This window comes from Vicugna pacos, chromosome 3 (assembly GCF_048564905.1).
Source record: "Vicugna pacos chromosome 3, VicPac4, whole genome shotgun sequence".
Classification (NCBI taxonomy): domain Eukaryota; kingdom Metazoa; phylum Chordata; class Mammalia; order Artiodactyla; family Camelidae; genus Vicugna; species Vicugna pacos.
In genome coordinates, this window is record NC_132989.1 from 92,006,945 (window position 1) to 92,079,033 (window position 72,089).

Here is a 72,089-nt window from a genome sequence, read left to right on the forward strand (position 1 = left end):
ATTTTTCCACATTTTCTAAATCTTTCTCAATAAATATTATATAATCAGAAAAATTAATACCTATACATATTTTAATTAAATGGGCAAAGTCCTAAAGAGAAAGGCAATTTTAAGCAATTTATTCTAAAAGTTTTTAAAAATGGAATCAGACTTCTTTTCTCGGCAGTAGCAGTATCTATTACAATATTCCTTGAATGGGAAAATCATTGAAAACTCAGGTTCTGTGGATTAGCTCACTCTTAGAGTTGCAGGGTTACTGCTGATGGAAGCAATCATTTGCAAAGTCCAGAGTTTCCATGGAATGTTTATTTTGACAACACTCTAAGTGATGTTAGCTAGATCTCTAGGATATAACCTTGTTTTAGCTAGCACAGGGGAAAAACAGACTTGTTTGGATTATCATATAAACCCTTTTCATTATGAATACCTAATGTATCCTTAGCCATTTGCAAATTAGTTCCCTGGGTACCACAAACTCTTTTTAAAGGTGAGTGATATCATAATTTCATTTGTAATCTTAACATTTCAAAATCATGGATCATGTTTCCAGCAAACTTACCCTTTCTTGCATAAAAACACATAACTCAGATTACAGTCATTTGTCTTTCTTTTAAAATAAGATATAACTATTTTGCTTAAACCTCAAAAGAACAGAAAGATTCCTATTTCTTAGAGAACTGTCCTTCCAGAGAGATTCCTTGGTGATATCAAGTTTTTCTGTAAGCTTAATTACAGTTAAAAGTAAAGCAAACATAACCTTTAACCAAAGACTAGTCATGTGCCTGGTCTTCCCAGCCTGCCCTACCAGCGGTAAACATACTTTCTTGAGCTTCTGGGGCATGCACAGAAGGGAAAAAAAGAAATAAGAGATTCAAGACATTTACAAGAAGATGGACAAGAAGAACCTGCAGTCGGGGGCAAACTAGAGCATCCTCTGAACCTGTCGGGTAAGAAGCACTGAACTGTTTTAGGGACAAATCATTCAGGTAACAGGTCAGAATAAAATGGATTTCGCTCTATGCTAGAATTCTCCAAATGCTCACAAAGCTATTTTCAATGGTTCAATGAGATCACTAATTTTCAGAGTTCAAGAGGGGATGGCAATTACGAGAAAATTGTGGAATTGCTGCTCTTCTACTGTGTTACTGCAGTGGAAGATTTTTCATAACTATCTTTCTCTATTCACAGAACGTTCTTTTTGTTCCAAGTTTATATGAAAATTGTATGGTAATGTGTAAAATGCCCATGTGATTTTAGATATCTCACAAATGCCTAGAGCTGTTGAAAATTAGTGAGGAACCATTTGATATTATATGCTGGGCTATGATAATAAAAAACTTGGGAAATAATTATCTTTATTTGAATGAAAATTATCCTTTTAACATACAACGATTTTTCCTTATAACAATTAAATATTATAAAAGGAGACACTGCCAATTAGCTCTTTTATTAGCATTTCCTCAAATAAGAAGTTTGGTATTACCATCTTAATTTATAGCATTTTCCAAATTGTCTCAGAAGAGCATAGCCAAAGAAAAGATCAGAATATTTTACAAGGGTTCTGTTCTTGCAGTTTTTTGATGATAATTGGAATAAAATACACTTATATTTTTCAAGCTTTTGGAAGTTAAAACAGAGAGTGTCTGCTGAAACTTGAGAACTGATCATGTCTTGTAATATAACTTCTCCCAATCATTTACATGCTGATTCCACAAAATACTTCAAGGTTTTCTCAGAACAATTGAATTATTCTGAAAGATATCTAGCTCTTCAAAATTTAATAAGAAAAACAAATAAACAGCAACAAACCCCCTCTGTTTAGTTTTCCTTGCTGAAGTAGCTCTTGTTTGAGAAGATCCCAGTTTGGGGGTGAGGGGTCGGAGGGGTGGTCTGTCTAGTGATTAAGTCGGAAACTTCACAGTGTTTAGGAGCCTCAGCTCCCAGTGGCGCTGAAGCCAGTGAAAGAACCCATCTGGGCTTGGGTCTGATGCTCAGGACTCACACTATGTATTTGATCGGATCACTCTTGTCCCAATGTCCATGGTTCTGTGCTGCTGAAGAAAACCAGGAAAGGTGAGTTACATACAGTGAACTAAAACAATAGGCAAGTGATGTGGATTTTTTATGGAGCCTCTCTTTTTCATGATTGAAATAGCCTAGGGCTGTAGTAGCTTTTCTACGAGTTGGATTACAAAAAGCTTGAATAAAATTGTGAGAAGCATCTTTAGTTTCTGTCTACCTTCCCCAGACAGTAATAATGGATTCTATTTCTTTTTCTCTCACCCAGTACTATGCAGCACACAATGGATACTCAAATCCGTGTCGATTCCATTTTAAATTGAAGGACATATTCAGCCACATGTCAATAGATTTGGTTGCTTTTATTCTAAATTTTTTCTCTAAGCTTGTAGAAGAGTTTAAAAATGCTTATTTATTATGAAGAAATCCTCTAATTTCTGAACATACTGGAGAAACAATTCTTGTATCTGATCTCATACTCTTGGCTTGAATGAAGTTTTATAAATCGATTAACCTCTTTTTTTTTAATTAAAGTACCCTTTCATCCAAATAAAATACATGAAGTAACCACATTAAAATATAACTTAAAAACTCACGCTCTGAGACATTTGAGGGAGCCATATTTCAGTAGGGCAATTTGGCAAATTCTATCAATATTTTAAAATTCATATCACTTGAGCCAGTCTACTGTTAGGAATATATTTGCTGGTCCCATGGATATACTACAAAATTATGCTAGGATATTATTATATCTTTTTATTATATATTACTATTATTGTATCTTATGGTACCCAAAGATGTTTATTGCAGTGTGTGTACACTGAATGTCTACAATTAGAATAATGGTGAAATTCAGTGTAATACATTCATATGGTATAAAACTATGCAGTCATTAAAAAGAGTGAAGTAGATATATATCTAGTAATATGGAAATATTTTTAAAGTATACTATGAAGTGGAAAAAAGCAAAGTACAAAGTAGTATACATCACATATCCTCTTTTTTTCATATATATTTAAAGAACATTTATACATGTGTATATGTAAGGTGATGTATGGAAGAATTTTTCCTCCATTTGCTACCTACAAAAAGAGAAAATTGATTATGTGCAGGGAAATTTCCGGCTACAGGTAGAAGAGAACTTGGACCTTATATTTTTCTTTCTGTTCTGTTTAAATTTTTCAAATATAGATGTGTATTATTTGTATTTTCTGAGCATCAGCAGAAATTTTCCAGTTGATCATATAATAAACTATCTTAATGTTCTCCTTCATACACTGTTATATATTTTAGAACACAATGTTATCAAATAAATAAGAAGCAGACTAACTAAATATATTACAAGTGTTCTAAAAACAAATCTGAATCTTAAGAGAGCTAGTTTTTCATCTCAATCAACTATTACAACAAAGTAGAAATAAGCCAGTTATGCTATAAACTATCACTCTTGCTAAAACAATGAATGACAACTGAACAGACAAGTTCGTTTCTAGTCTATGAAATATCCTTAATCTGACAAATTTTTTAAGAATAATGTTACGGAAGTGGCTGTAATTACGGACATAAATTGCATTATTCTTATTTCATCAAAACTCATTTCTAAACTGTTTCCTGGACTCAATTCTATAACATTTGTTCATTATATACTATGCTTGCTCTTATTCTTTATATGCTGAAATGAACAAAACAGACAAAAAAGATCAGCTGTGGCAGTGTTTACATTCTAGTGAAGAAGGAGAAAGGGAAGAGGAGGTACATTTATTTAAATTATATAATAATGTATATATTAGGAAGGTATTCATAACAGGGAAAATAAAGCAGTGAGGGGGGATAGGAAACACTGATGGGAAATTGAAATTTCAAAAAACATGGTCAGGGATCTGATTTTATTTGTAAGATAAAAGGTAACTAAAGCCATGTTTCTAAATAATTTTGAACATAAATAGCCTTATTTAACGTCAAAAAATATTTTCAATTTTATCATGATTCTTGCTATAATTTGAGGAATCCCTAATTTTGAAAAATTCATGACCAACAGCTACAATCAAATTTGTAACACTCAAGTGTTATTACTATTTTAAAAAGCTAGTATTTGTTGAGTGATGATTCTATGCCAAAGATTGTTCTAAGTACTTTAAATGAATCTTCTTCTGACTGAATCCTAACAAAAATTTATGAAGAGGGTAAAAGTATTATTCCTATTTTATGGATAAGAAAACAGACACAGAAAAAGTAGGTGAATGGCTTTCTATTTCTTTGAATGGAAGTTACTATAGTAATTACAGCAGCATTTTCTGTGTATATTTAATCAGGTTGCATGTTTTGTTAGAGATACAAAAATCAAAATGGCAATATGGTTTGGGGACATATTCCATTCAGTAACTCAGATTCTCAAATTTCCACAGGCCGTGGGGAATCACCAGCCAAAATTTTCTCCAGCATTCAGCCACATCTGCATGAACCCTCTTGCGGTCTAGGAGGTTACTAGAAATTCAGTGAAGGATGCGCCTCATCCAGGGATGAGGAGGCCTGGGCTATCACTTGTCATGTAGCCTCAACATCACTGCACCTGCTTAAGCCTCAATCTCATCATTCATAAAGTGAGAAAACTTAACCTGGAGGTTTCAAAGATCCAGTCCAGCTCTAACTTCCACGACTTTAAAAGTAAAGATAGTGGGATAATGAACTCTCTCTTTAGCAAATTTCCAAGATGCCAGAAAACTAAAAAGAATTTCAGAAAGAAAGATTCCAAACTCTTTCCCCAGTTGCAGAAAACTACGAAAAAACTGAAAGTCATACTAGGTAATACTTGAGGGTACTTCTCACACAAAATAAGCAGTTGTTTTAAAAAGTATAAGATTGTATAAAAATTTCCATTGTGGAAAATAATGAGATATTACATACGTTGTCCTGTAGCCTATCACTAACGGTTCAGAAAAACTTACTAGTACTGGGGATTCTAACTATGGGAATGTCTAACCTAAAAATCTTTAGAAATCAAATTTGTATTAATAGGCATGTGAATTTATATGTGTTACCTTGCCTTAAGGAAGGCAGGGAGATGCAGATGTTTTCTAAGACCATATTTGTGTCTGTAACTGAGAATGACTTGATAGGTTTTACCCCACAAATGTTTGATATGTAGTATATCATTTCTTTTCAGGGTCTGGAGGTTCTCAAGGAATGGCCAGACACTCCATATTATATTTTATCCTGCTGAGTGCTCTGATTGACAAGAGCCAAGCCTGTTTCTGTGATCATTACCCATGGACTCAATGGTCCAGCTGCTCAAAAACCTGCAATTCTGGAACCCAAACCAGACAGAGGTGGGTGTGGACTATGTAGCTTTTCTTTGCACCCTGGGAAACCTCAAGGACAGTTAACAAAATTAAAAGTGTCACATAAAGCAATGGGAAAAAATATATATCGAAGTATAATTTTTGCAGAATATAATCTGCAAAACTACTGAATCACTGTGCTCTACGCTTGAAATTAATAAAATGTCAATCAACTATACTTTAATTTTTAAAAATCTTTAAAAAAGAAACTCATGAATTTGGATGGAATTTGAGGTCTTTTCCACATAAGTTTGAAATGAAATCTACTTTTGTTCTTTCCAAAAAGTTGAGGAGTTTCAAAGTAATTTAAATAAGAATCCGTGTAATATTGTCAGCTGACTATTTAACTTAGAAATACTACTCAGGCTTTTTTTCAATCAGCACATAACTCTGCTTGCCTACAGTTAGTGAGTTAATTATAGAGAATTTTCCACTCATTGAATCGAGTCTAACAGGACCTCAATTGAGCAGCACTGCTAGCTATTAGCGTGATTGTTTGGCATGGACAAGAAGGCAAGAAAACTGTGTTTACTTGGTAACATTTAATAATTCGGTCTTTTCGTCAATTCAGACTATTCATCCCCCACAGTTTCTTTAAATCTGTTAAATGTTTTTGTTCCATGAAGAGGTTCACATGACTTGGAGGAGAAAGGCATATATTTTAATGTGTTTTAACTGTGATGGCACTTTTTAGAGATCTATTTTAGAAAGCTATTTTTACATATATAGTGTGAGTCTCATTAAAATTCCAAATGACCACCCCAATAAACCATCCACTAAGTATGTAAAAACAGATTTGTGGATAACACTCATAGCTCTCTACTGCCTACCAAATAAAGTACAACAATATATCCCATCCTTCTCAACCAGGCACTTCTCAGGTCCATCCCACAACCTCCTCCGTAGACATGTCATACTCCTCCACCTCTGATCTTTGCACATGCTGTTCCTTCTGAATGCCCTTTCCTCTGTTGCCCAGAAAACTCACATGAGGTTTTCAAAATGTATCTTTCATGTTACTTTCTCTTCTAATCTATGGCCCTATAGCACTCGGCTCTAGCTCAGCCATCATACTTACCACACAGTGTTGTCATCTTTTAAGCAATTTACAGAAACTTTTTTTCTTTTCTTTCCCTTCCAGTCCCTTCCAGGAATTCCACCAGGGCCGGCTTCATGGATGTGTGACCCGTGCCATCACACGGGTCCCTGCCCTGAGAAGGGCTCTGTGCTTGGCTTAATGCTCTTCCATCCCTTTCTCGAAATTCTTGACAATTTTGGACCATGAGGGCCTCTGTTTTCATTTTGCACTGGGCCCCACCAATTGTGGACTCAGTCCTGAGGTCCTAAGTGGACTATGTGTTCCTAAGAACTGCACATATGCCAACCTATCAGATTTTCCATGAAACCTTTCCTTTCTTTCACTGTAGTTGATGTTCAATGATATCTTTCTTATGGGGCTGGAGCCACAGTGAATACACTCATTCTAAGCAGGTTTTCCTCACTATTGCAGGCAGATAGTTATAAATCAGTACTATCTGAAAAACTTTTGTGATCAGCTTTGCACGAAGCAGGAGACCAGAGAATGTAACTGGCAGACTTGTCCTATCAACTGCCTCCTGGGAGATTATGGACCATGGTCAGACTGTGACCCTTGTGTTGAAAAACAGGTAGGTGACACATGCGTATATTCAGGAAATCGGAATCACGATAAAATTCTGGAATTCCCAGACAGACTCAACAATCACAGAAATGCTGAATTTCTTCAATTTCGTAAAATAAACAGTCCCAGCTTCCACTGAGGGAAAAATTCCATTTAGCAATATTGGGGGGGAGGGAGGGTTCATTTTGCATGTTTTATTGTCATGTGAACACCAAAAAGAAGCTCTGCCCCCCAGTATTGATACTGCAGTCGCCCAGCTCTGAATTCCATGGCCTGTGTCCTCTGAGAGCTCAGAAAGCAAAAACATGCTAAAAGATGGGGATTTCAGTCCAAGGTTTAAAATCAGAAGGAAATGAAGGGAAATAATTAAAATGACTCCTTGCCCTTCTCTAATTTCCCTCTCCCTATGGGAAAGTCCTTCAATTTGTTTGTTGCTTCTGGCTGCAGTATTGACCCACCTCAAGCTCATGCCTGTAAGGACACTGACTGGCCCGTGTGAACCCCAGTCAGGGCAGCCGCTAAGCATTCACACATTAGGGAAGCAAAGGAACTCATTGCTAAAGCAGCCACTCTCTGAGAGAAACTGCTCTAGGTTCCTTCCATACATCGCCTTATTTAAACTTTTTCTACCCATTTTACTGATGAGAAAGTTATAGGTCATTAAGTAATTAAGTAATTTGCCCAAGAATATACCATTAATGAATAGGAAACTACATTTTGGACTTGGATTTTTCTGACTTTAAAGTTGTCCTTTAATCCTATCATATTTCTATCCTTCTCTGACTCTTTTTTTTTCAATTGAAGTTGTATCAATGTTGTATCAATTTCTGGTGTACAGCATAATAATTCATTCATACATATATATACATATGTTCGTTTTCATATTCTTTTTCATTACTGGTTACTACAAGATATTGAATACAGAAGAAACTTGTTGTTTATCTATTTTATATATAGTAGTTATTATCTGCAAATCTTGAACTCCCAATTTATCCCTTCCCATCCCCTTTGCCCCCTGTATCCCTCCCTGACTCTTTGTTTTACTACTGCCCATTTAAAATCTTTTAAAGTGCAGAGTGTATTAGCCTTGGGCTCCATGGTGACTTTCACATACAAAAGAGCCCCTAATCTTTTTATTTTTATTACTTCACACTATCTTTGAGAAATGAAAGGGCTATTGTTATTACCTGGAAGATTTATTGCACTCAGGACACTCTCAGTAAATATTTGCTCATTTGATTCCGATTTAATTTAGAATCATATGATTTCAGAATTAGAAGTCTTAGAAATCTTTTGTCCCACTTCCTCATTTTACTGGTTGGAAAAGTGAGGCCCAAAAAGTATTGACTTCCTTAGGAACACACGATAATGGAACTGGAAAAATCACTAGATAATTTAGAAACACCACTATCGGAAAAATCACTACTGTGATTGAGAAGCCCAGTTTTCTTATCTATTTTTTGGCTTTGACCCAGCCTCAGAGTTACTCACCTTTCTCTCCTTTTCTTTCAGTTTAAAGTTAGATCCATCTTGCACCCCAGTCAGTTTGGAGGACAACCGTGTACTGAGCCCCTCATGACCTTTCAACCATGCATTCCATCTAAGCTCTGCAAAATTGAAGAAGTCGACTGCGAGGATAAATTCCGCTGTGACAGTGGTAATGTACTTTTGGAAAATGTTCAGTTTCCACTAAAAAATGACTAAATAAAGTTATTCCAATTGACTCCCAGTGAAAGCCATGATCGAGAAGTCCCACCACATTTTCAGCATGGGGAGACAGGGGTGTTATGGTACCAATTACACGTTATTCATGTGTGAAATTACAGCTTTCAAGCTATAATCATCTTGGCCACTTGCCTGATTCATTTGCTTATCAAGTACTGGTGCCCAGGTTCCTCCTCGGTCATCAAACAGTAGGAGGAGGAGGGAGAGGAGGAGGAGGGAGAGGAGCAGGAGGCAAATACTTTTAACAATCGGCTATTAATAAGCACAAGTCTAGAATCAGAATGAGCAGTTGAAAAGGAGTGACAGATTTATAAGATTTTAATATCATTTATTAAGATAAGAATATTCATATAAAGATACTATGTCAAGGGGATGACTAGAGATGATGTGACAAATTTTCTGGCATGGTCCATTGAATGACTCCAAGATAATTCCAAAAGAGAAGACTGAAAATGATTCAGATGATGGCATCAATCCCTTCGAGTCCAATTCTAATTCAGGTTTGTAAATTCTGATATTTAAATATCACTGAATTATAAGCACATCTTGAATATACTACTTAATCTATGTATTCTCTTGCTTATTGATAGCCCTCCAAGGCTCAGCACTTTGAGCAGTCTAGATCAGATGTCTGCCAACTTTTTCAGTAAAGGTCCAGACGGTAAATATTTCAGGCTTTGCAGGCCATACCGTCTACGTTGCAACCACTCAAGTCTGGCGTCATAGCATCCAAGCTGCCATGGACAGTATATAAACAGATGAGCACGGCTGTGTTCCAATAGAATTTTATTTACAAAATCATTTAGTCCATGGGCCAGAGTTCATTGATTTCTTAAATAAATAGTCAGTTTAAAGTTAAAGTGAAATAGAGTTCAGATGAATAAAATCCACTTCATTTCTGTGTACTCTGGAATACACTGAAAAGTAAAGCATTTAAAACTTGACAGCAGATTTCAAATTCCTATAGAGAATTGATCCCAGACTTGGATCTGTTTTTCTCCTCTTACTCCTGCCTTTGGTTTTGCCAGTCTTTTTCTGAATGTCAGACAGGAATGCTGGTGTCAGGGTTTTCCTAATGTGCCCCACCCCCTAAATATGAGTTGAGAGATATCATTTATGCCTACATGAATAAGGTCATGTCACATATTGACAAAAGAGGGAATATGAGAAAAATCTAATGGCAATGGCTGAGGAGAATACAGACTTAAGCATTATATCCAGAATATTAAGATAAAGATCTAGAACCGAAGCACAACAATTTGAACCTTGAAGGGTAGTTTTTAGAACAGATTACCAGGAAGAATTCTTTTATTCAAAAGATAAATCTATGAAACATATTACAAAAAGAGTCTTATTTAGGCCAGAAATATCCACAAGTTTGAGAAGGGTTTAGATACATCCATGGGCTGCCAATTTGTAACAATGAGCAATTTCACAAACATGAGTGGTGTAGGCACAGCTGATCTCTAGTTCATCAGCAATACGTGCTTAGCTACTGATAGAAACTGAACTATTGAAATGCATCTGTAAAGGCCAGTAAGCAGCTGCTACCCTGAGCTCTCTTAGTGACTTCTGCCCTGCTGTCCAGATCCCTTCATCAGGAATTCCTAGGTCTTCCTAGGATCCAGCCACTAACTTGCTAATCCCTGGCACAAAGGTGGTTGGCATCCATTCTGATTTGTTGGTGCCACAGCCTATTGGTTGTTAAATATTCCACTGAAGATGATACACTGCTGTGCCCTCCTAAAAACATCCACTGATGCTACTCTCAGAGGGAATACAAGGTTGGATGGACCATTATCTGTCTGATTCAGGATGATGTTTGGCTCCGTGAATGAAAAACTGTCCTTCCTTTTCTCTCTCATGATTGTTGTTCAGACTCCCAAGACTAAATATATTACTTTAATGTATACAATGTACATGGATCTCAGAATTATCCATGAGACTAAGCCCCATGCACCATGCCAACTCCTCTCTTAAAGTCCTAATGTAGACATAAGCATAAAGACAAGAATTTGCAACTGTTTATAAAAATAATATACCATGGTAGTGACACAAATCAGTTCAAGTAAATAGGAAAAGCATGTATAATTTCTAAATGATTACATAGTTCCAGGTGTAAGTGGAAAATCTTACACCTTAGCTATATGCATGTGCTGGGTAAAGCATGCTGACCTCTACACTCTTGTACCTTCCAAACTTCCTTTCACCTTTCCTATTCCTTCTTTGGTATAGGATCTATTTATGGCTTACAATATCTCTCCCCTTGTGCTTCCTAGTCCATTGCATTTCAATGGCCTGCAACCATTCTCAACTGTGTCCCATCAGACCTGTATCACTGCTGCCACCCATTCCTAAACGTCACTCAAGAGATAGCCTCTTGCTTTCATCCCTACCCTTGCTAATAGATCCTCTCTAATATGCCTAGAAGTACAAAATAAATAGAATTTCTAACATATCTGGTACCCTGCTCAAAAAGCTAAGTTACTGAGAGCTAGGTGTATCCCTACCTCTGCCTGATAAAACAGGATTTTTTTTAGTGTAACCACACCAAAAATTAATTTTTGCTTAAATTTGTGAATGCCAGGTTCAAAACTTTATAAATATATAATATTTGTTCTTTTTTTTCTTTAGGAAAAGTAGCTCTATTTCAAACTAAATTAACCATTCTGCTCTGCCCTAAGAAAAGCAAACAGAAAAACTAGATATGTGCTGTTTTATAAGCAGAGCATCTTTCAAACCATAACCTGGAATTGACAGAAATTCAATTTCTTCTATATTTTCAGTCTTGTATGATTATGATGTTCATTACTATAATTCTTTATAATAATAATCTCAATACAATGCAGAATTTTGAATAATCAAAGAGGACTTAATTACTTTCATTACATTCTACCTTCTTACTGAAGGTTATTAACTAAAAGAGTTGAAACTAAGTGCTTTCTGGGTAACTCTCTATTAGTAAAAAAAAAAAAAAACAGAACGTCCAATTTCCTAAGTATTTCAGTTAGTCAAAATAGTCATGTATAGCTATAGTGAGATGTTGATCACAATTTGAAACAGTTAACCTGATAATCCTGAGTCAAACATTTAACCATTGTCAGTGAGACCTGTACATAACGGTACAGACGCCAGCATCCCTGATTACAGCCAAGAGGCTGATGGGAGGAGAGAAGCTGTCTGTCATTGTACATAAAGCATTTCAATGTCTGTAATATATAGGCACACACTGATTTCTAGGATCTTTATGCAATTCAACAAGTTTAAAAAGGAAGGGAATTATCTGAGTACATGGAGTTGGTACTATTACCTAAATTCATTCACTTAAACTGCTACCTAATAACTACAGTACCTCGGTATTTAACTTGTCCAAAACATAATTAGATATAGTGAATTATATGTAGTGAAACAATTATTGAAAGTAATATGTGGTGAATATCTACAATAAAATATGTAGTCATTAGTATAGTAAAATAATTTCGTATAGTAAAATACACAGATAAGAAATGTGCAATTTGATTTTGACAAATGTGTACACCATGTAAACAACCCCCAATCAAGGTACCAAAAAATCTCCATAAACCTCAAAAGTTCTTTCTTTCCTCATTCCAGTTAATCCCTCTCTTTGTTCTTGAACGTCAAATAAAAGAATCACATGGCATGACTCTTCTGTGCCAGACTTCTTTCATGCAACATAAAATTTTGGATTCATTCACATTGTTATGTGCACCAGTAAACATGTGTGTGAAATTATAGTTTTTTGAACAAAAGCAGTGACCTTGAGTCTGTTATTCTGAATAAAAACAAAATTCTGAACCTATTGTTAGTTTTCTCCTACAGAATATTTTTATGTATATTTTTATTCAAGTATAGTCAGTGCACGCTGTTGTGTCAATTTCTGGTGTATAGCACAATACTTCAGTCATATAGGAACTTACATATATTTGTTTTCATATTATTTTTCACCATAAGTTACAAGATATCGAACATAGTTCCCTACACTATACAGCATGAACTTGTTGTTTACCTATTCTCTCTCTCTCTCTCTCTCTCTCTCTCTATATATATATATATATATATCACTTAGTATCTGCAAATCTCTAACTCCTACAGAATATGATTTCTGCAGGAAATTCACTCTAATGGGAATGGGATTCCAGAAACTACTCTTCTTTGAGACAATCAGCCCCAAAAGTGACTAAATAATTTTATCGTGACTCTTGTCATCCTAAAAAAAAAAGGGCAAAATATCAACTTACCATTCCATTTCCATATTTCCTACATCTTTATCAAAAATAATGAAAACTTGTCCTCAACTTTCCCTTGAAGTTTAAAGCACTCATGTTTCAAATTAATAAATCCTTTCTTAAATGGTAATTTGTTGTCAATGTTTCAATGTGGCCAATGTTGTTTTCCTGACTAGGTCGCTGCATCGCCAGCAAGTTGGAATGTAATGGAGAAAATGATTGTGGAGACAATTCAGATGAAAGGAATTGTGGAAGAACAAAAGCAGTGTGCTCATCGAAGTATAATCCCATCCCTAGCGTACAGTTGATGGGCACTGGGTATGTAACATCTTTTTATCATTTGAGGAGTAAAACCATCTCAGAACTGATAACTTGGAAGCAACCATAAAGCAATGAGACACATCATCATCCACCTTCCTCACTCACCTTTTCCTGTTCCCACCAGCCCTGTCTCACCTGACTCCCATGCTCACGCAGCATGTGACCATAATTCTCACTCTAAGGGAATAAAAGAGCATATTCACATTTAGTTAATAGTAGGCAGTATTATGAAGACTTCACAAACATTAGTTGTTTTAATTCTCATATAGCCTTCCGGCAGCTCTTGAGTGGATCAGGGCAAACTGGTGGGAGGCTAGCCAAGCTGGGATGTGCCAGGGTGTATTCCTGGATTCCTGAAGCTAGGTCTTTTTTTATTTTTTCTGGCCACCATTTCTTTTCTTTTTTTTTTAAATTTTTTATTGAAGTATAGTCATTTTACAATGTTGTGTCAATTTCTGGTGTACAGTATAATATGAATTCATATTTTTAACATATATGTATATTTAGTGGCGTTACCAGGAACTGAACCTAGGACCATATTGTATACTAAGCATGTGTTCTACCACAGAGCTATACCCACCCCCTTTTGGTTTCCTGGGGCAAGGTCTTGAAAGTGTGTGTACCTACTCAGAAATGCATAGTCTCCTCATCTGTGCATTGGATGACTATGATTTGAGGCTCTGTCCTACAGATTCCAAATTAGAGTTGATTTCAATGAGAGTGAGTCAACATCTTCTTCTTCTCAATATGCAGATTGGTTTCCTTTTCCCTTCCCTGGAAGAAAACCTCAAACAAAAACTCCCACTGATGATGGAAAAATAGGGTATCAGAAAAGGATGCTTGTGAGTGTACCGAAAGTGAAAACACTAAAGAAACAAAACCAATCATCAGTGAGAGGCGAGCCTTGAGCCAATAATGGAGACAAAGCCAGAAAGAGAGGAGTCAGGCAAACAGAAAAAAGAGGGTGATTAAAAAAAATAATAGTGTGGGAAAAATAGGAGAGTAAGAGGTGGAGTGAACATGGCTAGGGCTTCCAAAACTTGCTCTCACGTGAACTCTGTGATGCATGGTTAGGTCAGAACAGTTTAAAGGCAGAAGGACAGGCCTGTATTACCATCTGTTCTACTTGACCAACTTACAAACCAGGAAACCGAGCCTCAGCAAGGTTAAGTAACCTATCCAAGTCTATCTAGTAAATGGAGGAACAGGATTCAAATCTAGACTTCAAAACCCGGGTTATTCCTATCATTTCATTCTGATTTGGAACAATATCCACCTTAGAGATGGCAATATACTAGAAGAAATGGTAGACCATGCAACCCTCCTCTCAATCTTTGAATAGTGCTCAGAGATTCTAATGTTCCTGTTTTAGGTGATGAGGACACTGGAGGGTTGGCAAGGGATTCTAAATTCATTAGACTGAGCCATGTCTTAGAAAACTTGAGGAAATATAAGTCAATAAAAATAGAAGAACTAAGCCTTAGTTGGAAGCATAAGAGAAACTAGTAAAGGTAATCTCTTGAACTCTCCTGTTCTCATACATGGTAAAGAATTCTCCCTTCAATTTTTGGTCAGAAAGCAAATAGTTTGTTTTGGACTTCTGTTTTGAAGTCTTCACTTACACTGCCAACCCTTTATAAAATGAAACCTTGAAGCACCCAAGACAAACACAGCAGTTGTAAATACAACCTCTTTTCATTAGAACAAAAACTAGAAGCTGCTGGACCAGATTCAAGGACAGCAGTAAAATGGAACAATCATCAGTCTGAAAGTAAGAGGAGCCATATTCTAGACCTACTTCTGCACAAACTTACTACATCGTAACCAAGTAATTGAACATCTCTGGGTTATAGTTTCTTCGCCTGTGTGTTGGATGACTACAAACTGCTTTGAGGTTCTGTCCTAAGAACTACTTAGAGTTGATTTCAATGAGAATATTTCAACAGCATTTTCTTATCAATGTACAGAAGTGGTTTCCTGTTTTCCTTTCTTTGGGAGAAAAACTCAGCCAAAAACTCCCACTGTTAATCAAGTTTTCTAATGTTCTGATTGATTAGGGGTGACATTACAAACTCACCTCTTGTTCAGTTGGTCGAGACTCTAGAGTTACAGATGGGGAGGATCACATGCTCTGTGTACTTTGGCAGAAGAGCTGTGTGGCCCTCTGCCAACCAGAACTCTTGTCCCAAGGATTCTCAGAAATGATCAAAATCTGCTGGCTCAGGGACAGCCAGTCCTCTCCTCGCCTCCCCAGGGAGTGAGAGTTTTGAAAGCTGCTTACTGGAATCTCTTTCTAATCCACTGGCTTTGGAATCTCTGTCTGCATCTGACACATTTCTACCCAAAAATGTTAGCTTCCTGGGTGACTGTACCTCTTTTTAAATATCGTCTCTCCAAGAAAGAACTTAAAAAGACATACCAATATTGCTACTTTGTCAACATCAGTCACCAGGTCTTAAACCTGAAGCAAGAATCAGGCAACAATATCATGTTGTTTATTTTTAATCAGGCTCAGCCAAGGTACAAAGGCATACACACACACACACACACACACACACAGATAGACGTGTACATACACACATATACACATATCAATGCATGAACATGCATGCAGATTCATATGTCTATATGTAAAATTTTTAATTAAATTCAAAAAGTTACAAAATATAACACTTAAAGCCAAATTAGATACAAATATTTTAGAAATCTAAAATATTAAAAGCCATAATGTATTTGAAACCCGAAAATATTTAAAGTCAACTTAAATGCCACACCGAAGAGGAAAAAGAATAGAGCTGGAAATTATGCGTAGTTGACTTCACTTCCAAAAAGTTCCTCAAGGTGTGCCCCGACAGAGCCATCTCCACAAAAACCCTATCTTCAGGTTCTCTGCTGCAAGCAGCTGCTACCTTCAGAGATTCCGCGTGACCTGGGAGCCATTTTTTCCTAGACCTTTCTTGTTTGTGACAAACGTAAAAGCACATTGGATAAGGCAGTATAAAGTCAACAGTTCTTTTTCCCTCAGTGATGTCCCAGCTCAAAAAACGTCTGAGTCTTAAACACCTGTGTTTGCCATGCTAACTTAAGTACTTTGGAAAGTTTTTTCCAGACCAATTCCTCCTGCTTCCTCCCTCAAATATTCATTGATTCAAATTCAAATATGGTTAAGAATTTGACTTTGAGATGCACTTTACTAAACCCACTATTTTTTTAACAGTTTTATTGAGATAAGATTCACACACACGTTCTCCTCCAGTGTACCTCTTTTATTCTCACGCTACTGCTACACTCACAATTCTGACACCAGATGTGGCGGGGAGAGTTTCCTTACCAAGCAATTCTCTGTGACACTAGATGGTTGTCCTATAATTTAACTGAATCTCAACACTATCTAACTGGAGATGGTGTCAGATCACATAGGGTAAGGGCTCAGTCCCACAAGACTGCACCCACCCCTCCGACATCTGATGCCAACTGCAAGTTCGGGGTTTCACCTGTGCTTCTGACACGTCAAAGTTTCCCACCACCCCTTCCTTGGGTCTGATTAATTCTTAATAGCTGCTTACAAAAATCAATAAAACAATTTACTTATATTTACCAGTTTACTGTCAAAGAATGTGATAAAGGATACAGACAAACATCCTGTTGGGAGAGATGTGTAGGGCAAGGTAAATGGGATGGGGAGTGGGGCTTCCATACCTTCTTTGGGCACCACTCTCCCTGCACTTTCATGTGCCCACCAACCGGGAAGCTCTCTGAACACCATACTGGGGGGATTTTTATGGAGACTTTATTACATAGACGTGATCAAACATTATCTCCATTTCCATCCGTTTTCCCCTCTCTGTAGAATGGAAGGTAGGGCTGAAAATTCCAAGTTTTGATTCATGGCATGATCTTTCTGGTGACCAGCCCCCATCCAGAACCCACCAAGAGTCTCCTTACTGGAACAAAAGACACTGATATCACCCAAGAAATTCTGAGGGATTTAGGAACCCTGTGTCAAAAACTTTGATGTCAAAGACCATATATTAGAATAAAAGATGCTCTTAGTGCTCTTACCACTTAGGAAATGACAAGGATTTGGGGATCTCTGAGCCAAGAACAGGGACCATTATATATACTTTCTACTATCTCTTCATGTGTAATCCCACATTAGCAAATTTTTGACACAAAACTTTTTTTTCACAGAATACATACTAGTATCTATGACAATTTGGAAAACAATTAGCATTGTTTTTCATCTACCACAAAACAATTTCTTGAACACTTGATTTGTGTTTAAGCTAATTAATCTCTCTGTGCTTCAATTTCCTCATTTGTAAAATGGATATAATCATTACATCTACATCATATGGTTATCATAAATATTAAATAAATATAATAATATTTAATATAAGTAAAAAGTGCTAGACTTATGGTAAATATTATGTAAACATTTTAAAAATAACTTTTCAATATTATTATAATTATTAATAAAAGCAATAATAATATTATAATTCTATTAAAATATTGCTATTGCTATTTCATTATTAGCTCTCTGTAAAAATTACTTTACTGTATTAGATTGAAGAAAGTGGAACTAGAATGGCATTAATTATGTAATAACTTATTTCATAACCTGCTTCCAAAGTTGTTTGTGTGGGTTTTGTAAGTCACAAAACAATTATAAACCCAAATTTTATTTCCTATTGGAAGTCCAGAACAATTAAATAAGTGGAATATGGGGATCTTAAAAGAGCCAGAGGGGCTGAGTTTTGCCTTCCAGCCCTTTCTGGCTGCCTCACCATAAAATAGAAGAAATAGGCTTTCCTTCAAGTCATTTGTCATGAGTCAAAAACGTCTAAGAGAAGAATTTCTCTCATATAAATACAGTAAATTTTAAAGATTGCCCTGCATCTACTGAATTCTTAAAAATTACTTTGTTTCTTAGGTTTCATCTTCTGGCAGGAGAGCCCAGAGGAGAAGTCCTTGATCATTCTTTCACTGGAGGAATATGTAAAACTGTCAAAAGCAGTAGAGCCAGCAATCCACAACGTGTTCCGGCCAATCTCGAAAACGTCAACTTCGAGGTACAACAACCTGTCATGCATGGTAGCGCTCCAAATGTCAGTGGTGATTATAAGCTAAATTTACAATGAAAAAACGGTAATGAAGGAAGGGACAGAATAAAACCGTAATGAAAATTTTTAATCACCTGTTACGTGTTGGTGTTTAATCCTCCCACAACCCAATGAGGTCAGTGTTATTATCAATTTACAGATGAAAAATAAGGAAACTAGTGGGGAGGGTATAGCTCAGTGGTAGAGTGTGTGTTTAGCATGCATGAGGTCCTGGGTTCAATCCCTAGTATCTCCGATGATAAATAAATAAATCTAATTACCTCCCCCCCTCAAAAAATTAAAAATAAAATAAAATTATTTTTAAAAAATAGCGAAGGAAACTAATTTGTCCAAAGTTAAACAGCTAGTAAGTAGTGGATTAGAGACTTAAGCACAGCTTTCCCAAATTTCAGAGTCCATGCTTTCTCCGTGAACATACAACTGCAACATATCTCCACTCAGATAGATGGTTTGGCTTACTCAGAGTTTTTTCCTACAGTAGTTAGTTCTCTCAGATAACCACAAAATTTAGACGTCAAAGAGTGCCTGGCTTCTAAAAAAATATTACCATGAATCAAAGGATAACGGAGGTAGTTCTTCCTTCCTATTTTATTAGTTGATTTCACTTTCCATTTGCTTTCCTTCGTGGTATCGAGCAGCGGACTACATATGCTGTGAATCTAGCCCAGTGCCTTGCACATGGTAAATATTCCATCCTTGTTGAATTAGTTCAACAATTAAATTAGTAAACAATTTATTTCTTTTAATTTATGATAAGAGAAACAGGAAAGACGTGATTTTGATGGTTATATCCATGCATACAAATGTGGCACGCTAGAGAGAATTTCAGAAAGCCTAATGGTTTCTGAGATCACTTTTTAGAAAGAATGAGTTCAGCAAAAGTCATTCAATCCTTTCTTAAAAAAAAAAACTTTTATATCCGTATAAACGCAGACATTTTCCAACCTGATAAACTTAATTCAAAATCATTCAATATATATTAATGGGTGTGGGGAATGTTCTTGCGGTCCAGCTGCCAAATTCAAACACCTTTTGGGAGTTTACCCTGAGAATTCCCATCTCTGCCTGGAGGTATTTGTCACAAGAGGAACAAGTGACTCTGAGCAGGTAAAGAAACGACCTACTATCTCCCCACAGACCCAGAAGATGCTGACCCCAGAAGGCCCTCCACCACCAAGGGAGGTGAAAAAGCTTTGCTGGTGTGCAAATAGGAACTCAGAAGAGACATTGTTCCAAAGAAACAATAACACCAAAAATTTTGTCACAATGGAAGATGTATTTTCTTCTTAAATGTATTGTATTGGATAGACTTCATAGACAGAGCTAAAACCCAAATGTTTGCATATAATGTTATGTTGGAAGATGCTCTCCAGCTCCTGAACAACCAATCCACAAGCTTACTTTCAAAATACAATAATTTCCCCAAAAAACATACTGCCTATGTCCTCAGCAAGTATCTATTTTATAGAGTTTTACAAGTGACACATGTTAAGCTCAGCGCATGAGAGCAAACACATGCTTAGAGAACACTTTACACTTACATGATGCTTTAGAGTATTCAAAGTACTGGAATGTGGTGTTTTCCTCAATTCCCATAACAACCTCCCCAGAAAGAGAAAATTATTTATGTCCATCTTACAAATAAGAGATTTAGGATCACTGAAGTTAGAAACTTTCTCAGAGTAACTGCAGCAAGTAAATGGCACCACAGAATTAGACCTCCTGGCTCCAGGCCCCTGGTCCACTGTGGCCTGTGCTAAATGAAACCTTGACAGTGATATCAAGAAAGATATTGATGACTGTTCAATTTGTGCCAGGCCTTAGTCCTTTCATAAAGTATCATTTAGAAGGTATCACCTGTGAGGTTCACCAATGGTGTGCCAGCGCCAGTTCTTCCAGGTTATAAAAGTCAACTGTTAAATTTTCAGGGTTTTTGCAATCTGATTATTAAACATAGCCATTATTAAGTATTAAATATATAATCTTATGATGAATTAAAGATATGAAAAACAGGGATGATAATTACTCAAAATGTATCACTTCTCAATTATTTTGCCGCATTTGACCATTATTCTATGCTCTTGAGGTTACTAACATCTATTGTGTCTGTATCATAAAAATACTGTATAGCAATTTCCTATTGTGTAGCTCTTTCCAAGCTTGAATTCAGGGACATTAGCATAGGTAGCTTGAAATCAGCTGTGGCAGGAATATATATACCATGAGAAAAAGCAAGTGCTATAGTAAATCACAGTGGTTTCGCCTCCTTCCCAGAGAGTTGGTTGTTAAACATTTACCAGCAGAATGCTGAATCCGCTCACGTAGCGCGGCAACCCAAGCCTGCGTGGCAAGGTACACCGGGAAGTACAGCCTGAAAACCCTCATTCAGAAGAAAGCAGACTCATTTCATGATCCAGGTAGTTCTAAAACTTGTCCAACCGTCAGAAGCTGCCTGAGCTGATCTCTAACTATATGTCATTGAGTTTTAGATAATATTCAACTGCTGAGGAAGGTCATGGTGCTATTTCTTCAAACAAAGATTTGGAAATGACTAGACCCAAGGTCACAAGCTATTGGTTTACTTTCCACTGATCTCTGTATTGCTTCATTCATGCCGTTAAGAGACAGCTGTGCAAATCTAAGCTATTCCTTGTGGAAAACAATAGAGGAGGAGAAATTTAGCAGGCATCTGACTTCCTTTCTTCAGATGAAATATGAAATAATGAAATAGACAGATGAAATAATGGGGTGGGTGATACACAAAGGTTAGAGAGGGCTCCTGAAAGGAAGGCAACTGAACAGAAGTGAGAATGGAAGACCCTAGGAAGAATTCTGCCCCTTAGGGATTCCCCCAGTGCTAAATGCAGAGCTCAATCACCGTAAGATCCCTGTACCAATCCCCAGAGTTGCACCAGTTACCCAGGAATCTTTCTCTCTTTTCTTTGAAGCCACTCCTTGCTCTTGGCCGTGTGCTAAGCATTTGCTGTCACCACAAACTGCAGAGTGTAGTTACCACTAGTAGTATGTAAATCAGGGATTAAAACCTTTTCCCCCAGGGTTTGTTTAACATCTCTTCCTGGGAAATTTGAGGGAAATGAAACTTATCAGAGCCTTCCTTACACATCACTAAAATAACTCATCTTCCTCCTTTTAAAAGTTGACTTGGCTTTCTATATTACTGTTCATGGAAATGCATTCCCATTCTCTCTCTCCCACATATACATCTACTTGGTTGACAACTGCTGTTGACGTATCTCCTAAATATCTTTCAAATCCACCAGTTTCTCTCTATTCAGCCACCACTCCCCCAGACCTGGCCATTCTCCTGTCTCACTTGGCTTCTGGCAACAGTTTTTTTTAACTGCTCTCTTTGCCTCTACTTTAGTTAGCGATAGTTAATGTGATCTTCGCAAAACAAATGTGATGGTTACATTCTCAATTTTTCAATCATTCATCTAATATTTTTTTGAAACTTATGAGATGCAAAATCCTGCCTTTAGAATTTCATCCACACACTTTAGCAGGATATACAAGGCCTGGCCCCAGTCTCCCGGCTCAATCTAACTTTTCAGTGCTGCTCACTTCTAAACCTGCCCTCCCGCCAAGCTAATATATGTGGTCAGATTTTCTCTGAGCTTCTGCCCAGGATACCCAGTGCCCGCTCCTTGCATGCAAATATCTTTTTCTTTAAGCTAACTTATCTTATGTGAGAGCTCATTTACCAAACAAAGTATTTATAGTCTGAGTTTTTTAGACAAATGGTAAAGATATGTCAGAAACTATATTAAAATATGATTGTACTGCTTTCCTGTTAATAGAGGAGCTTCATTTGCAGACACTTTAAATGCTAATTAGCATGCACTGCAATATCTCAAAGGAGCATTGAACTTTTGACAGTATCTTACTGTTGAGCAAGACTCTCCTGCAGCTGGATTATTTCTTTCCTTGACTAATTGTGTAATCTACTTAATTGTGGCATGTGGTTTGCCTCGCAGTGCATTTTAATATTGAATATTTTAAAACGAGATTTTTTCCATTGCAAACCAGACAAGCATTTTTAACATAAAGAAGTCCTCTTTAGTCAATTTACTTTGCAATTTTTAAAAATATGTCCATTGTTCTCTTCTTACCAACATAAACATGACAGGGATTTACTTTGTACTTGGAAAATACCTGCTCCACTCATAATTCAAGTCAAATCCCATTGGGTGTTTTTTTCTCTTCTTCCCAGACTCAGTTGATGAAAACTGATAACCACCTACTGAGCAGAACCAATCATTTGTCCTCTGTCTCAGACTTGGCCAGTGGATTGCTAATGCCGAACATCTGAATGAGGCTAAGAGGGCAAAGATGGAACCAGAGCAGGGGAGGACAGGATCTGGCAGGCCTAGAAAGGCCTTAATTCTCTGAAAGATATCTTCAATTAGATTGTAAATGGATTTACCATATGATCCAGCAATCCTATTTCTGGGCATATATCCAGAGAAAACTCTAATATGAAAAGATACATGCACCCCAATATTCACAGCAACACTATTCACAGTAGCCAAGACATGGAAGCAACCTAAATGTCTATCAACAGAGGACTATGGTGTATATTTATACATATATGAATACTACTCAGCCATAAAAAGAATGAAATAATGCCATTTTCAGCAACCTGGATGGCTCGAGAGATTATCAAACTCAGTAAGCTAGAAAGAAAAAGAAAAATACTGTAGACTGTCACTTACATATGGGATCTTTAAAAATGACACAAATGAACAAAAAAAAGAAGAAGGAACACAATTCAAAAAAAAAAAAAGACACAAATGAACTTATTTACAAAACAGAAACAGAATCATAACCATAGAAAACAAAGTTATGGTTACCAGGAGGGTAAAGTAGGGGGGAGGGAAAAAATGGAATTTTAGGATTTGCAGATACTAACTACTATATATATAATAGACAAACAACAACATCCTACTGCATAGCACAGGGAACTACATACAATGTCTTGTAATAGCCTATAATGAAATATGTATATATATATGTACAAATGAATCACTATGCTGCACACCAGAAATTAACAAACACTGTAAACCAACTATACTTCAGTAAAAATAAAATAGATTATAAATGGCATCAAATTCACAGGCAGATTAACCTTGTTTCTTATCAACCCAATTAATTCTTAGTTTAGAGGCATTTCCTTGATGGAGACTTCCATGATATTTGCTGAGTTTTATAGTTACCTGTGGCAATCCCAAATTGGCAGCGTAACACTTCCAACGTTAAACTAAGTGTCTGGGACTATCTTTCTCCCTCAGTAAACTACTGACTCCCTGAAGGCAGGGACTAACACGACTCCTTGTTCTCGAGCAAATTGGGCCCTCAACAAACATTTATTGAACGTATAAACAAATGATCCTTGCATTAGAGCTTCACAAGCAGCTCGCTTATTTCCTAAATCAGGTGGATTTTTTCTCTCCAGGTACAAACTGAAGAAGATGATTTGGAAACAGATTTCTACGAGGATTTAATTTCTCTTAAAGATGATACAGATCAACAAACCTCAGCTTTCGGCCAGAACCAGGGCTCTTTTCATGTACCGATCTTTTATTCCTCAAAGAGAAGCCAGAGCGACGCCTATAATTCTGCCTTCAAACAAGCCATTCAAGCCTCCCACAAAAAGGTGATAATGGTTGCTAATCTTTTCATTCTTTCCTGAAAATTAACAGCAATGCCAGGAATCATGCTAGGAGAAGGAGAAAGATTTTAATATCAAATGAGTAGGATTTCTAACACACATTTAAATAGATTTACATTTTTGTTGTTGTTATATCCCCTTCAAAAGTAACAGAGGTGATATGTATAATAATCTCCCTTTTGCAAGCATTGGCTGTGCTTATGGTTGTGTTCTCTTTATTTTAAGTGAATTTCTTGTAAAACATGTGTAACAGAACATTGCTTTCCTAATGTGGTCTGACCATCCAGGGCCTTTGCTCAAGAAATTCAGCCAACTTATCTTTAGTATCCTCACTGAAATACTTGATCGTGTTTCTTCCGTCTTTAAATTTTCTTCCTCATTTAGCTTTGTTGCTGGTTTCCTGCTTCTTTGCTTTTGTGTTCTTTGTCACATTTCTGTTTACTCCTTTTTGTCCTTTTGCTCATTTTGGAAGTTCTACTAAATTGTTCAATCCTGCTGGTAGTTAACCTTTCTCTAGTTCACAAGCATAATTAAACCTATGTTTTTCTTTTATCACATGATGTAATGTCTACAGCACCCCTCAAAGGATGATTTACTTACATCCCATTCCCACCATCTCCTTGAAAACATATCTGCTTCTCTTTCTCCACTATCATCACAGGCCTCCAAAACGTCAGTTTTATTGAGATAGTTCAAAATCTTTGTGTTCCAAGCTATTTCTAGGGTTCCTAGAAGGTTATCAGAGTAGAATTTTTTAACACCATTTTTCAGATAAGTAAATTGAAGTCCACATTTTTTTATTTAAAGTATAGTCAGTTATAGTGTGTCAATTTCTGGTACACAGTACAATGTCCTAGTCATGTGTGTATACATACACACACATATATTTGTTTTCATAGTCTTTTTCATTAAAAGTTATTACAAGATATTGAATATGATTCCCTGTGCTATATAGAAGAAATTTGTTTTTTATGTATTTTTATATATAGCAGTTAACATTTGCAAATCTCAAATTCCCAAATTTATCCCTTCCTACCCCGCTTCCCCAAGTAACCATACATATATTTATTTTTAATTCAACAAATATTTATCAAATACCTACCATCTGTCAGACACTACACTAAAGTCCAAGAAACTAAATCAGTTCTATAATCTTTACCAATCAGTTCTATAATCTTAAATGCCAGAGTTGAGAATTGAAGTCAGTTTGTCTAATTTTTGCCCACTCTTTGCATCTATTACATTATACTTCAAGCTACTTCCTTATTCATTCCTTCATTCATTTATTCATAATTTCACCAAACCCTGGAAAGAGTTCAGCTCTGGCAATATGAACATGTAAAAAAAGAGTAAAATAGATTCCTTTTATAACACAGATTGAGTTCACTTTTGAATGAACATACAATGCCCCTCACACTTACCAAATTATATTCTTAAGACAAGTTAGTGTCAGAATTACCAGGAAGTGAAAATACACCTCCCCAGGCCCTACTTTTAATTTACTGATTCAAAAAATCTGGGTTTGGGCATGTAATTCTAGCTCTTTTTTAAGTCTCCCAGCTTGCTTTGATATCATATCCAGGGTTGGAAATAACTACCTAAAAACATAGTCAGAGATGGGGGTGGGGGAAAATGGAGGTGTTGAAAAATATAGATATACATACACACACGATTTATATAAGTATATATATGTATCAGTGCTATATATATATATATATACCAGTCTCAACATTAAGATTTGCTTCACAAAATTGGTTTATAAATGTTTCAAACATGCTAGACAGCACTTGTAAAACCCTTATCTGTAGGTAAACAGCTGTTATTTGATCCTCTAATAATCTGCCCCAAAGTGGAAACATTCAAGCTATTCACGGTATTAGGTTCAAATACATGAATCTGTTGATATTCAACCATTTTTGACTTTATCAGATTGTCAATTTCATATGGTTCAACCCCACATCTTTGGTTAGAGCTGAACAGAATAAGGATATCTCAAGTTAAATAGAAAGCACTACTGCAACCCTCTTAGTATTCAAATAGTGAAAACCAGGTACCACAAGCTTAAAAATCAATCCAAGCCCTTCAGTGGAGTTTAATGCTTTATTTATTTATTTTATCAATCATAGATCTGTAAAAATAGTCAAAATACCAGTTATCTCAACAAGATTCAGTGTTTTGGGGACTTTACAAAATTGAACCAACAAAAAGATGGTTAAAACAAAGCATCTCATAGAATGTTGAAATAGAAATATAAATGGTTAATAACCTACTGTCACATAACTTTGTAATCCAGAGTAGCCACTTCTAGCCATCATGCACTGACAAATGAGGCACCACAGAGGTGCTTGTGCTAGGTTGAGCTACCAAAATGTCACTTGAATTTCCCACAATTTCATTTATATAGCAGCCTGGAAATTTTGAACCAACCATTTCAATGCCCAGATCCAAGCAGGCATTTTAGATATTCAGGGAGTGTACGTGTTTCTTCCGCAAATCACAGTGTCCCTTTACCTTTCCAAAGCCAGACTTCCATGACAAAATTCAAGTATTAAACTTAAAAACAGAATTAATGGACACTTAAAATTGTAAGCTCCACGAAGACGTGTTTTTTCTGCCTTGTTCACATCTGTGTCCATAAACGTACTTAAGGCAGGAAGGTAAGAAGGAGAAAGGAAGAGAAGGAGGGAGGGAGAGAGAAAAGGAAAGAGAGGGAGGCGGATGAATGTTGCCTCTTCTTCAATCCTTATGGTTATTTTTTTTCTTCTGTGTGAGCAGTCATTCTATGCCATAATTATAGCACACAGTAAGATAGCTGTTTAATAACTTACAGCTATAATGAGTTAATTTAAAAAATTAATAGTTTGATTAATAAAGATCTTTGACTAAAAAATATTCCTCTCCCTTTTTTTAACTTAAACAGTACAAATTGCTAAAATTAACAGTTAAAGTATATTTTAAAAATTTTAAAGGACAATAAAGATGTATATACCCATAAAACTCAGTGGCTATAGAGGACAATTTGATGGAATGAAATTTGAGGCATAATACCAACTACTTAATCCTAAATTAACTTAATATAACAAGAAACGATTAAAGAAAAAATAACCTCCAAACAAATAGTTCTGCTTACAGATGGAGAAGAGAGAATACAAATAATTTTGTTTAACTTTACCCTCTATGTAGTTTTGAATCAGAGCATTTTGGAGTTGAAAGGGGTGTGAAACATCACAGATGAAGGCTGTGCAGCAGGTGACATTTCAGAGACAACTGAGGCCCAGAGAATTGACATACTTTTGCCTAGTTTATGACAAAGCTATGACTTGAATATCAGTTGTGTAACCTCCAACTGAAAATTTACACAATCTTTTTTTTAATTATTTGCAATAACAAGGCTTTGTACATAAAAACTCAGTAAGGAAGCAGCCATGATTGACAATCAAGAAAAGAAAGATTGGAGGGTGGATGTAGCTCACTGGTAGAGCTCATGCTTAGTGCACAGAAGGTCCTGGGTTCAATTCCCAGTACATCCATCTGAAAAATAAGAAAAGGAAGCTTTATTTTTTTGATAATTGATCTTTTTTCAGTAGAGAGTATATGGTTCAGTCACACAATTTACATGATTGAGATCATCTTATACATTTAGCACTTTGCACATCTTAGGAAAACGTACTGGAAAATTAAATGAAAATTAGCCTTTTGTTTGTGGGAACATGCAAGGGAGGGTTAAAAATTGTTGTAATGCTATGGCTGGAATGAAACTCATAATAAACATTGAATGCTTGATACTTCAAACTTTCATTACCTTTAATCATCTTTTTTTTTTTTTACTCTTCTCTTCCATTTAGGATTCCAATTTTATTAGGATCCATAAAGTGATAAAAGTCTTAAACTTCACAATGAAAACTAAAGATCTGCAGCTTTCTGATGTCTTTTTGAAAGCACTTAACCATCTGCCACTAGAATACAACTCCGCTTTGTACAGCCGGATATTTGACGACTTCGGGACTCACTATTTCACCTCTGGCTCCCTGGGAGGCGTGTATGACCTCCTCTATCAGTTCAGCAGCGAGGAACTAAAGAACTCAGGTTCGTTTTCTTCAACTTTCATTTTTTTTTAACTGATAAGATGGCATGTGATACATTTTTCTCTTTATCATTTTCATTCTTATGCTTTACTGATTTTATTTTGACTCTGCTTTACTTCCAAAATGATACGCAGAGCAACCAAAAAGTACATACTCAAGGAAATAAAATAAAAATAGAAAACCCAGGCCAAAAAAAGAGGGAAAAATAAACAGGCTTAACCTCTTTGGGCATCAGCTTTGTCTCAGAATTTTCTGACATTTTGGAATATCCTAAGCTGCATAGTAGTGGAAACCTAAAGAGAGATGCATGCATTTGCCTCAAGAGAAACAAAATTTGTCTTGGAACTAATTTCTAAAAGAAAACTTACTGATAGCACTTTTATAAGAGATAGTGATTCTATGAAATAATTACAGCAAATCCACTAGCTGTCTTTTTCTTTTCATAATTTTAACTAAAAGCCAAGGGCATAAGATGATAAAGCAATTAAGGACTTGACAAGGGACAAGTTAATATGGGTCAGAGATGCACCTACTGGAGATAAGCCTTGAAACCAGATGGAAGCATTTCATTTGAGGAAAGGCTACGACTTTATAACTTGAGATATAATCAGTGATATTTTTCTGCTTCCCTGTAAAATAACAATATAAACCTTGGTTTTTAAATAAACCTTGGCCTCTTAAGTATTATCCTAAATTGCCAGTATTACTTATTATTATAACGTAAGCACTTCTGTATGGATTTGTTTTCAGGCTCCTGTGTGAAAGGACACAGGGTCCTTGTGATGAGTCTCTCATGTGTCTCTTGAGAACAGGGTTAGGAAAGTTATGGTAACCAGAACCCAACTGACCAAGCTCCCCAAATAAATCCAAACTCTTGATCATTTAGCTTTTATACAAAAGAAACCAGGAATTTATTTTAAAAGACATCATGCCAGCCTTGGGGGTCAAAAGTTTTGATCTCTCTGTTCTTTTTTTTAATTACTATTGAATATAATTGATTTACAATTTTGTGTTAGTTTCAAATGTACAATAAAGTGATTCAGTTACACATAGATACATATTCTTTTTCAGGTTCTTTTCCATTTAGATTATTACAAAGATGTTGAATGTAAATCCCAGTGCTATACAATAGATTCTTGTTGTTTGTGTATTTTATATACAGTAGTGTGAAAGGGGGAGGGGAGGGATAAATTAGGAGTTTGGGGTTAACAGAATCAATCCCTCTGTTCTTACATCTCTTTATGGCAAATACTACTGTTTCATGTGGCTTCCCTGGTCCTTCCAAACCTTGAGTGATTACATGTCCCTCATGATCTGCTTTTAAAGAAGGGAGAGGGATAAATGTCTTTGAGAAGGATTTTCAGTAAGAAAGTCTTAAACACATTTTGCCTGACAGAGTTATTAAAATCCAAATGTGCTGCAATAGGCTTTCCACACTACCTGCTTCTTATGTTCCATTTCAGTTATCCTTTCCACCAGAGCAATGTTTGCTTGATGAATTTGATGTCTTCTGCCACTGAGAGTAGCATCAACATTTACACAGAGTGAAAATGGTTGGGGGAAATCTCTGGCCCTTGACTTGATTTCATCTCACCCTTGGGATGAAATTATTCTGGTCACTGCTGCTGTAGCCCAGGGAATAATTTCTCACTTGATAAGCTATACTCATCATGCATTCACAGCAAAGCCTCTAAAGGCTTAGAGTGCAGGTCAGTTAAAGAACTATGTGAATTTTTAACCAACCATCCAGCATTTTAATAGTTGAAGCCCCACAACCAAAATGAAGAGTGATGAGCCGTACTTTCTTTTTGAAACATTCTCACCTTCCATCTCTTTCCCTATAAATAAAGGTAGAGACTTCAGACACGCAGATACACATACTAAGAGAAAGAAAGGGAGTTTGAGATGTGATAGAAAACTGGAAATATACAACCATACATAGCTATGCACACATACACACTATATTACAGGGTGTAAATATACGTATGTATATTCAACAAGATGTATGTTCTTATGTTCAATACTTTTACATATAACATATTCATATAGTCATTAAGTATGTGTGTACATATATACACACACATAGATGTTTATACTTCTTTGAGTCACAGTAATAACATTGGCACTTAATTTTAATGATGGTTAAGATGAAGCATATTCAGACATAAACAAATCTCAATAAAATGGAATTCTCCAGTGGGTGTGCTTACCTGTTTTTGCCACTTTCTAGATGAATATATATTCTGGTCTCCACCACCCTTTCCCTCTTTCTAGTCCTTCTCCCCTTACTTAGCCATAATGTGGACACAGAGTTTAGGCTTAGTTTTTATGTACTTTCTTCAATAAGAATATATCCCTTGTCATCATTTTTTTCTAAAATGACCTGAATACTTGCTATTACTTTCTCTAGTGCAAGAAGAATAAAAGAAAATCAAACTGCTTTTTATTTGCATCCTTTGATTTATTCCTCTATTGTTCAGTATGCCCTAGCCAACTTAAAACCTCAAATAAAAGTGGACATTGCTTCAATGTGCAAGGTAAAACGAATTTCAGGAATACAGTGGAAAAATTAAACAATTAAGACATCATAATATGTGAGATGGTCGTTTTAAGGTCCCTTTCCTGGGAAATCATTTTCTGCTCTGAACTGGAGGAGAAAAACAATTCAGTCCACTATCTATCAGTGTGACATTTTTGATTAACCCTGCTGCCCTTTGCCCAGTCAGAGTTGCTGAGGACATTTCTGAAATAGTCATCCCTATGCCCCATCCGAAGGACACTCAGGTTTGAGAGGCCAAGGGCTCCAGCATCAAGCAGGTCCTTTGTCAGTGTGGACAGAGGTCAGGCACAAGCCGCAGGACATCCTGCATGGAAGAAAGATCAGTACCGAAACTCACTGATAAAGCCTTGATATTTCCATCACCACATGACCAATGCCATGGTTCCTAAGAGAGATTCATCATTCAAATCTTGAAGGATTCTCCTACAACCCTCAGAAAATGAAATTAACCAAGTTCTGTTAGTTAATTATGCCATCGTCAATGAATTGGTCACATACAATTTAATTTTCCCTTATAAATAATAAGAACCTTATGAAAGAATGAGACAAGTATAGGAGTCATGCTTACAGAAGCGTTAAATTCCTCACATGGCCTAAACATTAGGCCCATCTAGAAGAACAATACAACCAGAACAAAACGAGTCGTATTTATTCAGCTTGACCAAAACAGCTTTTAGAGTTAAAAGTGCAAGGTAAGCATGATGTCTTCAAAGTAAGAATTTTTCACTTCCAACCTGTAATACATCTCTTTGAATGTGTCAAACTACTGAAAAAGCTGTGAAGTAGGCAGACCCCATCCCCACTATTCAGCCTCACTCTTCAGTGACCTGTGCACTGAGGGTTAGATTTGAGCATCACACTCAAACTGGGCCTCAAACTCTGAATACACTCTTCCCTGCCTATTATAATGGGCAACCATAAGTATCAATATTTCATAAACTATTTTGCTTAAAGGTATTTAAGAGCTTGTATAATAGCTCTGTCTCTCATGTGCTTGTATTTTACAAGGAAATTTTTAAGCATGAAAAAAACTGGACTCTAATTTGGTGTTTCAGGTAGCAGGTCTGGTGACTTGGGGAGATGTTAAGGGAAAAGAAACACTGATTCTCCTCAGACTACCCCAGAGAGGAAGTACCAACTCAGCCTACAAACAGCCAGACCTGTTTCCCTACACTATGTCCCACTCAGTCCCTGACATCCATATAGATTTTGAAGTCACTGAGAAGAATGGCAAGCATTGGGGTGGGAAAGATTGATTCAGATACCAAAATCTTCAACAAATGATGCTTGGAAGTTTTAAAAGACAAGAACAATGAGGACCAAAGATACTAGAACTGGATGTCTTGAGCCTCAGAGCATCAGGAGTTTTATAAGACTTAGAAAACTGTGGAGAGTCATCCTGTGAAGGTAGCACTGGGCAACTAAGAAGATATTAACTCCAGCTCCTATACCTGAAGAGGCTGGGAATGAGGCAGGAGCAACTTTCTTTAGAGGTGGAAGTGGAGTGAACAGCTGAGTCAGGGAGAGGACGCATAGACAAGGATGAGCATGCATGTTCAGGAAACGAGACATGACAAATAAGATTGATATTTTAGGTGGTGAACAGGGGAAAAAGTGAAGTGGACTCATTTCTCACAGAATCAGCTGTGGCCCCAAAAGAAGACCTGATAGTGGGACACCTAACAGAGCATGTGTCCATCTCTTGATTGGCCGGGCTGTATGGTGGCCATGGCCAGTAGATGGACAAGCTTGGAGGGTCATTGTGTGTAGGCAACAGGGAGAGGCTAACATGATCCCCATGCACTGGGCCACAGTGACCCCATGTGTGCTTCTTAGGGCCAGTGTTGAAGGGGAGATGGCAGAGACTTATCAATACGTCTTCTCTTTAGGCGGTCTCAGGACCTGTGAGGGACTGAGTCTGTGGTAAAAGCTGTGTACCATTCTTACTCATGGGAACTGGAGAAGTTGGGTGCTGATATGGGGTACCTGCAGCTCAGAGCCTCCTGCTCCTCTTCCCCGAATTCTCAATGGCACCTTCTCAGGGTTTTGTGCTTGTCCTCCATTTCCTAGGTTTAACAAAGGAAGAATCCCAACACTGCGTCCGGATAGAAACAAAGAAACGCTATGTTTTTTTTAAAAAAAAGAAAGTGGAACGCCGGTGCACCACGAACACGCTGTCAGAGAAATATGGAGGTAACGGTCTTCTCTCTTAGCAGCTTACCCCGTGTGTCCTGGCGGGCGGTAATTTAAGTATCATATTGCATGGGACTGTGCTGTTGTTAACTTTTCATTCATGTCATTTATCTACCTCAGAGCCCTATGTAGCGAGGGAGGCAGCAGGTGAGGGAGCAAATAGAACATTTTCTTTATCTCCTATTCAGATTGTTTAACTTAATGATTCTCCCTATGGGCCGAATTCAGTATTGGGCATTGTGACGAAATGATGGGCATAAGCTAGGTCTTCCAGTCAAGGAGCTCGCCAAATAAGGACACATATGAACAGCCATTGAAAATACAGACTGATGAGGGCCTAGGAGAGGTACACAAGAGAGGCTCAGGCAACCACGCCAGAAACCTGAGTGTTGTCTTTGACGTCTGCCTCCCTCTTTCTAGCTTCTACATCCAATACGTCATTATTTCTCCTCCTTAGTATTTCTCCCAGTTCTCCCCAGCTCTTCACTTCTGTAGACACGCCCTCTAATCATCATTTCCAACCTGGACTACCACAGAGACTTCCCGGCCAGCCCCCTTGCCTCTGGTCTTGCCGTCTTCCGACCTAGTCTACACATTTTCTGTGAGAGGAATATTCTCCAAGGCAAATCTGATCACAAAACTCTCATGCCTTAAACATGTCATGGTTTCACACAGCCTTAAAGATAAGTTCCTGCCCCTCTGTCTCTCTGCCAAGCAAAACTTTGTGTAGTCTCCTGGATAAGTCATGCTCTCCCCAGCATCTTGCTATTAAATAACTCTTTTCTCTGTGTAAAATTCTCTTATTCCCTTATTTGCCTGACTGACTGCTACTTCTGCTCAGAACATAGGGAAGCAGAATCACAGAAACTCCCAAAATGTGAAGTGTATATTCTCAAGGAGAGACAGCCAAGGGATAAATAAAAATATAACATTTCCTATAATAATAAATAGATAATTTTAAATATCAGAGCCTATAGGTGGTCTACATGTAGATGCCCATGTTGAATATAAATAAAATGAGAGTTTTGTGCAATACATTTGTATTATAGCCAAAAAAAAAAAGAAAGAAAAGAGGGAAAAAGAGAACAGTACACAAAATAAGCAACGAACCAAGTAACAAACTGAAGAATGTAAATTTTATGCCAGTTTGTCATGCAATAGGATTCTGTAAATCAAGAGCTCAGAGATGAAAAGATTAAATATAAGAATTAATTGAAAAGGAAGATTTCAAACTAAGGTATGAAGACAAGCGTTAAAAAAAGATCACCATTATAGATAGAAATAAATTAGACACTGCAAGCTCAAAATATAGTTGTCTGAAATTAAATTAATAAAGTTGATTACACTCATAGGAAAGCTCTAAAGTAATTCACAATAAATACAGAGAAAAAATCAGATATTAACAGTTATTAAAGATTGTCTAATGGAAACGGAATGACAAATATAATTTAATATATACAAATTAGTGTTCCTGAAACAGCCCAAGAAATTAAACAGAAAAACTATTTTAAAATATATATGTATATAAATAAATAAATATACATACATGTATATATGTCCTTGAAATAAAGGAAGAAATTAGTCCTATTTGTATCAGAAATATTGTTCAGAAAACAACTTCAAGACAAATTCTAGTTAATTAACTAAGCATAGAGATTTTACAAATGAATTCAAGTATCTTGGCTGAAAAAACAAGTCCCCTACAGAACAACAAAATCAGACTGGCGTCACACTCCTCCATGACAAACTCAGGGCTACAAGATGACGGCAGAATGTCCACAGACTTCTAAAAGAGGAAAAAATATGTCCATATGTAAAGGTAACAGGAAGTCATCTCAAAACAAGAAAATTCTGGAAATACTCTTTCTTGATTACGTACTGGAAAAAAAAGAAATACTCAGCTGTAAAACCAATTCAACACAGAGATGACAAAATGTCAAATAAGAACTCATACTTTTCAGCTTGTAGGAATAAGGTGAGGATGCTGTAAAATCCAAGACCATCGCAATAGTCTCCAAACCGGTTTATCAACTATCCATCCGACCCAGCTGACGCATGGCTAATATCACCGAGTTGTGTCAACTCCCCAGCGCATGTCTTTAGCTGCTGGCAGATAGCAGATTCTCAACTAATGTTTATTAATCACAATGATGATTTGCCAAAAATCAAAGACACATTTATGTTGTTTACTAAAAGCAAAACACACCGAAGAACATAGATTTGTCTGACGTGGAGCTAGTTTGATTAAATCATGAGACTCCAAACTTTTCAAATCTGTAATGATATCATTAAAATTTTTTGAGAATATATCCCTAATATATGTATACTTACTAACCAATGTTAGAAATATATTATTCTTAAAATAAATTATAGACAAAAATACATACAAATGTAGAATATAGAAATGTTCAAAAGATTATATGAAATGAGCAAAATTTTTCATTTGCTCATATCATGATGATAATACTTTATGAAACTTAAATATTTTGCAAACACTTAAGACACAAAACAAAAAAATATTTTGATATGTTTTGGGGCGTCTTTGGTGTCAAACTCATGTCATGATTGATGAGAAGCTTGTATAAGAAACAAAAATATCTGGAGGTTGGGGGATAGCTCAGTAGTAGAGCGCATGCTTAGAATATCTAAGGTCCTGGGTTCCATCCTCACTACCTCCATTAAAAAATGAAAATTAAAAAATAAATAAAAGTTTAAAAATAAAAGTATTTTTAAAAATAGAAATATCTGGTCTTCCTTACACTAGTTGTTTTGCTTATGTTTACACTATCGGTATCATCTTCAATCTGCCATTTTCTTTCTGGCATCTTTTTTAAGCCATTTATTCACTTATAAGGGTTAGTTTTGTTCAAAGCAGCTAATACATAGTAAATAGACTTAACTCTAATTCTTTTTTTTTTCGCTTATCATATGTAGCTCTTACCAATGTCAATCCATCTTATGAAACATATGGTATCAATCGAAATTTGGATTAACATGTCAGAGCCACTGTCAATAAGTATATGATACACTGGCAAATACTAATTTCTCTCCTATTTTATATAAAAACCTCTAAACTGTTTTTTTATACCCCTCTGTATTATCTTAAGCATCTCACTTTGAAAAGGATCATGCTTTCTTCAGACAGAGTATTTTACCTACTGTTCTAATCCTTCTAGACTAAGTAGGATTTCTAAATAGTTGGGCCATGGCCAATCCTTACTGACACTCCAGAACAAATTAATGCCATTACTATTACCCACATCATTAGCCTCCTTTCCATTTGATTTTATTTCTAACTACAATTTCTCATTACTCAGTTCCTACCCATATTAAAGATACCATTAATTAATAGGAATTGTTTTGAAAATTTGTACAGAAGATCTGTGCTGTATATATTAAATGTCATTGCCTCTGAAGCAACATTGTGCCAACTCCACTTGAAGTTTACTTTTTTTTTCCTTTGGTTATTTGTGCTTTTACTCCCATTTCTAAGCTTTAAAGTATTCTGTCAACTTTTTTTCTATAATTGTAGTCAATTATGGTATGTGGTGACTCGACTGGGTACCAGAAGCCATGTGATTTATGTTATTGCAGGGACCCAAGACACATGCCTATGTAAATCAAAAGCAGGAGGTATGGCATCAAAGAGCAGGGGGCAGAGTCATCAGGACTTGGGCCACATCTGTATCAGAGCTCCTCACCCCCTCTCAGTAACCAGTGTTCCAGGCCAAATTACTTCTCACTTCAATGTCCATGTTTATAATAATACCTATTTCTCGGAATCGTTGTGAGAATTACAATAATGAGTGCAGAATGCCTGGCATATACAAGTCACTTAATAAATGGTAGCTGTTAGCATTTCTATTATCATGGGGACAGGAGACGTGTTCTTTCGCTTTTCGCTTAGCTTACTTAATGGAGCTACATGCCTCTACCATCTGCTTCTTTCTTCTGTGCAAACAGGCTGTGTTTGCGAGTTTGAATTTGCAATAAAATCAAATGAGTCATTTTCTTGAAACACCTTGCAGGTTCGTTTTTGCAAGGAGCAGAGAAATCCATATCCCTGGTTCGAGGCGGGAGGAGTGAGTATGCAGCAGCTTTGGCGTGGGAGAAAGGGAGCTCTGGTCCAGAGGAGAAGACATTTTCTGAGTGGTTAGAATCAGTGAAAGAAAATCCTGTTGTGATTGACTTTGAGGTAAGATTGAAAAGAATTGTGGGTAAGAGCTAAAGTCATTCTCCGGCAGCCCAAATTGTACATCACACACTTCCTTTTCCATTTTCCTCTCAGATGATAAAAGAGATGTCTTTCTTTGGTGTGCATGCACAATGTACCTTTATAAAAAAAAAACATTAAATTACACATCTATTGTTTCTGCTGTTCAAACAAGCATTTTCTGTTATGGTATTTAGAATTCCTAGCACACATAAAATACCAGAAGTGGGGTTTAGAGCATAAAACTGCCCCAGCTTGCCTGGAGTGGTGCTCCATCTTCCCATGTATACAGTACATTTGATTTCTGTATTTTTCTTGCAATTCTTTATTTGATGAGCACTCCTAAGTCTTCATTTATAGCTCTGTGGCACAAATGGGATTTTGGATCCATTGGCTTTCTGTTTCTATCACCAATGATTACATTTACCAGTCTTATATTTGTTATAATTACGTTAAAGGGTGATTTTCATTATGTTTGAAATACTTCGTCCATGAATCAGTCATATGCTATTTAGAACCAATCTTGCCTAACACATAAGCACACTTTAAAAAGCCCCTAAAGAAACTATTCTGTTCATTTTATTTAAATGAAGATAAAGGAATTCAATCATCATGAAAGTAGAATAATCTACATGCAGCATGAAGATACTTTGCACTCTACAGGTTATGGCAGGAAAATGAGATCCAGCCGCCCACCTGGGCACTTGTGATCGTACACTGCACTAGAGAGTCTTTCTTCTGGGTTTTTAAAATGTGTATAAAGTGAGCCCTGATTTTGTGTTAGCTCCATTACTTGTTACTGTAATTCTTCCTTTCATCCTACCAGCAAGTTCATTTCTCCATTTTCCCCCACTTCACATTTTCTCATCTGGTTCCACCAAAAGCCAACAGTACTGTCCCTGGGAAAACAAGGAACATAGAAAGGCTCTCTTCACCCTTTCCATATTTTTCTGCTTGAGTCAAGCTTTATGAGGTTTCAGCAGGGCATTCCAGAGCTGCCTAACTCTTGGTCCCCTATCTCAGTACTTTGATGCTTGCATTTAGTGCTTAATAAATAAGATGATGTAAATCTGAGTAAGCGATATCTCACATGAGGCTTCTTTTATAGTAGAATTCCAGGGAAAGTAAGCTCCAGATACATTACACCTACCATACCTGCTAATTTTGCAGGCAGCTGGTCTACCCACTGCAGAAGGGGAAGAAACCCCCTGCCCTCACACAGAGGGCTTTTCTCCACTGGTTCAACAGAGAGATGCACTCCATTCTACAATAATCCTTTCGAAATGTGGGATTTTCCAGACCTTGCTTCTCACTTATGAGAATTGGGCAGTGATGACAACATATGTTTGAGGGATGTGACTCTGACTGGACCTCCTCCCTCCCATCTGCCCTTAGCTTGCTCCCATCACAGACTTGGTAAGAAACATCCCCTGTGCGGTGACAAGAAGGAACAACCTCAGGAGAGCTTTCCAAGAATATGCAGCCAAGTTCGATCCTTGCCAGTGTGCTCCGTGCCCGAATAATGGCCGCCCCGTGCTCTCAGGGACCGAATGTCTGTGTGTGTGCCAGAGTGGTACCTACGGCCAGAACTGTGAGAGACGTTCCCCGGATTACAAATCTAGTAAGTGCCAGCAACTCATTGTGAGGTAGGAAGCCTTCCCCTTTCAGAAGGTATTCTAGGTTGGTCAGTGAAAAAACAAAACAAAACTTCTATTAGCAACTTTCACCTTATACAAACTCACAAGGAAAATAGGCCTGTGGAACATTAGACTCTAAGGTCAAACAGCCCTGGTGTAAGTCTCAGTTATAACCTACCGGCTTTGTGACCTTGGGAAAGTAACTTAACGTCTCTGTGCCTTGGTCTGTTCATCCCTAAAATGAGGATAATGCCACTATATATCCAAAGATAATGTGTGTGTGTGTATCTATAAATATGTATATTTATATATGTATATGAAGAATATACAGTATGATGCCTGTAACAAAATAAATAAAATAATAAACCATACTATAAAATGAAGTATGTGATGCTGTTGTTATAAACTTATATGTTATATGTAGAATGAAGATGGCTTGTAATAAAAGATAAATTAAGCCACAGCCAAAGTATTCATACAGGACTAAGTAGTGTTCACGGCTACCTCTAATCTTCCTTAGAAAGAGGATGTGTCATGGGAGTAAGAGTTTATTCTATTACCTTTAAAAATGTAATTTGGTATGTATTCTATTCAGAAGTTCATATGTATACATATATGTATGCACATGCGTGTGATATATTGCTGATTGTTGAAAATGACTCACAGTTGTTGCCATTTTACTCAGGCTGTGGGAAGAGGAAAGAGAAATCAAGTGACGTGTCAGGGCCTCTGCATGGATAATTTCTTTTTATCCCCCCATAACCCTACGATAGTCCACAAAGGGTCACACAGCTAAAAAGTAAGGGAACCAAGTTAGCCTGGCTTCAGAGCCCAAATTCTCTCAGTCTCACCGTGATTGGTGGGTGGGTCTTCCTGTGTTTCAGATGCTGTGGATGGGAACTGGGGCTGCTGGTCTTCCTGGAGCCGGTGTGATGCTACTTACAAGAGACGGAGAACTCGAGAATGCAACAACCCTGCGCCGCAGCAAGGAGGGAAATCCTGTGAGGGGGAGAGGCGGCAAGAGGAGCACTGCACATTTTCCATGATACAGCACAAGTGAGGATGTGTGAGGGGGCAGAGTCATCGTCACTCCTCCACTGAACTAGAGTTAGGACATTTATTTTCCTACTGCTAAATAAAGGAATAATTAGAATTTCACCTATTCTAACATAACATATCAGTGAGGTATTGGATCTGCTGCTATCCTTATCTCTCTATTGTTTTCTCTCTTTCTTTATATGTATTTTAAATATAAATATATACATAGACACAATGTGTTATATGTGCATGCATATATGCATATGCATACACATGTAATGTGTGTATATAGGTACACGTTTATTATATTATACACGCATATTTATTTTTCCCTTTTAGTGGACAACCATGCATCAGTGACGACAAGGAAGTGAAAGAAGTAGACCTTCCTGAGATAGAATCAGACTCAGGGTGTCCTCAACCGATCCCTCCGGAAAATGGATTTATCCGGGTAAGCATCCTGACCTTCACATTAGGTTTGGATTCAAAAAATAGAGCGTAGAAAACATCCATTTTCTTTTCTTTGGAGTTATTATTTTCTTTGTTTAATATCTGTTGAATTAAAAAGTAAAAAAGTAATGGTGGGAGGGTATAGCTCAGTGGTAGGGTGCGTTCTTAGCATGCACGAGGTCCTGGGATCAATCCCCAGTTCCTCCATCAAAATAAATAGATACCTAATTACCTCCCCTCCCCTAAAAAAGTAATACTTAGAAAGCTCCACCACTTTCCCTGCTTGAGTTACCTGGAGGTTTCCTCACACCTGATAACTAAACCAAAGGATGACAGGTTTTTTGGGTTCCTTGGCACTACTAACTCATATGCTGGTGCTTCATTTATATGAATAGAAAATGGAGCTTAAGCATAATACACAGTTGAATGACTTCTGTAAGAATCTGCAGCTACAATCTGTCTATTTCTGAGTCTGAGCAAACTAACCCCCTACCTAAGGCGTGTCATCAGAGTAACAAACCAGCCTTGACTGCCATCCTAGGAAGTGTTAAGTCTGTAATGCCCTATTAGGTTAGAAAACTGTAGAACTCTTGAGCAGTCAAAACAACTTTAATACCTTTAAATTTTATCTTTTTTCATTAAGCCACAATACATTTTTATGATTAAAAATAACTAAATAGTTCTGTCAGGTAGATCTGTGGCTTTAGATATAAATTTTCAGGACATACATAATATTTACAATTGATTGCAGGAGGCTTGCTCCCTAAACATTCTTTTTTAATTTTTACCTCTTTTTGACTCAGTAAAGCCATTAAATGAATCTGTTTCCAACTGTATCATATTTATGATTAAAGATCAATAACCTTCGATTCTCCAAGGCCAGCAAACAAACATCCACGGAGCAGAGTCAGGGCTCATGTATTTCCCCTGTTCATTCATCTTCTGTTCAGATACAAGGTGCCAGACCTAAAGATGTGTAGGGGAGGAAATATTTTGGAGGCGAGTAATATCAATTAGTCTTTACTTCAGAACCAGAGTGTCTCAAACTCCGGATGCACTAGAGGCTGGTCTTGGGCAAGGTTCAGAAACTTCCATATCTAGCAAGTTCCCAGGTAATACTGATTCTGCTAGTTCAGAAGCCACACTTTGGGAACACATTCTTTGGAACAGGGGTCAGCAAACTATGGCCCACAGGCCAATCTGGCCTGCCTTCTTTTTTCTTTTCTTTTCTTTTCCTTTCCTTGCCTTCCCTTTCCTTTCCTTTCCTTTTCTTTTCTTTTTCTTTTCTTTTCTCAATGAAGTTTATTGGAACACAAACACATTCCTTCATTTACATAATGACCATGGCTGTTTCCAGCAGCAGTGGCACAGGTGATGGACACTGTGTGGACAGCAGTTGACTATCAGGGTCTTTTCTAGAAAAAGTTTGCCAGTCCCTGCCCTAAACATTACCTTCAAAGTTGCATTTTGTCAGATCCAGATGCCTAAATAATTTTTAATCTATTTTGCCAGCTGCTTGCAGAAACTTAAAATTATCGACATTCTAATTTTAAAAACCCACAAAGGGTTTAAACAGTGATTCATTATTCTAATGACTTTTTATAAAATTTGATTATATGTTTCCATTTCCATGAGTATGTTCACTCTTTGTTTTATTTTGCTATTTACTAAAGGCCTAATCTGCAGCTGACAATAGTTTTTATTCAAAAGTAATACAATTTTAACTTTTCCTAATGAGCACTTTCTGGAATCATTGCATGTGAAGATATTTGTTCAATGAGCAAGACATAGGCCCTACCCTCAGAGGCAAGAGACATTGACTCTGGGTAAGGATCCTTGTTTAGTTTGTGCAGCAGGTGTGCTGACCCAAGCTTGATGGTCGACATACACTTTTAGGTTATAGCTTTGTAAGAGAAACAGAAGCAGATGCTTACAATGATCATTTATTTCAGGATGAATGTGAGAAAAAATGTGCAAACTTTGAATAAAACATCCAGGTCATTAATACTACTCATCATGCCATTTCCCCTGGAAACACAGCCATTACCCATAAGAACCAAGAGTGGAATACTCTTTTTGTGTTTAGGAAATTGATCATTTTCCAGGAGACAGGTTGAATCACGTGGCCAAGGAATAACAAGAGTTGATGATGAAGCTTTCACTTCCCTCAAAACTCCCAACTTCAATTCTCAGAGAATAATTAGTCAATTCTTTTTACTTCAATTCCACTTAGTAAAGAAAAAGAATCTTACTATCTTTCTAAGAAGGAGAGTGTTTGGCATTTTTTCTAACAAAGAATTATTAAGCCCCATGTAAAGATTTGCGATGAGCTCTGGAAATGGAAGTATCGCTCAAGTGTTGGGGTGGAGCTGATAAATGTGATAAACACTGTAAAAATAGGGCTTTGTGCAAGGTTATCCCCCAAACTGAAAGGATGGTACACCCCATGAAGCTGGTGAAATGAAAGAGGTTTTTTGAGATGAGTCTTAAGAGAAGGGAATGAGAAGGTGTTGAGGGTAGAGGGAACAGCCAGGTAAAGACATGGAAACATGAATGAGAAAATTCTGTCAAAGAATAGCAGGTGGCTTAGTTTTGCTACAAATGAGGTCCTAGGGGAGAAAATGGCAAGGGGTGAGGATGGTGAAGTGGGTTAAAGCTAACATTCCAAGCTAAGAATATAAGACCCGTTTTATTTTAAAAATGTTAGTGAATCCCCTACGGCAGTAGTTATACCTTAATTACCCATTAATTAGAAAACTATATACTGACCAATAGATTATTAGGAACACTTTCAAATGATTTGTACTCAATATGCTATCATAGCAACTGCATATGTTTGCTGCATATGCAGAGTACATTATTTATTCAGTTTATAGCCACACAGGATGCATATATTGTTTTCTTATTCTTGCAGTAGTAGGCCATCCCACATATAGTGGGAAGCATGCTTTAAGTAATATATATATATATATTCTCATCAATTTAAAGCAACAATACAGAAGATAGATTAAAAGAAGAACCAGTCAGCTAGTTGTCCTGGTAAGCGATAATATGTGCTGTGAGCAAGGCAGCGAGATGGCAAAGGAAAGGAAAGAACTTTGAGAGATATTTACAAGTAGAAACTGAGGGGGTAAAGAGAGCGGGAAGGGGTAAATTGGGAATTCAAAATTTGCACCTCTTGGGGAGTGATGGCCATGTTAACTATCTTGATTGTGGTGGTGGTTTCATTGGTGTATACATCAATCAAAATTCATCAACTTGTATATATGAAGTATGTGTACTTAACTGTACAGGAATTATACCATTCTAAAGGTTTTTTTAAGTAGGAATTGAGGAGACTCTGACTGACTGAGTAGACATAGAAGCGAAGGAACAGAAAGAATCCAAGAGGACCCCGAGGCGTTTAGAGAGATTATTCGTAACATTAGTAATTTGCTGGTTTGTTTTAATTCTAGAATGAAAAGAAACTGTACTCAGCTGGGGAAGAAGTTGAAATTTCATGCCTTACTGGATTCAAAGCTGTTGGATACCAGTACTTCAGATGCTTACCAGACCGGACCTGGAGGCTAGGAGATGTGGAATGCCAACGTGAGAACTGGGCCGACATCCGGCATGACTACACGGAAGAATGACTGTGCCCAAAATAAACAGAGCAAAGTCATACCCTTAGATTAGTGCATTCTACTACTTTTTTTAGTAACTCTGGTGGTTTAGTGAAGCAGTTTAGTGAAGCAGAAAAGAGGATTCATCTGCTAAAATTAGATTTCAAAGTATCTTTATATTTTAGTTCTCCTGCCCCTGCATTTTAACCTTATGCACGCAGCAGAACCATGCAGCATGTGATTAGTAAGAAATCTGGGAGGTCTGAGAACTGCATCTAAGCACAGACATCTGCCTTGCCTGATGTGCAAAGACATGCAAAATGATGAGTCCCAGAAAGACGATACTTACACTTTTTATGTATCCGAGACGGGATTTTATGTGAAATGTAGTTTTTCTCCTTGGAGCACGTCCACAGCCTTTGCTGGGGAAGAGAAGAGGAGTTTGTAGTCTCCATTCATATCTGGGCTTCAGAAAAGTCAAAATATGATTCAAACAAGGCTCAGATGGGGTCTCCAAAGAGTCCTCATGGAATACCATGACGAAGAGTTGAGACCATTAGAATATCCTGCCTCCGTGTCACCCACAATGTGATAACTTACTTTTGGGAAAACTCACTGGGGAGAAGATTCTTTCTGGAAAGAAAAAGGTCCTAACAATGTAATGAAAGTTGGGAGTGTCTGGAGCCAGTTCCTTAGCAAGTTCCTCAGTTAATGGAACTAAAGGGAGTTTCTCAGTGGAAGCCTGGGGTTCTCAACCCCCAGTTTTTCTGATCAAAAGGTGACATTAAAGCTGAAGCAATGCAGGAAATCGCATTAAAATCACTTCTTGGATTTCATAATATCTGCCTGTATCCATTGAGTACTCTGCTCCACTCAGTGCATCTGAAATGCTTCTCTCTCTACAGGGACAGCGTGCCTCAAGCCAGTGGTGCAAGAAGTCCTGACGCTGTCGCCATTTCAAAGATTATATAAAATGGGTGAATCCATTGAGTTAACCTGTCCCAGAGGCTTTGTCGTTGCTGGGCCATCAAGGTACACGTGCAGTGGGGATTCCTGGACACCACCCATATCAAGTTCACTCACGTGTGAAAAAGGTGAGTAGCAGCTCAGGACCCTGGGGTCTGCTAAGGTGGTGTCCCCCTGGGACTGGTAGTACAGCACCCACAGTGTATTTGGGGGGACAATGCAAAAGATTCCACCCACAGGGAACGCTGACTTTCACCCTGTGTCAATGATGAGATCAAGCAGCAGGTAAGTAGTTATGGATCAAGCAGGTATCTTCAAATCTTACAAAGTGAGATCACTTTTCTTTTCCAACATAACCCTCCCATATTTTGAGGGAGCACAAGCTGTCTCATGCAACAAAATCAGAACTGATGTTTAACTGAAATTTTAGGTCAAGTGGAGAGCCATTAAAAAAGTGTAGTACACACTACTTTTTAATTAATTAAACATTTTATTTTAACTTAGAACAGAGAAAAACACAAATTTTCACTAATTTTCAGACATAGCAACAAGCCCTTATTTCCTAGAGGGCCTCCTAATTTGAGTCCCAAAATTTCTTCCTCAAATTAAACAAATACATAATTCATCATCTACATTGTCCCATATCAGTTTCCCTAAAACAATACGTTTTTTAACTTTAAGTGGGACACTTCTGTAAAAAAAAAAAACACCTCTGCTTGGGTCCAGCCCCTGATTCTGATGTCACTGATCTGGGAGGACCCAGTATTTGGTGTTTGTATAAAATCTCTCCTAGTTAATCCAGATACAGCCAGAGTTGAGAACTACTATTTCGAAGAGAGGTGAAAATGTAAAGGCAGATTTGTAGCAAATTTGACTGGAAAATGCTTTTAAATTTATATATATATTTTTTTCCTTAATCTTTTACAGTAGTCTCATCCATAAATAATTCAAAGCAAAATTCTTGCAAACCACTTTTAATTATTCAACATTTTCAATGTAGTTTTTATAAAAATAACTTTTTTCCTCCTTTATCAGTTGATATATTTAATCAGCTTGCACAATTATAATAGTGACTGGGATACAGAGATCTGGAAACAAACCTCCCTGACTCATGGTAAACCTATAGCAGGACTGATCGGGGCAGAAGGGTGAAGCTGTGGAAGAAGTTCAAGGTTCAACAGGCAGCTGGCACAGAGGGGCTGAGAACCCTGGTTAGTCTGACGTGTTGGTTACTTGCAGGACAGTGAAAGGAGCTTCTACTAATTTATATCTTCCAAATTTCTCAACATGCTTGTTCAAACAATGTCTCATTTTTAATCAGAGAAGCCTTGAGGATCTGTCTAAGCTTAGCCTATTTTGTGTATGAAAAAACCAAAAGTATAGAGAAGCTAAATTAGACCAAAGGTCGGACAGCCTCGGTCAAACAAGAATTGTGTAGCGTCTCTACTAATTCCTCAAGCTCTCTGCCATCTTGCCTTCTTTATCCTCATCTGGGCTTTTATAATATGTGAAGGAAAAGGAGGCATAGCCTGTTATATAACCTTGAAAGTATTGATAAAGACATCTCCTGGAAATTTGTGAGAACTTCAGTTTAGTACTGTGGCTTGATTTCACTTGACTCCCGATCATATAGGTCAATGGGATGGGTGTGTTTGGGAACCACAGACTTAAGAAAATTAAGAGCATCTGGGCATTTTAAGTAGCATCTTCTTCTTTATACAAATAACAGTGCACATCCACACACACGCCATGCGGGCACACACACTCATGCACTCACACGTGCCTCTGTGTTTGGAAAAGAAATTAAAATTTTAATCCAAACTGAGAGATAATGAAATGTTCCACATCTAGATAAAGGAAAGAAATATCACATCTCATATACTTTCTCTGCAACAACACTGACAGGAAGATCAATGAAGGGAGCCCCAGAAAGGGAAAGAAAATCATCAATAATACTGACCACTCTTTCCTCTCAGTGTGGGGGCAGCCATGTGATAAAGAGATTTCCGGGCCATTGGTTGGCCAGGGAAAGACTTTTCCTTCTTCAATATGAAAAAGAGTTTTGCTTCCTGAAGAAATGAGAGGCTGCACACCTCCACAGGTCTTTTTGCCCTTCCTCTGAAAAACCAACACCTCCTGAAGATCCCTTGCCCTCAGCATCTTAAAGATGATAATGTTCTCATTTCCATGTTGCTCACAGACTGTGCAAGGCAGGCCACCTGGGCAGCTGAGGCCAGTTCGGGCTTCCACTGGACACTTAGTGGGGGAGCACGTGATCATTGATGATTTCAAATTGGTAGTTAACAGAGCAATGCTCTGTGTGCTCTTTGGAAACAAGGTATAGCATAGGATCCTTCCCTGTCCTATGTCTGGATGTATATACAAAGGGCAAAGAGGCATAGTTACACCAGAAACCCGAGAAAAATAATCCCATGTCGATGAAAATCTTAGTATCTGAGATCTTACCAGCAGCTGTATGTCTCCATGTCCATGAAAGTTCTGAGCCAAATGCCACCAGACGGAATGAGGTTCCTAACAGAGGATAATAGTAGGAAATGGAAATGCATGTCAGCAAAGAAGAAAAACTACCAATGTTTAAAATCTTTATTTTTGCCTCTAACATAAACCTCCCTCCTTCCTTTCCAAACCTCCTGCCTAATATATCTGCCCACTGCCCTCCTTTAACATTTATTTGCTTACAGAGGCCACTGTGGTTCTGTGGATGCCTGATTAGTCAGATCCAGTCCAGGGAAGTTTGTTTCATCCAGTCTGTTCAAGAGGTCAGCTCCAGGTTCAATTCAGCTGGTCTAAAGCTTCTCTGGATGAGCTTCAATATAAGCAAAGATAAACAAGATTTACCCTTCCGTATAATATACCCAAGTGTTATTCCTTCTGCTTTAATCTCTCTTCCTCACACTCACACTATTTAATTGCTCACTTTCACTCAAGCATCATCTCCTTATAGATCTTTCCTTAAATTTATCAGTTGGGTTTTTTTTGGATGATATGGTCTCCTAGAACTATATTTCTTCAAAATACTTTCCTTAGTCTTTAGTTATAAACCCATCACTGTGGTTAATTAATTAATGTCTGTTTTCCCACTATTCTTTAGATTCATGAAAGAAGGAGACTAATGTTGTTTTCATTCTTTCTTATTTTTTTTCCACGCAACATCCTAGTGCCTAGAATATAATGCAGGGATAAATAACTACATTTGAGAGTTGCATTTCTCCATTGACTCCTCTTGTAAGAAACTTTGACTTTCAAGACATTACCCCTACTCTCAAAATCCGTTTACACAATCGTGGCCACTGACATCCCATATTGCTAAACGTAATGGACAATATTTTGGTCCTCATCTCCCTTGACCTCATAGCGACATTCAACAGTATTGACCTCCTTCTGCACATGCGTCTTTCCCTGGCTTCCAGGACACAGCCTCTTGACTCTTGCCCTCTATTTTTGGAAGGCTCCTGCCTGTGGGTGGACGTTAAATGTCAGAGCTCCTCAAAGCTCAGCTCTGTCCTCTCACCTCGTCATGCTCCATTCTCCCGCTGGGGAATCTCACCCATACCCATAGCTTCAGTGGTTTCCCCATAGACTAATAACAAATTTAAATCTTTACCACAGACCTCTCCACTGAGCTTTACACCTGCATATCCAAATTCTTATATATCTATTTTGTTTGGATGTCTTAAAGAGACTGTAAGTTCAACATACACAGAAAGGAATTCTTGAGTCATCTCTCACCTCCCTAACAACTAACATCTTCTCATATTTTCTATTTCAGTTCAGGCATCAATGTCTATTCTCTTATGCAAGACAGAAACCTAAGAATTATGCTTGACAGCTCTCATACCTTACCCACACTATGCAATATCACCCATTGCACCTGCTCAGTATGTTTCAAGTTCATCCACTTCTCTCCATTTCCACCTCTCGCACTTTGGTCCAAATTACCATCCTCTTTCACCCGATCTACTACAATAAGCTCATAAATTGTCTACTCTCTTGACCACCATGCCTTTCCAAATCCATTCTCCACACAAAATCCAGACCTGATTTTGTCACACCACCTCCTGCTGAAAACCTATCGAAGACCTTCCATTGCTTATAAAAAAAGACAGAAATCCTCCAAAAGCTCTATATGAGCCTACACGGTCTGCCACCAGCCACCTCTCTGGCCACATCTTGTTCCATGCACTTGTTTTCTTGCACTTCAACCACCCTGTCTTTCTTTCAGTTCTAAGAAGGTCATGTGTTACCTCTTGTGTGGGCACTTTCGTGCCTGATGTTTCCTTTGCTTCAAACACACTCCCTTTTCTCTTCCCATTTTACCATTCACAACCCACCTAGCTATATCAGTTTTCTTGATTACATGCTTTCTCTTTAATATCACCAATAACAGCAGCAATTCTATCTGTATTAGTTTGTTGGTTTGATCCATGTCTGTCTGCTCCACAAGACGAGAAGCTGTGTGAGCACAGGGTCTGGGTCACATTTTGCTGAATCCACTATCCCCATAACCTGTCTCAGTGCTGGGATAGTCGCTCCATAAATATTTGAATAACAAATGAACAAAAAATTTCACCAGTTCCATTTTCTTTAGGTCTCTGAACTTAATAGCAGTTTTAGGTTGGAAAATAACAGCTCATGAGAACTAGAAAGGATCTGTCAGATGGACTATTCCATGACAACATATTTGGAAAAGCCAAAATGAACGCTCTAACTCCAGGAGATAAATGAGAACCTTTCACCACTGCCTTTTCTCCTAAATACAAACCTATCACTTGAAGTCCATGCTGTGTATTATTCTTTCTTTTGTTTCAGATATTCTGACAAGATTAAGGGGCCATTGTCAACCAGGAGAAAAACAGACAGGATCTGAATGCATCTGCATGTCTCCAGAAGAAGACTGCAGGTAAGAGATATGGACTGGGGAAACTGGGGAAAGCAGTCTAGTGTAACCAGCAAAATGGAGGAGCTGGGCTTCTTGAAGCATAAACATGAAACATACTGATTTTTCACGTAACTGATACCCCTGTGCTCTGTTGAATTCCTCCTTCCCCACTGGGTAGCAAACTGTCTTAATTATCTCTCAGCCCTTGTGCCCTAAGTTTGCATGGCTTTTGCAACTAAAACTGTATCATTCTGGTCATACAGACTTATTCCTGTTCAGTTTAAAACTTTAGACTCAATTGCCTCAAAGCCTTCCTCTTCCTCCTAAGTATAGGGCAAGGTTGTGACTCCAAAAGCTTGGAGTAGAGAAAGTGGTGTGAGCATGGACTTCACACACACACACATCGCTTTCTCAGTTTATGCTTTCATGTGGGGCCAGAGAGGATGAAGAAAGGTGATATATCCTCATGTGACTGCTAAGACTTTATTTTGTTAATAAGTGCCTTTTTTTTAGCATGAACAAACCCAGGAGTGCTTATTAATTTAAGGGCTACTTTCAGGGGAATTTAATCCAAAATAGTATCCAATTTAATCCAAAATAGCTTAAGGTAGAATTTTGTTTCTCTTCCCCATAAAATAAACGCAGAAGTAGACAGTCTAGGGATGGTCTGGTGATTCTCTCATTTCAGATAAGAGTGGGGCTCCTTCCTGCTCTCTGCTCTGCTGTTCTTTTTTTTTAATCTAATGTTCACACTTTACTTTTTATTGAAGTGTAGCTGATACTTTATTCACTTATTTGAATTGAAGTGAAGTTCTCTGTTCTGACATTCTGAAAGTTATTTCATGGTTCAAGAATTCTCTGCTGGAGTACAGTGGGAGGAAGACCAAAAATGGCCACACCCTCTCTTCTCAAGGAGAGCTCCTGGGAGACATCACTGCTTCCATCCCATCGCTCCTCTCTGAGTCCCATGGCTATGCAGACCTGCAAAGGAGGCTATGAAAAGCAGTTCTTTGGCTGGATGGAAAAGCATTTTTGAATGAAATCAGAGTGAAATTACTGAGGATGAGAATGAATGAATGTTGGGATAGGAAGCCAACAGAGTGACAAGTGGTGATACTTCACTGTTAGCACTGATTAGCTCTCATGTTCCTCTGAGCTACAAGTGAACCAACACTTGAAGGGACAAACTTATTGACTTATTTATTTGTTTATTTATTTACTTACTTACTTTTGAAAACCCTGCAGGGTCTTTTTCTGTAACATTCCACTGACGTAATTCAGCCCAAAGGTGGCTCTAGATCCACCCTTCTTGATGTTGACAAGTGGTCCAACAGGTATGAGCTTCTTGCAGCTGGGGTCTCCTCACCCAGCAGATGGCCTTCTAGGGAGGACTTACAACGTTCACATTGTCCATTCAACCCAGAGGAAACTCTTTCCTTATCTCTGCAATACCAAACCATGAGACTACAGGCTGCCTTCTGGAACTGTCAGAATTCCAGCTTTGCCCTACCCCTCTAACCTCTTTCTATAGTCCTCAGTTCTCTTATATGTGACATTGAAGGTGTTTGTGAGAGTGGCTGATCCCACAGCTTAAGTTCTCTGAACTTAGAAAGTGGCCTTTTGTTCTCAGCTACGGGTTTCAGTTGCTGGAAACAATTTTACACATTGGTGCACTGATTGTTAACTCTAAAGTTGATATCAGAGACAACACTCAAATTTGGAGTAATCAAAGAGTTCTTGTCCTCCCAGCAAGAGAAGGACTATGGCTAACCTCTTGTTAGCAGGACCCATCCATTTACTTAGATTTAGCAAGTTACCCAGGGATTGACTTAAAAGTTCGTGCTCTTAATTACCATACACACACACTTTCAGAGCTATATAATTATATATAAGACTCTACTATTGCAATTAATAAATGTTCAAAAAAGTTCAGAGGAGGTATAGACCACCATAGGCTAGGTTGATCAGGATTAGCTTCAGACTGTAGGCAGGAACTGATCTGGACACAGAGAGGGGAGACAATGCGGCACTGACTGAGCTGGGCACGGGATGATAGCCAAGGAAGAATCATCTTATCAGGTTAGAAAATTGTCAACATAATTGTCAGGTGATAAAGAGGGATTCAGGATAATGGGGAAAGGATTCTAGAAAGGAAAGCTGATTGAATTCCAAATACAGAAGATTTTCGTTATCAGAATTTAAGACTTCAGACTTAATCTGAAGGCAGTAGGGAGTACCAAGCTTAAAATGAAACTCTAGAAAGATGAACCTCAGAGCATGTAAGATGAAATGTGGGACTGAAAGAAGAGAAACTGGGGGAAAACGCAGTGGGGAGGTAACTGGGTGGTGAGTTAACATGTGAGTTGGCTGCATGTCGTCTCTCCTTTCCAAGTCTTCATGTATAAATACTTGCTCTCCTCTCTTGGACAGCCATTATTCAGAAGACGTCTGTGTGTTTGATACGGACTCCAACCATTACTTTACTTCACCTGCTTGTCAGTTTTTGGCCAAGAAATGTTTAAATAACCGACAACTTCATTTTCTACATATTGGTTCATGCCAAGACGGTCTACAGTTAAAATGGGGTCTTGAAAGGACAAATCTTTCATCCAGTAGCACAAAGAAAGAGTCCTGTGGCTATGACACCTGCTACGAATGGGAGAAATGTTCAGGTAAGCTCCAGCGGGGACCCATACTGGGAGATGCTCTCGCTTAACCTTCATCTCAGCTAGAATATCTTCCTTGCATTTATACACTCTCTCTTAAAAATAACTTTTCCTTCATCAAAAATAATTCCTTTTCATTGTAAAAAAAAAAAAAGAAATGATTTAAACAGAAGGGGAAAGTAGAACCCATCCACAATTAGAAATAACTAACAATTTGGATATAAATCTTTCTAACCTTCCCCTGTGCATATATAATCTGTAACACCCTTAGACCCCAGCAAGAACACCCATCCTGACCTCATGCTTCAGGCACCCTTCCCCACCCCCAGCTTTAGAGGGCCTTCATCAAAATTGTCTAAATTTTCCTCTCGCAGTTGGAAACATCTGGGGTCAGCCGAAGTTGAGTGCCCTGAGCCTAGGCTGGGTTTCTTGTGGATACGTCACCAGAAGCACCTGCCTTAAATTTTTTGAAGTTCTCTGGCAGTGCCTGGGATCAGCCAAGGCTGGCAGTGTTACACAGGCAGGATGTCTTGAGCCCAGACAAGGTCTCTCATAGACCCAGGCACTGTTTCTCCCTCATGGAACATTCTCTCACCCTCTACTGTTTCTCTCCCTCACCATGCCTGGGGTCAACCGGATGCCCCAAGGAGCTCTGGGACTGCCATCTACAGAGTCATCCCTGGCTCACAGCTAGACCTTTATTCCCAGAAAGCAGCCTGGTGAGCCACTGGCCAGCAGGGTCTTCTTTCTCAAAATTGCTTGAGACCAGATTGCTACTATGGTGCTGACACTAATTCATAGTGATTTTAATTGTTTCTATAAAGAAGCATCCTATTAAAAAATTTCCCTGGAACCTCACACACCTCAGGAGTAGCGTTGATTATATTACAAGTTTTAAAAATGTAGGATCATTTTCTACATCTTACTTTATATATTGCTGTTCTTCACTTAATATATCATGAAATGATTTCCATATCATCAGATATTATTCTGCCACATAATTTTCAATTTTCAGTTTTTTGCAAAAAAGCCTAAATGGGCATTCTATGATTTATCTAACCAATCTTCAGTTAGGCATTTAGATTTCTTTCCCAAGATTTTACTATTGTAAACAGTGCTATAATAGACAAATCTATCACAGATAAATCTATAATCTAAGATTATTTCCTTAGGAAATACCTTAGAAAATGGAATTTCTAGACAAATATTATTTTAAAATGTAGTCTTTTTTGGTACAATGTATCAACTTGCTTTCCAAAAATGTTTTATCCTATTACTATTCACATTTACAATGTATGATAAAGACTGTCTTCCACACCCTCACCAAAACTTGGAGCTGTTATTCCTTTATATCTCTGCCTATTTGATACTTAAGAGGTGGCATCTTCTGTAAGTGCATTGCCTGTTGGCATTTCGTCTATGAATTGCTTGAAAGCAGAAATTTTGCAGCAGTACATTTGCTCTAAGATGAAATTTCAACCTGAAATAGTTCAACTAAGATTCCTATAATACATAAATATGGGTTGGAGATTAGAATTGAACAGAATTCAAATAGGCAGTGAGATTTCCCTTGTGGCACATCTTCAAAAACTTACCTTCGATCGAGGTATAAAGTAAACAATGGAAACTCATTGGATTGTTAACATCTAGCTTTTGCCAAAGCCTCCTTACTTTTGCAAAAGCAAAGACAAAAACCTTGTTATTACCCTTGACTTCTCTTTCACTTTTCAACCCAATGTTCTTCAACTCAGTCTTGGAAAAGGGAGAAGCCTTATAACCCAAATCTAGGTTCTTCTTGATCCACTTAGAGCCCGTATTAAGATCCAGGTCCCTTGACAGGTAGTGGGACTGAATTCATGACAGAAGGTCACCAAGGAGGCACAGTCAGCAGGCCATCTGATGGTGGCACCTCAGGAGGTCCACGTCTGGGGCTTCTGATCTTCATGCCATGTCTGAACAAGGCAATTTCACATAAGAGGCAGCAAATGAGGGCCTGATACGTATGCTGCCCAGTTCTAATCATTATTAAATCATCTTGTCTATATACACGACTATTCCTTCTTTCACTGCCTGACCAACACTTTTACCCAACTGACATCTCCCTTAGAAACTCACAGTAGAAAAGAGCTGAAAGTACTATTCAACTATGCATTTATTATAATTGTTTTTTAAAAATACAACCTTTTTCTCTAGAAATTATAATGTAAGAACATTATGGTCAAAAATACATACAGAAAATAAAAGAGATTTCAACACCAGGGAGTATAAATGGTTCCTGTTTATACCACCATAGGTAGGTCAGGTGTTTGGGGGTATGTTTAGTGTTAACTTCCATTTTCCTTATTTATCATGGAGAAAATTTCTTCAGGGAACTCTTCTATTGCAAAGAATTTTTTTCTTTTCTTTCCCACAAATTATTTTTTTCAAATCTAAGGGTCTTATGATTTAGTCAAAATCTATCTTTACTATTAGCCCATTACCATGCATGTATCAAAATCGCACAGTCTCCAGGAGTCTAATTTTGTCTAAAAAGAAGGAACATAAAAAGTTACAATACTTAACCAATATTGCTCAAGCTAGCAGAATGTTTTGGGGTAGTCAAACTAAAACATGAACATTTCTTAATAAGAGACTTAAGTTATTTAAATATCCTTTGGTCCTGCACACAGTCAGGAAACTGATATGGTCTTCCTGTACCAACCTTCTTTCATGGGTGAGCAAAAGTCAATGTCAAAGTCATGTCTGTTTGTGTAGCACTACAGAACAGCATCAGTGTACAAACCACAGCATTCATGAAGAGAGGAAACTAAAAATGTCTTTTATACCCAACCCACTCATGGCAAGTTGAGATATTGTTGACTTTAAGTGGAATTGAATGTCACCTTGATTAAACTGTGCTCTTTGTTACACTGTGTTCTTTGCTACCCTTTTCCTTCTCAATCTAAAATGAAATAAGAAAAAGTTTAAAATGGAACTTCAAAGTAGCATGAAGTTCACTTTCCAAAAGGTAGAACACAAAAGTCTTCCCAAGGAGCCTGTTTTTATGGCTATTAAAAGTTTTGTCTAAATTTAAAAAATATTCACCATCAACCACAAGGAGAGCAAAATTTATTCAATAAACATTCATTCAGTATCTAGTATGTGAAAGTCACTGTACAAACTAAGGTGAGGGGCCTGATGATAAAGGAACTTTGTACCCTCAAATTGTTCACAGTAGTTGTAGGAGTAACTAAATTTTCACAGTAATTAACTGAATGACTTTAATGTCTGGCCTGGAAAAATTTCATAGGATGCCATGCCAGCCTGAGACCTGAGTCTTAGAGGATGAATTAGTGAAGGTGGTGGCAGGGGCCTTTTCATGCTGGTAGTCTGAAAATCCTCTTGCTAAGAGCATTTAAGCCATAACCAAACTAGAAGAGTAGTGACCATGCCTTTTCCGTAAACCTGGGGAACTGACATCCTCCCTAGAGGAGGAACAGTCCCCTGTCCTTTACCAAACCCTAGAGTTCCCAACAGCAAAGACTTTGCCCAGCTAAAATCTTCTCTAGCCGGTTGACAAAGGGCATAAAAGGGAAATTCATGCTTTTTCATGAAATGTTTCCTGCTGAGGACGTATGCACTGATGCACTTAGGAGTATCTCCTAAGTATCGCCATTTCCTTTCCCTGTTTTCTCCCATTAGTTGAGACACATGAGGAAAAAACTGATATCTGCCCCAAAGAAGCTACAGCCTGATTCTCAGGATGACTTAGGTATTTTGGCAACAGGAATTATCCCAAATCCATTAGATACATTTCTTTTTGAATATTCATACCTGCATCCCAAATTCAGAGTTGAAATCAATTGATGAAGCAGAAATAATTTAGCATCTTGTGAAGAACTGAGCGGGACAAACCAATAGATGGACCATAGTTACTGCTCTCAAAGAAAGCACATGTAACTGTCTTGGGAAAAACAAACTAACAAGAAAGCACAAAAATGTCAACTGTAGTACTGACAAATTTACATCATTAAAATATAGTTAAAGAAAACATCAGCGTGGAGGTACATGGCTATAAAATGTTTCATGGAGGAGATGAGGCTTGTAGACCCTGGGCATGTGGGGTAAAGTGAGAAAGCGTGTATCAGTCTGGCAAAAAAAAAGGAGAACACAGGCAAAGGACAAAACTGGAACCCCTTTGGGGTCTTGATTGGGAAACAGAGGGAGTCACTTGGGATGGAGAAAGCAGAGAAGATAATGTTGGGAAGGGATGTAGAGGCCAAACCGTGGAGGGCCTTGAACTTTGATTAAAACATGCATTTATATACATGAGTCTATAACCCTTCACTCAAAGTTGATTTAATATACTTGGCTTTGATAACTTTAGCCCTAAATGATCATTTTAAAACTCTTTCATAAACACAAGATTTATATGAATGATAAAACAATAGGGTGGTTTTGAAACCAGGCCTCATCAAAGTTTCACCCAGTTTAACCGCTTCTTAAACATCCAGATTCCCAGTCATAAGCCAGGAATATTCTAAAAAGAAAGATACAAATGTAGTACAAAGTTACATTAAAGAGTTCAGTTCTGAGAGTCATCAATGATTTAAAACCTGTCCCTACCACTAACTGTGGGACCATGGGCAAATTGCTTAACCTCTCTGAGCTCCGTTTCCTCATCTGCAGAACAAGTATGATAACATGGAGTTCATATGTTTTCTGTGAGAACCAAGTGAAATAAAGCACGCAAAACCCAAGGCACATTGTGCAGCCACAGAGCAATAAGTGGTGACATGTGTAAGTGTTCTCAGGTGATGCCAAGGAGAAAAGAACATGCGGGACAGACTGGAGACTTTGTGGAAATGGGTTGACAGGACGTAGTGACTGACTGGATGTGGGCGTGAGTGAGAGGGAGGTGCCAGAGGTGGGCCAGCTCCCACGTCTTACTGGCTCACCAGTGCACTCTCCTCTCTGACATCCAGATAGTTGCATTTGACCATGGTTGGGCCTTTCAGGTCATTGTCTTTGTTTCAGCACTGTCATTTATCGCCACCAAGGTGCTCACCACTCTGTGGACAAGTTAGGTAAAATCAAACTTGGTGAATCGCACTGTCTCTCTCTCATTGCAGAAGCCACCTCCAAGTGCGTCTGCCTGCTGCCCTCTCAGTGCCTCAAGGGTGGAAACCAACTCTACTGCGTCAAAATGGGGTCCTCGCTGAGTGCGAGAACACTGAACGTCTGTGAAGTAGGAGCTGTAAGATGTGCCAACAGGAAAGTGGAAATACTGCATCCTGGGAGGTGTTAGTCCTAACTCAGTGACTGATAAACAGATTTACTGTCCAAAAATATCCCTGCCAAGGGACACTCTTGTGCAAACAGAAGACGGGCACGTCCAAGAGTTACTGACATAATTTCATTTGTGTTAGTTTCACATAATCTTTCTCCCTGCCTGTCCTGTCTCAGCCTCACCCATCCAGTTCCAGTCTGTGATGCTGGGTAGCCTACCCCTAGGTAATAACCTGCACATCAATCTAGTAAGTTCTTCTGTTCATCTTGCACTAAAATGATGGGACTTCTAAGGACCTTTTATAAAGCCTGTGGTATTAAGCATCCTGACAAGTAGAAATAAGAACAAAAAAACCTAGTTTTCTTCAATGAATCAATAAACATAGAAATCTACAACACTTGGCAATATAGATTCTTTTTTTTTTTTGGCAATACGCATTCTTGAAGCCCAACTTCCATGCATTTGTCCAAGAAATAATTGTGAATGTCTGTAATGTGCCCAGGACTGTTTGAGGTGCTGGGGAATCAGCTGTGAATAAAACAGACAAAATCCCTTGCCTTCATGAAACTCACATTCATGGGGAGGAAGACATACAAAACATAAAATAAGCATATAACATATGCTTATGTTTAATGGTGATAATTGCTAAGAAGAAAATAATTCAGAGAAAGTGAATCCCATCCTTAAGCCTCATCTCATGCAAGGAAATATTCCATGGTTAATAAGCATCACAGCAAGGATGATTGGACTCGAGTGGAAATCGCTTTGCTTAAAGTAATAAACTTCTTGAATTTGAGAAAGAGAAAAAGACTCTCTCTGCCTTAGCTAAAGTGCATCCTATAGCTCAGTGGTAGACTGCATGCTTAGTGTGCATGAGGTGGTGGCTTCAATCCCCAGTCTCTATTAAAAAAACCTAAAAATCAAAAAGAAAGTGCATTATAAAGTTTTTGAAGTGTGTAATAGGTCAAACATTATTAGAGAATTTCAAAGGAATAATTTTAAGGTAAGTTGTATCTTTCATATTAGGTTATACCAAGTAGACACCCATTTCTTAGAGAGGTTAAGGTGTCCTAGAATGAGACGTGCCTCTGCCCATCTCTTCTATGAAGAATTGGAAATACACAAGAACAACCTCTGTCCCTTTCCTACCCCAGGTCCTCTGACCCACAAGCCTGGCTGATACTGGAAGTAAGGAAGGAGATGAGATATAAATTGGATATAAGACTAGAGACTTAAACTGGACTGACTTTTAAAAATAGTAACTGACTACAAAATAGCCATCATTAAAAAGTCTACAAATAAATGATAAGGAGGGTGTGGAAAAAAGGGAACCCTCGTACACTGTTGGTGGGAATGTAGCTTGGTGCAGCCATTACAGAAAACAGTATGGAGGTTCCCTAAAAAACTAAAAATAGACTTACCATGTGATCCAGCAAACCCGCTTCTGGTCATATATTCAGAGGGAACTCTAATTTGAACAGATACATGCACTCCAGTGATCATAGCGGCACTATATACAATAGCCAAGACTTGGAAGCAACCTAAATGTTCGTCAGCAGATGACTGGATAAAGAAGTTGTAGTATATTTACACAATGGAATACTACTCGGCCATAAAAAAGAATCAAATTATGCCATTTGCAGCCACATGGGTGGACCTAGAGTTTATCATACTAAATGAAGTAAGTCAGACAGAGAAAGACAAATTCTATATGACATCACTTATATGTGGAATCTAAATATGACACAAATGAACTTATTTACAAAACAGAAACAGACTCATAGACATAGAAAACAAACTTATGGTTACCAAAGGGAAAGGAAGAGGGGGAATAAATTAGGAGTTTGGGATTAGCAGATACAAACTATTATATATAAAATAGATCAACAAGAAAGTCCTACTGTATAGCACAGTGAACTATATTCAATATCCTGTATTAAACCATAATGGAAAAGAATATGAAAAGAACATGTATGTGTAACTGAATCAAAAATGGGATTTGACAGAATGTAAAGAAAACTATGATTATGATTTGCTCGGGCTACCATAACAAAGGACCACAGACTAAGTGGCGTAAAACAGCAGAAATATATTGTCACCCAGTCCTGGAGGCTAGAAATCTGAAATCAACCTGTCAGCAGGGCCGTGTTCCTTCTGAAACCTGCAAGAGGGAATTCTTCATTGCCTCATCTAGCTTCTGGTGTTTGCCAGACATCTTTGGCTTTCCTTGGCTTGGATGCATCTCTCCATTCTTTGCTTCCATCGTCTCATGGACATTTTCATTGTCTACCTCCTGTACATGTCTGTCTGCCCAAATGTGCATTACTGTATGAGGACAGCAGTCTTGTTTAATTAGACTATCTAGATGAATAAATAGGATCAAGACGACGAGCTTGCCTCTCCTTGCGACTACAATGAAACCACAAGTGAATGCTAAACAACCATCGAAAAAAGACTAGACCTGGCAAAAAAGATCTTCTGCAATTGGAAGCATAAAGAGAGAACCATAGCAGGATGGTAGGAGGGATGTGCTCGTGATATAATTGGGCCCCATACTCCCCTGGTGGTCGACCCACAACCTGAAGATTTGTTAAGTTGCAGAGGCCCTCCCACAGGAGTGAGAGCTCTGAGCCCCACATCGGTCTCCCCAGCTTGGGTCTTGGCATTGGGAAGAAAAGGAGACCCCAGGACATCTGGGTTTGTAGGCCAGGAGAGCTTGGCTATGGGAGCCCCACGGGACTGGGGGAAATGGACACTCCATTTACTTGAGAAGCATACACAGAAACTCATGTGCACCAGGTCCAAGGGCAGAGGCAATGATTTCATAGGAATCTGGCTCAGACCTGCCTGCTGGATTTGGAGGGTCTCCTGGGGACCTGGGGTACGGCTGCGGCCCACTCAGGGGACATAAAAGCTGGTGGCAGACATTCCTGGAGTGTTAATCTACATGAGCTTCCTGGAGGCTGAAATCTTGATTGAATCATTAGACCAAGACTTGGCCCCACCCAACAGCCTGTAGGGAAGCCTCAGGCCAAACAACATACAGGATGGGAACACAGCCCTGCCCATCAGCAGACTTCCTAAGCCACAAAGGCCTCTAGACACAGCCCTCCCCACCATAGGTCCAGGACCAAGCTTCACCCAGCAGTGGGCAGGCACCAGCTCCTCCTGCCAGGAAACCTGCATAAGCCTCTAGTCCAGCTCATCCACCAGGAGGCAGATACTGGAAATAAGAAAACAACAATCCCAAGCCTGTGGAAGGAATCCACAAACACATAGAAACATAGATGATATGAGGTGGCAAAGGAATATCTCCTGGGCCAAGGCACAAGATAAAATCTCAGAAGAAGAATTAGACTCTTAATGACCCCGCTCTCTAATGAGGTCCCACTCTAATGACCTCATCCTTAGTTGGATTACATCTGCAAACACCCTATTTCTAAATAGGGTCACATTCACAGACACCAAGGGTTTGTATTTCAATTTAGGTTTCATTGCAGACACAATTCAACCCACAACACTGTAACTGGGGAGAAAAATGTTTCCTGCTTACACTTCATAATATAATCAAAGGTTTATACCAGCTATTACATTCATATTTCTTGATTAAAATCAGTCATGCCTACTTGCCTTAAAATATTTTATTCTTTTGCTTGTAGCAATCTTCTCTTTTAGCGGTGATTAGCTGGCCTTTTTACCACTTTAGTTACCTTTGTTTCAAAGGATTTTTTGAGTGCACTAATCCATTAAAGTTTGCATGAGGCTAATTTGCATACCATTTACCAGTTGAATTTTTCACATTCTGATATTAATATTAATAAAGCAATTTAGTACAATAAGTGCTAAGAGCGAGTGAAGCAGAGAGCAAAACTGAAACATATTAAATACCTGGAATTCAGACCTAGAATCTCCAATGCTGTCCTAGAAGATTAAATACATTCTAGATCAAAGGTAAAAGCTCCATCCTCTTAGGCTGTTAGAGATGAATGCTAAGCATTCATGCTTGTAGCTTAAGTAACTGGAAACCAATTCAGGTTCTTTTTTTTTATTATGGATTTTAATTTTTGTTGACTCTGCAAGATACTGACAAAATAAATAAGACTCCAGTTTAAAGAATTTTATAAATAGATATGACATATCTCAGATGTCCGAGAAGCAGAGTTCTAAGACTGTGATTTTTCTAGTCCTCTGGTGAGGTGACTGACAGTCAAGCTTAACCAAATATTTCCTCTTTTTGGCAGTCTTCAGTAAAGCTCTAACTTCTAGACTAAATTGTTACTGTTTTTTCACTTTCTACAAGAGCCTGCAACTTGCACTATTTACAAAAGCTGAGACAGAAGCAACCTAAATGTCCATTGACAGATGAATGGATAAAGAAGATGTTTTGGGATAGATAGATAGATATATAGATAGACAGATAGATAGATAGATAATAGATAGATAGATAGACATAATACTCCTAAACCATTTTTTAAAAGAATGAAGTAATGCCATTTGCAGCAACATGGTTGGACCCAGAGATTATTACACCATGTGAAATAAGTCAAAGACAAATATCATATGATATCACTTATATGTGGAATCTAAAAACTAATACAAATGGACATATTTATAAACCTGAAATGGACTCACAGACATAGGAAACAAACTATGGTTACCAAAGGCTGTAGGGGTGGGGGTAAATTAGGTGTTTTGGATTAACATATACACACTGCTATATATAAAACAGATAAACAACAAGGACATACTGTAGAGCACAGAGAACTGTATTCAATACCTTGTAATAGCCTATAATGAATATATGTATAGAACAAAAGGATCTGAAAAATAATATATGTATCTTTTTCAGATTGTCATATAAATGTATAACTGAATCACTTTGCTATACACCTGAAACTAACATGACATTGTAAATCAACTATAATTTAAAAAAATGTTTCTAAAGACTGCAACTTCCACAACCAACATTCCTTAGTTCTAGAGATTGAACTCTTCTGTTATTTCCAGAAGAGCACCCACAAGCTGAACTAAATCCCTTCCTAAATTCTAATTCTGAGCAACAAAATCTGACAGAACATGATGGCTCTGGTTGGCGCTGGGCACTGAATATCCTGGAGCTTGATTAATTGGATTCTAGAAGGCTGGCTGTCTCTAAGGTCACCTTCATTCTTTTGGGATACATCGTGTGTGGAATCAAGGAGGCATCAGCTTCTAACCAAACAAATGGCCTGCAAAATCATAGTTATATCCATTTTCTTTTATGAGCATGAGACAGGCCACTGCTACACAATTTGTCTTCTTGACAAGTTCTAGCTGTACCATTTCAGCTCCATGTGTCAAATGTCAGTAGGAGTACATGTCAGCAATCAAGGGACTCCAAGGGATGGACGGTGCTTTGAAAATCATGCTCACGAAGATTTATATAGACAGATGTTCATCACAACATTATTTATAATACAAAAATGACAGAGCCTGAATGTCTAATAATAAATTGCACCCCCTCTATCTGCTGGAACAGTATGAGACCACTGATAAGCACCTTTCTAAAAAGATTTTGAAGGACATAATAAAAAGTGAAAAACCAGGCTGCAATACTGTGTATGCTTACAGCTATGTAAATTGTGTGTGTATACATGCCTTTAAAACAATGATTGGGAAAACAAAATTCTGGAATTTGGAATTATTTTTATTTTCTTATTTATATTTGTCTGAATTTGCTACATGTTCTATAATCAGCATGTAACTTTTAAATATAATTGGTCATGAAAATCATTCATAAAAATGTTCTCTTCTACTTACGTAGAGAAACGAGAGAGGTAATTCTTGTAGAGAAAAATGATGGCAAATTGGCCTCAGAGTTCAAGCCAGCCCAACTTGTCTGGATTTACACACATGAGGCAGGTAGTAGCTTCCAGCCAAACTTGTGAGTCTCATACACATTCATTCATTCATCCATGAGCATCATCTGAATACCTGTTAAGTCACAAGAGTTATAGTTGTGCAGAGATCTTGGAGGTACTTATAGCACCTGGGAAGACTTTAAATGTACACTTAAACCAATATTATACAAAATAGAGAACTGTTTAAAAATTATAGGTGTAGATAACATCTTTAGGGAATTAAAAAAAATCTGGACAGTTAATAAAATACAATCAAACTTAAATTCTCAATGTTTTATAACATTTGGAGACACTGAGTAGCTGTTTGAACTTGGATAAATATCTGATACTGTTTCCTCATGTGGAAAGGGAGACAATACAAGCTAACTCACTCTACTTGTTCTGAGGATTGGCTGGAGTATATTATATATATATAATATATATTTGTGTAACATATATTTGTATAATGTTATATATATGAAACAACTACTAAAGAGCTTAGGATGAAATGTGCATTCAACTACTAAAATGTTTTTTTATTTTTATTATTTTATTATTATTATTATTATTATTATTATTATTATTATTATTATTATTATTATATACCAATGGAGAAGAGTGACTGGACTTCTGCCTTTATTTCTTGTCAAGTGAGACACCCCTCTATTGCCAATCTTGCCACTGAAGCGTGATTTATTAATGAGCCCATGGGCTTATTTAGATTGTTTGCCGGAGAGAAATGGCTGGAGTATTCAGACTAAGTATTCAGATTAACTAAGCTGATGAAAGGTGCTTGTTCCCTGTGCTCCGGCAGGCATGAGCACAATGACAAACATTACCAATAAAAGTTTTAAGTTCTGTTTAGAATGAATCACCCTTTATACCAAATAAACGCAGATGGCCCAATGTTTGCAATCAAAACCCTAACAGTCTATGACATTCAAGCAATGTAGACAGAAGACCCAAAGTGAAGAGGAAACTAGACTGGGCAGCTCAAAGTACACTCCAAGGAGTACTTGCTTAATGCCACCCCCCACCCCAGTATGCAGTGACATAGTAGATTTGTAATAGGCTGCATTTTACCTCAACCATGACCCTTAACACAAGGGAAAAGCCATGTCATTTTTCAGAGTCATGAGATGAGATTTCACTGTCCTTCATGAAGCCCTCTTTGTAGTAACAACAGGGTACAGAGCGCAATCCCAACTGAAGCATTACCATCTTGGTGATAACAACTGGAGACTAATTGTTGCTTTGGAGCATGACTCCCCTTCCATTGAAAGGTAGTGATCCACACTGGTACATCTCTGCAGTTGTCAGAAATACTGCTCACCAGCAGCTCTCCATCTCCAAGGGACCTGGTAGGAACATACTTCTTGGCCCCCATGAGTTGGGGGCCCATGTAATTGGTTCTGACCAACAAAATGTAACCAGAAGTACATGTGTGGCTTCTGGACAAAACATGTACTTGCTGGCATGAAGATTTCCCCCAACCACCTTCTCCCTGTGGCATGTTTGAAATGGTGGCTCCTCCATCAGCCTGAGTCCTGGAGTCACTAACAGGAGCAGAGTCCTCTCTACTGCAGTGAACTTCTATGGGTATGTGGCATGAGCAAGAAATGAACTTTTCTGAGATTGGAAGGTGTTATATTTGTTGCTGCATTACCTAGCCTACCTGTCTGAAAGTAACTGACATCAGAAGCTGTTCTCTTTCACTTGTCCAAACTGCATTCCAGAACACTGCTTCCTACAGGCATTACCGAGTGAATAGGAATTACTATTGCTTTGAACATGAACTATAATCACTAGTATGCTTGGGGGGAAAAAATACAGAACAAATTAAAATTAGGAAAGAGTGATTATATTTAGCTCTTAAATACATTCTTAATTGCATCCATCATTTTATAGAGAAATTGATTAGTGGAAAATTGAAGTTAAAAGAAAATAAGTCCTTATATAGAAAGCTTACCGGCTAAGACTGAAAAGAAATATAGATGCAAAAATGGTGAACACACTTTTAAGAAACTCCTTATCATATTTGGTAAATTTGTTAGAATCTGAGAAACATTTATTATTTTAAAAAGCATTTCAAAGCTAATTAAATCTACTTCATATTTCTTGATTACCAAATCATTCCTATTATATTTTATGCCAATTGCTTATCAAAGCTGCATTCTAAAGAACTCCAGGCATTTGCTAATGATGCAGATATACAAAAACGGATTCTTCATTCCAATTTCTAATGCTTGGATATACTAAAATCTAACTAGTAAACTATAGCAGGTAGTATTTATTGCCCCTCCCCCCCAAAAATTTATTCAGCCCCCAGCTGATGACCAGTAATTCAGAATAGGCTGATACCAGTCCCAACACCAGACTCAGGAAGTAAACCACAGTTGGTTTAAGTCAGTCAGTGGGGTTCCATTTCCTTTCCCCATGTGGTTTGTGCATGTGCAGGTGATGCAAATCTGACGAATGAGAGGTGAGGAGCATCTTCTGGAGGGCTTCTCAGAAGGAGTTCCTTACTCTTCAAGAGTTCACAGGAAGAGATGGTCAGTTCTGAATGGTGCCATGTCCAAAGGTGATGCTTGAACCTGTCGCAGCCATCTTGCCACCATGAGGAGGTTTCCACTTATGGTCTAAGCCAACATTTGAAAGAGGCTTCAATAGAGACATAGAAAAAACCTAAGTGAGAACAGATTAGAAAACAAAACAGGCTGGATTCTATTCAACTATAAACAAAAATTTTTTAGTACTCTGCCTGGCTGCACTTAAGGGCTGACAGCAGCTGATCATTCGACACTGAACATTAGTGATCATAGCCCATAACAATCATAGCCCTGATTGTTCACAAGCCTGTGTTATGGAGCAGAGCAGACAGAGGTTAACAGCAGAGCTATGAGGTTGAATTTCCCTTTGTGGGTGGCTGTCTTCTTCACTTGATCAATATGCCCATGTTACTCAAGACTAGAGATCTCATTTTTCAGGTTGTTGTGTTTCTCCTCTTAGTTCTAAACAATGCCTTTAGTCTTTGGAGGACTTCATTGCTCTCCTCCCTTCCCAAAGAGAGTGACTAGGCAGGAATGAAGAAGGAGGATTGAGCCCAAGCCCAAGACCTTCTGTCCATCAATGCAAGGGCTCCAGAGTAGATGACCATAAGACTGGTTTTCAAGGAGCTAAGGGCAACTGAACTGAGAGTAACTCAGGAGTGTGGCTTCTGTGTCCTCAGTCTCTGGAAACCATCCCCTTAGCATTACAGGACTGGCCAATAACACTAAGAAGTTCTCAGTCGTGCCTTTGTTTTCACCTGGTGCTGCTGCTATAACAAATTAGCATAGATTTAGGGGCTTAAAATAATACACATTTATTACTTTGATTCGGGGAATCAGAAGTCCAAAATGGATCTCACTTAAAAGTAAGGACTGCATTCCTTCTTGTGGCTTTACGGGCAAATCTCTTTGCTTGTCATTTCCAGCTTCTAGAGATTGTCTGCATTCCCTGGCACGTGCTTTCCTTCCTGCATCTTTGAACCCAAATATCTCATCACTTCAAACCCTGCTTCTGTCATCTCATCTTCCTCCTTCTCATTCTCATTTTTTGTCCCAATTTCTCTTAAAAGAACCCTTGTGATTACATTGGACCCACGCAGATAATCCAAGATAATCTCCCTATTTCAAGATCCTTAACTTAATCACATTTGCAAAGTCCCTTTGTGCATGTAAGGTACCATATTCACAGGTTCTGGAGATCAGGGCATGGACATCTTTGTGGAGCCATTATTCTGTCTACTATATCTGGTATACTTCAGCTATCATTAGCCATAATAGATTCAGAGTATTCCATGAATTTGGGAGTTTTTGGTGTTTTTTTTTAATTAAAGAGAAATTATTTTACAAAACAAAAGACAAATATTATCCTCATAAATATTAACGGTACCCTGCCCTCTTTGCGCCTGACCCTAAACATGGGACGAGAGCTGCCAGAACCTTCCAAAATACTTGGACTTGACGGTTATCAGGACTATCTCCCTATCTCATATTTAAGTTTCTCTATGCATTGTGCTTTATCCTCTAGTTCCACGGGTGAGCTTTATCACCTAGTAGAAAGCATGGTAGCCAGATTTTAAAGAAATGGTAAGTGGATAAATATTGCCTTTCTGAGTTTCAAGTTAAAACCCCCAAGAAAGACTCTTATTAACCCTGCTTTATTAAGATGGTTACCTCTAGACCAAGACTGGACCAAAACTAATACAGCAGTACAATGCCACAACCAAGCTTCTACATTTCCTCTGACTTAACAGACACTGAAGGGTCTTAAAGCAGAATAATGATACCTCTTTCAGAAAGTAGAGATATTGTTACAACAATGAGAAATCTCCCAGCAGTGGTTTCCAAACCTGGTAATCATCAAAACCATTTGGAGAGTTTTTAAAAATATTGACTCCCAGCCCCACCTTGAACTACTACAACAGAATCTCCAGAACCTAGAAAATAGCACAGACTCATTACAAATGCAGTCAGGAAAGCTGTTTCAGATCGGGCTGAGGCCGGCCATTTATAACAGGGATCGTCTACCAACTCTGCCCTGAGCCTTTGAACACGGGCGCTGATCCAAACTCTATCCCTCCCCCACTTCCTTACGCCTATCCCAAGGCCTCCACATCTTCCCTAGACTTGTGCCGGTGCAATAAGATCCAGGGCTACCTGAATCTTTTTCTGACAGTTTGTTCCTTTAAACATTGTGCTTAAGTCCTGTAGCTTGGCTGACTGCACTGGCTGACTCTAGCTTTATTCTCAGGACTCGCAGAATTCTGCACCCACTGGTTCAGGGAACTGTTTCATTCCCAGCCATTACCCCTAAAAAGTTTACTGCTCTAAGATAGTAAGGAAGGGAGGAAAAATAAGGAGAGAAAAATGGTGGAGAGGAAAATGAGAGGACTCTGACAGACGAGGATGAATGGGAAAAGAAGGTAGGCAATTTATCCCGCACACTCAAACGTTGATCCCAAGGTCACCTGCACCAAAATCATCTCAAGCAGTGCTATTCAAAGTGTTTGTCTTTGAATTATTTATTATGGCTTCCAAAAAGATAATGAGCTAGCACCCAAATGCAATTCAACAGACTGCCTCCTCCATCCACAAAGTCTTGCTACCAAAAAAAAATAAATAAAGTAGGCTAAACTAAGCTGTGTAATTAGTAATAACGTTCATATACATTCTGTCTTAGGCTCCTTGTCCCATGAACACCAACAAAAATAAGTTCTCAAAAGGCATTTACATTTACTATACGCTTCTGGGTCTCATTTATAAAGAGATATTGTAAGTTTTACTAATTGTCCACTAAAATTGATAGCAATATACTTGAGGAAAAGAGCTATGCTAAAAATCTTCTTAGTAAACCTCAAAATAACTGGCATGGAGCAAGCAATCAAAATATATTTAATTGCATAAAGTAAAAGCATAAGAAAAATGAAGAAAATGTTAGCTTAGAAATATAAATCTGGAGGTCATCTACCAGTGACTCCAAAAATCATGTAAGTAAATGACTTCCTCTAAGAGAATAATTCAGTTTTCTCTTCTGAATTATTCATTCACTAATTCATTTTAGTATTTATTCATTCAATTCAGAGCTTACTAAAAGCACTATTAGGGACAAACATGATTCTTATTCTCATGGAGCATGAATACAGAAGAGACAGAAAATAGCTTAATTACTAATAAGTAAGTTATTACCAACTGCAATGAGAACCGAAGAGTGGGAAGAAACCAGACAGTATGTGAAGTCTTGGGGAGCATGGAGCAGGCAGTTCTAACAGCCCATGCAAAGACTGAGGTGAGAAAGAGTCTGGATCTTGCCAAGAAATGAAGCTAAGTTGACTTCTGTTTTCAAGTAGATCAGAGGCAATATGCTGTTGAAAACAAAAAGAAAGGCCGGAAAAAAATTTAAGTCATATAGTGAGGCATAAGAGAACTGTAGAAGTAATAAAGACCAAAAGGGATTAATGTTTCAGAGAAGAAACTTTCCAGAGGTGAACTGAGGATTTGCACCTGTCTCTAGGGACACATGCTGAGCCTGGACATTGACTAGAGGCCAAGAATCAGGGCAAGGCACAGGCCGGGGGCCAGTGTTGGGGGCAGAGAAACCAGTGGGATCTTTGGGTTGTGCGGATAGAGTGATCAAACTGGAGAAGTGAACGGCCTCAGACCCATGGCCACTTTCTCCCTAAAATACTGACATTCCAAAGATGCAGAGCAGGAGACTAAAATATTAAGCTGAGGCATCAGAAAAGCAGAGAGGGATTCCCTGCAGTCTCTCAGTACTTAGGGGCAAAAGACCTGGGAAGAAAGGAACAAGTGAGAGTCAAGAGCCCTTGAGTGAGTGATGATGATGATGATGCTGGCGATATCGTACCACTTCTTACATAAGGGCATGTATGGGAGCATCAGCACTTCTGGAGGCTGAAAATTCAGACTGGTTCCCAGCAAAGAGTCACTGCGGGGTATTGAAAAGCCAGCGGAACTTTTGGCAGTTCTGTAGGCTAGGAGTGACAAAAGTGGAGATTTATGGGTTCAGCACGGAAAGTCTCTTTCTCAAGACATCTGCCAATTCTGGATTTATGTGGGGTAGGAGGCTAAAGAGCCAAGTCAAAAACCTTTCAGAATGTCCTAAAATTTGACTGTGGTGATGGCTACACAACTCTGTAAATATAATAAACACCATTGTACACTTAACGTGAATGAATTTTATAGCTCAATAAAGCTGTTAAAACTCTCAAAATCAGAGTAGAAATGTCACACCATATCTCACCACTGAGAAGAAGTTCCATACGACTTTCAGTAAAAAGCCCCAGAGGACCAAGTCCTAAGACCAGGGGTAACCTGAAGGCACTCCACAACCCAGCCTCGCTCCATCAAAGAGCAGGTTAAAGTCATCAGTTCTGCACTCTATCTGCCTAGCAAAGAAAAGTGTGAAAGTTCCTGGGTGAATAATAACATCAACTGGAGTTTCTACATTTTTAAATACATGTGTGTGTGTATACATATATATGCTGTCTGATATTTAACTAAAAATTACTGGACAGGACCATATAATGGTTTTATAACCAATAACCAAGAGGAAAAAATAATAGACAATAAATACAGACCCTCATGTGACCCAGATATTGAAGTTAAGACATAGGACATTTAAAGAAGTACAATTATTACGTTCAATAATATACTTTTAAAATTGGGAAATAAGGCTAATGTGGCTGGGCCATACAAGAGAATGAAATATAAAACTGAAGATAAAGGCAGGGGCTGATCATGCAGGGCCTTTTAGGCCATGATAAAAAGTTTTAATTTGATCCCAAGTCATGGTTTTAAGTAAGAAAGTAGAATAATACAATTTGCATTTTAAAAGGAAGAATCAAGGAACTCATCTAAGAATCTATAGTTCTTACCTAAATAAGAGACGATGGTAGCTTGGATTGAGATTGCTGTAGAAGATACGGAGAGATGTAGCTAGATCCAAGATCTATTTTGGAGGCATAATCTACAGAACTTGCCAATGGTTTGAAAGTAACTGATCAGAGAAAGAAAAATGCCAAAGGTAACTCTCAGGTTTCTGACTTGAGCAAGATGGGGTAGAATGACAGCAGAGTAGGTGAGGGAGCTGAGGGAAGTCCCATAGAAGCGGCGAGGCTTTCTTGAGATTACCAACCAGTTAGGAGCAAAACAAGGGCTAGAGCCCGAGTCTCCTGATTCTTGTTGCAGTACTCTCCACCACGCGAACTTCCCTTTAGGAATTCTTTTCAGTAGTATTGTGCCTGTCTGTACGACACAGACGCTGCACAGAAACATTTTGTGTTTAGAAGTCCAGTTTCCAGGAGTAGTCAAATATTAATTTTGACACTTTAAACGTGGATGGCAAATTCGAGTGCATTCAGAGCCAGGAAACATGAGGTGAGTGAAGATCAGGTTTTATGCTAATTGAGAATGTGGGGCAGGGGTTTCTTTTGATGAACCTGCAGTATATATACCATCAAAAGCCATTCAAATTTAATCTCTGAAATATTTTTAATTACTCTCCTGCCAATTAAAACATATTTACATGCAGTTTACCAACTCCTGCTAAATAGATGCAAATGTTTGGTGACACCTTATTTTGCCTTTGAACATAAGAGAAAGATAGAGTTCTGTTCAGGGACTCTACGCTTGTTTAGCCACTTACTGGAAATGGCAGTGCATTCCTAATTGCATGAATATTTATATGTAAATAGAAGTCTAAGGTTTATTCCATAAACAAACAAAGAACTAAAAGAAGGCCGTGCATAAACCAATGCATTGTGATCCAGGGCTTATGATTAATCCAAACTTTTACAACTAAAATCCACATAAGTTAACTGGATTATCTTGCCCAATGCACTTTCTGTTCCCTTGAGATCTGATGCTGGGAGCCCTCAATCTCGTCACCTAGGAACAGACAATAGAAAGAGGAAGAAAAGGATGATTACAAAAAAGAAGCTGCC

General features: G+C 38.0%; 1 protein-coding gene across 1 annotated transcript; it reads left to right on the forward strand.

Annotated features, from left to right (window-relative positions):
* Window positions 1-5,187: 5,187 nt before the first annotated feature.
* On the forward strand, window positions 5,188-57,719 carry C6 (complement C6). Its single transcript, XM_015242104.3, has 17 exons — window positions 5,188-5,345; window positions 6,868-7,024; window positions 8,530-8,674; window positions 13,166-13,307; window positions 18,244-18,382; window positions 23,907-24,107; window positions 27,968-28,208; window positions 32,838-32,960; window positions 36,989-37,155; window positions 38,569-38,794; window positions 39,695-39,866; window positions 40,188-40,299; window positions 43,754-43,886; window positions 44,806-44,994; window positions 49,697-49,787; window positions 52,197-52,438; window positions 57,544-57,719. The coding sequence occupies exons 1-17, from the start codon at window positions 5,203-5,205 to the stop codon at window positions 57,717-57,719; spliced, it is 2,799 nt and encodes a 932-aa protein (XP_015097590.2). The 5' UTR covers window positions 5,188-5,202.
* Window positions 57,720-72,089: the final 14,370 nt, after the last annotated feature.

Bases quoted from the DNA above. Each gene is read 5' to 3' on its own strand.
- C6 (XM_015242104.3), top strand. From the start codon at position 5,203: ATGGCCAGACACTCCATATTATATTTTATCCTGCTGAGTGCTCTGATT. The intron at 5,346-6,867 runs GTGGGTGTGGAC...TCACTATTGCAG, and splicing joins GGAACCCAAACCAGACAGAG to GCAGATAGTTATAAATCAGT. The intron at 28,209-32,837 runs GTTCGTTTTCTT...TCCATTTCCTAG, and splicing joins CGAGGAACTAAAGAACTCAG to GTTTAACAAAGGAAGAATCC.